Source organism: Prionailurus viverrinus, chromosome D2, assembly GCF_022837055.1.
Source record: "Prionailurus viverrinus isolate Anna chromosome D2, UM_Priviv_1.0, whole genome shotgun sequence".
Classification (NCBI taxonomy): Eukaryota; Metazoa; Chordata; class Mammalia; order Carnivora; family Felidae; genus Prionailurus; species Prionailurus viverrinus.
The window spans coordinates 8,026,744-8,098,832 of NC_062571.1; the positions used below are offsets into that span (position 1 = coordinate 8,026,744).

General features: G+C 42.6%; 2 protein-coding genes and 1 pseudogene across 3 annotated transcripts in view; 2 read left to right on the forward strand and 1 right to left on the reverse strand.

Annotated features, from left to right (window-relative positions):
- Positions 1-22,987: 22,987 nt before the first annotated feature.
- LOC125148465 (uncharacterized) lies at positions 22,988-23,167 on the reverse strand (annotated as a pseudogene).
- A 693-nt stretch (positions 23,168-23,860) lies between these two features.
- Positions 23,861-48,449, forward strand: LIPK (lipase family member K). 2 transcript variants are annotated; one of them, XM_047825782.1, is made up of 9 exons: positions 23,861-23,965; positions 26,296-26,410; positions 29,214-29,412; positions 31,078-31,187; positions 32,422-32,558; positions 38,821-38,967; positions 40,801-40,872; positions 43,695-43,766; positions 48,210-48,449. In XM_047825782.1, exons 1-9 carry the CDS (start codon positions 23,861-23,863, stop codon positions 48,447-48,449), a joined length of 1,197 nt encoding a protein of 398 aa, XP_047681738.1. The 2 variants fall into 2 exon arrangements, with proteins under 2 accessions (XP_047681738.1, XP_047681739.1); XM_047825783.1 differs by having other exon boundaries at positions 29,313-29,412.
- Positions 48,450-65,424: 16,975 nt separating this feature from the next.
- The window catches only part of LIPN (lipase family member N), a 14,399-nt gene continuing 7,734 nt past the window's right edge, over positions 65,425-72,089 (forward strand). The window contains exons 1-4 of the mRNA XM_047826509.1: positions 65,425-65,532; positions 66,249-66,366; positions 68,414-68,612; positions 69,930-70,039. Coding sequence (XP_047682465.1) covers positions 65,428-65,532; positions 66,249-66,366; positions 68,414-68,612; positions 69,930-70,039 — 532 coding nt within the window. The 5' untranslated portion in view covers positions 65,425-65,427. The remainder of the gene's footprint in view (positions 65,533-66,248; positions 66,367-68,413; positions 68,613-69,929; positions 70,040-72,089) is intronic.

Below are 72,089 nucleotides of genomic sequence, written 5' to 3' on the forward strand. Positions count from 1 at the left end.
ATTGCTGTATTTGAGTCTCCTCCAGGGGAAGTATCCTAAATCCACACCCAGGAAATGCAAGTGGCAGATTTTGTGGATTTAAGAGACCATTCTCTTGGATTGTGCATTTAAGGGGTTTGGGAAATGATGTCTGGATCACGTTTTAAGAACTTTTTGGAATTTTCAAAAGGCCCCCTATTATCGCGTTCCGTTGGCCTTGAGTATCTCTTCATCTGTGGGAAAATTTGGGCCAGGTGATTGGTTGGTGTTACTGTACCAAGTGACATTCCTGCTTATGGAAGATTCTTCCAGTAGTTTGCAAGGACATGCCATTCTCCTTTTCTGCTGCTTTGTAATGAAGGGCTCTACTGGTGAGGCATGAAAAAGTGGTCCCTACTAATGTGGCTATTATTGGAGAGTGACATGTTCCTCTAGCCCCATAAGGGAAGACCTGTGTGAAGGTCAGGGACGTGAGGATGGGCCAGCCTGGTGGACTCCTACCTCCCTGGGCGTTGGAAGATGGAATGATTGTCCTTTCCTTCTACGTGTCAAAGCCAAATGGTTATTTCCTTGCTTTTACAATGTACTTACCTTTTATCTTCTGTTTTCAGAAACACAAAAGTTGGTAGCAGACTTTCTTCACGTTTGGAAAAAAAGACACCTGTTTCAATACATAATCCCTTTAGCACACTAAAGACTTCAGAAATGTGATACCGTGTGGAACTCACTGCGAGGGGGGATACGAATATAGTGTCCAGGGTCATTTTATTCTAATAGAACTGGTTTTAATGTTCCTTCACCGACCTATTTATTCCATGTCTCCTTTACTTCATACAAGAAACTGAGGGATCAATTATCTCCTCCACAGCTCCTCCTTTGTTATCTGATTGATTGATTTTTTATTTTTTTATTTTTTATTTTGAAGCAACAGTCTTCCAGAGTTCAAGGGCTTGGCCCTCCACTTTGCAGAAGAGCGGTGAAAATATGGTGCCCTCTAGTGTTGGCCAATTTTTTTTCTTTTCTCCCTTGAGCATTTAATTCCCCATTTATCCTAAAAGTCTCCCCTGTTAGGGTTCCCCTGGGCTTGAAGCACAGAGCTACTGGCCTCTCAACCCTATTTGAAGATCCTGCCCAAGCTGCCAGAGTCCTTCTTCCTTTGGTACAAAGTGCTAAACCTCCAGATCTGAGATTTGCAGGCCTGAAAATCCTATTGTGTAATGACTTCATCCCATTCACTTGTTAATACTCTCCTCCCCCTTCCAGATTTCTTCTCTCACTCTGTGGGTGGTGGAATTCAGAAAACAGAGAACCAAATTAGATCCCAATTCTGATTAACTTGGCTGCTAACAGTTGTGCAACCTTGTGAGTCAGGCTTCTTTGGTGAGAGACGAGAATATCAGAGCTTTGTGAAGGACGCTGAGGTGAGGACAAGACAGAATTTGAATTTTCGTAAACAGCCCAATTGGTTTTTGATGGATTATGTTGGATAAAAAGGGAAAAAGTGGCAAACACCAAAGCGTCTTAATCGACAGGAGAGAGTCTTGCGGCCAGCAAAGTCCCTGATGCCACTGCCCCAAAGCCTGTGATCAGCAAAAAGTGAGGTGGGGTCTGGGGGCTGCTGAGATGGTTATTACAAAATTGAAATACTCAAACTTGTGGATTTGCCCCATAAGAAGATTTCTAGGGCGTTTACTCAATAGTCATTAGGTTTAAAAGTTTACTTACTTATTTTTTGAGAGAGAGATAGAGCACAAGCAGGGGAGGGGCACAGAGAGGGAGAGAGAGGATCCCAAGCAGGCTCTGCACTGTCAGTGCAGAGCCCAATGCAGGGCTCGAACTCACAAACTGTGAGATCACGACCTGAGCCGTAATCAAGAGTTGGACGTTCAACCGACTGAGCCATCCAGGTACCCCAGTAGTCATTGGGCTTAAATTTATACCTAATCATTATTTAAATATTTAAATTTACACCTAATTATTTCTAAAAGTCTTAAGTGCATTTTCATTACAAGAGTAATTCAAGCTGATAAAGTCATTAAGGAAAATATACAACCAATGCATAGCAAAAGAGAGAAAATTTTTATTTCTAGTGTCCAAATATAACCATTAGCATTTTAGAGTAATCCTTCCAGTCTTTTTGAAGATCATACTTTTTTGGCTTATTTATTTAAGATATTTTACAAGTAGAATTGTAGTTAGATCTTTAAGTTGCTTAAAATAGTTTTTGACTCTATGGTCCCAGACAAACTGTGCAAAACTCCATAAATATGAACAAACTTTTAGGCCAACATATAATTTTTTTTATCGTAATTTTAAACAACTGCAAGGGAGGCACTTGAAATTTAAATCGTTTTCATTTTGTGATGATCAAGTTGCATTTTCTTTTAAATTAGTCTTTGTTTTATTTATTTTTGAGAGAGAGAGAGAGAGAGAGAGAGAGCGCACAAGCCGGGGAGGGACAGAAGAGGGAGACACAGAATCCAAAGACAGGTTCCAGGCTCTGAGCTAGCTGTCAGCACAGAGCCCGACGCAGGACTCGAAGTTACAAACAGTAAGATCATGACCTGAGCCAAAGTCAGACACTTAATCGACTGAGCCACCCTGGTGCCCCAAGTTGCATTTTCTTATAATTTTTCAGGGATTTCATTGTAATTTTTATTAGTATATAATTGGTCAAAGGATTGTAAATAGATTAAAACTTTAATGAATAATTGTTAAGCATTAAAACCAAATTTTATTAGCAATGAATCTCTTAATGACATGAATGGAATTTTCTAATTCATACACCCAGTGATGATTATTTATTGACAGATGAAACAAAACTCAGCATCAGTTATTTTCCATTTATTATTCAACCGTGTTGAAAAAACCATGTTTATACAACGCATTGAAAAACTGTTTATATAATGCTATTCAATTCTTTTAATTCTTTCTGCAGCTGTGTGTCACATAGCGATAGATCCAGAAAAGTTATTTTTAATCATCTACCCCCTAACAACTCAAGTAGATTCTTTCCTAGTTTTTTGAAAGCAAAGAGGTAAAACCTAACACATTTGCAGAGGTGAATTGCCCTTGGGAAAGGGACGGCTTCTTTATCAACAATATCTTTGCTGACACCAATGTCAATGAGATCAAGTGTTCCTGCATACCCTACATCCTACTAAGATTTAGGAGAGGGGAGAGGCAGACCTGCCTTTTGTAGAGTTAGAACAGGAGAACCAGCTTGAAGCTAGAAACTCTCAGGTCGTATCAATGTTAGGAGTCAAAGATCTAGAATCTGATTTCTTAAAAACTACTTATGTGTCTATGTATTTCTTGGAAAATCATTGCCTATTCTGGAATGAAGACCACTGGCATATATGATTCTTCCTCCCGACAATTTTCCCCCACTTAATGCGATATCCTAAGTGTGCCTTCATGTTATGATATAGTTTTCAGAAACATTTTAAGGGCTTTGATATGGAAATGCTGGGGTTCAGAGACAGCCAGGAAAGAATTCTTGAGACGTCTTTGGTGCAACAAGGTGGGTTTATGAAAGCACAGGGACAGGACCCGTGGGCAGAAGGAGCTGCACGGGGGTCGTGAGGAGTGAATGATTATATGCCTTTAAGTTGGCAGGGGGTCAAGGATAGCATAAGTCTCTAAGGAACTTGGAAGCAAGGTTTCCAGGACGTTGAGGGACTAGCTGTTGTTAGGAGAAGGTCATTTAGTGCTGTCTAGTAAAACCTTAGTCATGAGACCCTTCAGATGTGTATCAGGGGGCCATACGCTTGGAGGATGATTGCTAACATGTATCTGGAGAGTGGAGATAAAGGAAGTTTCCAAAGGAATTTTCATATGTTACAGTAGACTTACAGGATCCTGGGGGATCGGGCTAAGACTGCCTTTCGACCATAACAAAGTGTCAACATCAAGGCAGCTGAGCTCCTTAGTGGACAGTCCCTCTGCCTTGTCTCAAAGACTTGTCAGTGGGCTGTAAGTTGTAAGGAAATTTATTGGTTTTCTTTTGCCTTTGTTTCCCACAGTAGCTCTATCTACGGCCATTAAATAATTATCTAGTATATTTAATAAACGCATTATATTTTATTTAAGCACCTCTTTACGATTGAACATGTTTTTAAGTTTTATTTCAAATGAGGAGTGAAAGCAGCTTTGTACAAAAAGATTCCCCCCACCCCATCTTTAAAATGAAAAATGTGTTTCCTCTTTTTTTTTTTTTTTTGAGAGAGAGAGAGAGCGCGCACGCATGCGTGTGCATAAGCAGGGGAGGGGCAGAGAGAAGGGGAGAGAGAGAAACTTAAGCAAGCTCCACGCCCAGCACCAGGGCTCGATCTCACGACCTTGAGTTCAGAAACTGAGCCAAAATCAAGAAAAGGACGCTAATCCACTGAGCCCCCCAGGCATCCTGCAAAATAGCATTCTAGTAGTATCCATTTATTGAGTAGAACCTCTGGGACATAAGACATGAATAATCTTAAGAGGGTGTTGTAAAGATAGCAATGTTGTTTACCAAATGAGTTGCACTAATTTATGCTGAAACCAGTTATCATTGAGAACACCTGCTTTGCAACATAGTTTCCAGTTTCTTTTCACTCGAGTTATAATTATGCTCAATAAAAATGCACAAATCTTCAGGATGCAGTTCGGTGAGCCTTGACAAGATACAGAGCACTGCTATCACCCAGAAATTTTCTCTTGTACCTTTCCAGCCAATGCCACCGCCAGACGCTGTCGTTTTTTCGGTTCCAATACGTTCATTTTAATTTTTTTTTTCAACATTTTTTTATTTATTTTTTTGGGACAGAGCGAGACAGAGCATGAACGGGGGAGGGGCAGAGAGAGAGGGAGACACAGAATCAGAAACAGGCTCCAGGCTCCGAGCCATCAGCCCAGAGCCCAACGTGGGGCTCGAACTCCCGGACCGCGAGATCGTGACCTGAGCTGAAGTCGGACGCTTCACCAACTGCGCCACCCAGGCGCCCCACCAATACGTTCATTTTACCTGTTTCTTTTCTTTTCTTTTCTTTTTCCCTAAGGTTTTGCTTTTGCGTACTCTCTACACCCAACACCGGGCTCGAACTCAGCACCTTGAGATCAAGAGTCGCACACGCCACCCGACTGTTCTTGATCTTCATAGAAAAAGAATTATCAAGTAAGCATTCCTTCCCTTTTCGCTTCTTTCACTCAGCAACATGTTTGTGAGGTTTACCTCTGTTATATGTGTCCGTGAGTTCCACTGTGTTAATAGAACACAACTGCGCATCCCTTCTATTAAGTGATGGACATTTGGGCTACCTTCAGTAATTTGCTATTCTGAATACAGTTTCAAGGAACAAGACGAAGGCAAGTCTTTGCACAGACCTATATTTTCTTTTATTTTGAGCAACTACCTAAAAATAGGACGGTAGTCTTATAGGGTTTTAGGAAATTGCCTGAGTTTTAAGTTTATTTATTTATTTATTTGGAGCAGGAGAGGGACAGAGAGAGATGGAGAGAGAGTCCCAAGTGGAGACATTGCCTAAGTTTTTGACAGCTGTAATGTTATAAACTCCCAACGGCAATGTGTGAAAGATCTGATGGCCCCTCCTCTCCAACATTTGCTTTTGTTGGTCTCTTTAATGTTAACCAATCTAACAGGTGTTTAGCAGTCCATCACGAGGGTTTTATTCTGCATTTTTCTGATGATAAACAATATTGAGCATCTTTTCACCTGTTTATTGGCCCTTCCTGTACCCTCTTCTGTGAAGTGACTCTCCAAGTGTTTGGCGCATTTTAAATTTAATTGTATGTCTTAACACACTCCAGTTCCATCCACGTTGAGGGGAAAGGGGGGGATGGCCATTGAGGAGGGCACCCGTTGGGATGAGCACTGGGTGTTGTATGGAAACCAATTCGATAATAAATTTCATATAAAAAAAAGAAGTTATTTAAAAAAATGTATGTCTTATTATTACTTATATGTTGAAAGCTCCTAGTCATACGTACTTTACTAGATATCGGTGGAAATATTTTCATATCTGTGATTTGCCTTTTTATTTTTTTAATGGCGTTGTTGACGACCACAAGTTTTTTTTATTTTATAAAGCCTCCTTTATAAAGATATAAAGATATGAATATTGTATAAATATATTTTTTCTTTTATAGTTGTCGATCCCAAATTTGTAAAAATATTATCTTCTATCTTCTTCTAAGAGCTTTACAGTTTAGTTTTTGCTTTTAGATTTGCAATACACCTCAAGTGTGCTTTTATGCCTTGTTGAAGAAGTGCATCGTTTTTTTTTTTCAAAATTGATATCCAGTTGTCCCAGCGAAATTACTAGTAATTTCCCAGTAATTACCCAGTAACTACTGAAAAAAAATGTTTCTTTTCTCATTGTTTGGCACTAGAACCTATGTCAAAAGTGATTAGATTACATACAATTTGGTCTATTTCTGTACTTTATTCTTGGGATGCATCATTTCCAATCCTTATGCCAATACCACATTGTCTTGATTACAGTAGCTCTGTTGAAATCCGAAAATTGTGTAATGTCAGCCCTCCAGCCTCACTATTCTTTTTAAATACCTTAGGCTACTGTAGGGACTTTGTATTTCTATCGGAATTTTAAAATCAACCTGTCATTTTTTAAGACAGAGTCTGCTGGGATTTTCCTTGGAACTTCATCAATAAAGAGTTCAATTTGGGAACTGCCAGCTTAACAATATGGTGTCTTTTATGTATAAAGTGGGCAATACCTCTCGTCTGTTTACGTTTCCTTAAGTTTTGTGATTTTCAACGTGAAGATCTTGCTGGTCTCTTGTTCAGATTGTCTCGTGTTACTTTTGTTTTTTATGCCAATCATCTCCTATTTTAAAACTGCTGTTTCCTAAGCATTTTTGGTTAGCATAAGGTAAACGACTGCTTTTTTTTAATACTACCTGACGTCCCGATGCTTTTCCGCTTTTCCTCATTAGATCTAGCAATTTTTGTTCAGATTAGTTAAGATTTTCTAAATGTGCTCTTATGTCACCTGCAGCGAAATACGGTTTCACTTCTACTTTCCCAGTTCTATGCTTTCGTGTTTCGTTTTCCCTTTTTCTTTTTGCTTTATTTTATTCCATACCACCTGCAGCTCCCTGCTGAATAGATGGGAGAGGAGCAGGTATCTTGTCTTTTGTCCCACTTTTAAAGGGCAAGTATTCAGTATTTTACTGTTGATCATCATTACAGCTGGAGAATCTTTCACACGACTCTTTCGACTTACTGAGGAATTTCTATTTATACTTCACTGGGAACTTTCGGTTAGGAAGAGGAATTGAGTTTTGTCAAATATATTTTCTAGTCTTGAAACTCATCTTTCATTTGCTAATTTGATTAATTTCTGTAGTCTTCCAACAGTCCTGGCTACCAGAAGATTCAGAACAATGTATCAGGAAGGAAAGTATCCCAACCGAGCTCTCTCAGTTAAAGTCACATCTTCTTTTGCCCCTTTTTCAACATAAGAAATGGACCATACAGTTCAGTAGTATTTTCAGCTAAAAGAGCTAAAACCAGCAATGACAATAACAACTAAGGAAGCAAGTAATTTGCAGCTACCTGCTTCCATTCTCACGTTTGGTCGGCAAATCCAGGCTGTGGACTTACCATGAGCCACAGATTAATGGCCTGAGTTCCCATAAGTGGTGGACAGCTAAAGTGCTTGCTATAAACACATTACCGCTTCCTCAGAATAATTCCTGATTTTTCCAGACTCCGCTCTGTGAGTCATTTGAGCCGAAGTTTGCGTTCTTCTATGAACCACAGCACCTGTTCGGCCTAACGACGGCCTCTGTGGGGATCTAAACCTGATTTATCTGGGCAGTTTCCACTTTCACTTCTGTTCATTTGCCTCAGAGAGCATGGTCCTCTGTAGAAGCCCTTTGACACCAAAAATCGAATGCTATTCTTCCCGCTACAGAGGGAAGGACGGCAGAAGGAACAAAGAATGATGTAGAAGGAAAAAGGAGGAAGAGAGGGAAGGAGAGTGGGAAGGAGGAAGAGATTGAGGGACAGAGGGAAACCTTCGAATGGTGCACAACAAACATCAGTAATTTCTCCTTGTCTTGAATAAAGTAGTTTATCCCAGTTTTTACCAAAGGGTCAGAAATGAAGAAGCGGCCAGATGAACAGCCGCTTTTTTTTTTTACCAACTTCTTTTGAATGAGATTTTTAGCTTATGACTTTGTATATTGAATTACTGAAAAGTCCATGAACATGATCATGCTGGTGGTCATGAAAAGACGGGAAATGATTGAAGGAACGCTCGAGCACACACAGGAGAGTGAGTGTAGAGGAGGGATTGACTGTAGTATCTTGAATCAAATGACCTCCACGTAAATCTCAGTGCCAGCAATTACGGCCTGTGTGAATTTAGCGAACGAACTAGCCTCTCTGTGCCTCAGTTTCTCCTTCTGCCAAACAAATGAAAAGGAGATAATAATACTAGGACCTACGAATAAAGTTGTTCCGTGGCTGAAATACGTTAATTCCTATCAACCACTTTCTAAAAGCTCCTGGCTCAAGGTTATTTTCAAAAATTATTGTTATACAGGACACATACTGAAAATGGTAGCTGCTATTATTGATATATATATATATATATATATATATATATATATAATTTAAGTTGAATTTTAGTTAGGTGACATATAGTGTAGTAATGAGTTCAGGAGTAGAATTCAGTGATTCATCACTTACATACAACACCCAGTGCTCATCCCAAGTGTCCTCTTTTTTTTTAATTAATTTTTTAATGTTTATTTATTTTTGAGAAAGAGAGACAGAGACAGAGACAGAGACAGAGACAGAGCATGAATGGGGGACAAACTGAGAGAGAGAGAGACACAGAATCGGAAGCAGGCTCCAGGCTCTGAGCTGTCAGCACAGAGGTCGGAGGGAGGCTTGAACTCACGAGCCTTGAGATCATGACCTGAGCTGAAGTCAGACACTTACTGACTGAGCCACCCAGGTGTCCCAATTGTTTAAATGTCTGGTAGAATTACCCTAGAAAGCCATCTGGCCCAGGACTCTTGTTTTTGGGAGATTTTTGATTACTGATTCAATTTCTTTGCTGGCTATGGGCCTGTTCAAATTTTCCATTTCTTCCTGCTTAAGTTTTGGTAGTTTGTGAGTTTCTAGGAATTTGTCCATTTCTTCCAGATTGTCCAGTTTGTTGACATATAACTTTTCATAGTATTTTCTTATAATTGTTTGTATTTCTGTGATGTTGGTTGTGATCCCTTTCTTTCACTCATGATTTTATCTGTTTGGGTCCTTTCTCTTTTCTTGTTGACAAATCTGGCTAGGGGTTTATCATTTTTGTTTATTCTTTGAAAGAACCCGCTATTAGTTTGTTGATCTATTCTACTGTGTTTTTGGTTTCTATATCATTTATTTCAGCTCTGATCTTTATTCTATCCCTGCTTCTGTTGGTTTCAGGCTTTATTTGCTGTTACTTTTCTAGCTCCTTCAGGTTGTGTATTTGGGACCTTTCTTGCTTCTTGAGGTAGGCCAGAATTGCAATGCACTCTCCTCTTAGGACTGCCTTTGCTGCTGCATCCCAAAGGGTTCGGACCATCATATTTTCATTTGCTTCCATGTATTTTTTATATTTATTTTTTAATTTCCCGGTTAACCCATTCATTCTTCAGTAGGATGTTCTTTAACCTCCATGTATTTGAGGGCTTTCCAAATTTTTTTCGTAGGGTTGACTTCAAGTTTCATAGTGTTGTGATCTGAAAATATGTATGGTATGATCTCAATCTTTTTGTACTTGTTGAGGGTTGATTCATGATCCAGTATGTGGTCTATTCTGGAGAAGTTCCATGTACACTTGAAAAGAATGTGTATTCTGCTGCTTTAGGATGAAATTTGCCGAATAGATCTGTTCAGTCCATCCAGTCAAAGCCATTGTTCAGCGCATCATTCAAAGCCATTGTTTCCTTGTTGATTTTCTGCTTAGATGATCTGTCCATTGTTGTAAGTGGGGTGTTAAAGTCCCCTACAATTGTATTATTAACAATGAGTTTCTTTATATTTGTTATTAATTGATTTCTATATTTGGGTGTTTCAAGTTGGGGGCATAAATATTTACAACTGTTAGACCTCGATGGATGGACCCCTTAATTATGATATAATGCCCTTCTTCATCTCATATTACAGTCTTTGTTTAAAATCTAATTTGTGTGTTACAAGTATGGCTATTCTGGCTTTCTTTTGATGCCAATTAGCATGATAGATTGTTCTCTATCTTTCAATCTGAAGGTGTCTTTAGGTGGAAAATGAGTCTCTTGTAGGCAGCATATAGGTGGATCTTGGGTTGTTGTTGTTGTTGTTGCTGTTTTTATCCATTCTGATACCCTGTGTCTTTTGACTGGAGCATTTATTCTATTTACATTCATAGTGATTACTGAAAGATATGAATTTAGTGCCATTGCATTACCTGTAGAGTTGGTGTTTCTGGTGATGTTCTCTGGTCCTTTCTAGTCTTCGTCACTTTTGGTATTTTTCTTTTTTCTCCACTTACAGAGTCCCCCTTAAAATTTCTCACAGAGCTGGCTTAGTGGTCATGAACTTTCATTTTTGTCTAGGAAACTCTTTATCTCTCCTTCTATTCTGAATAACAGCCTTACTGGATTAAAAAAAAATGGGCTGCATATTTTTCCTATTCAGCATGTTGAATATATCCTGCCACTCACTTCTGGCCTGCCAAGTTTCTGTGGATAGGTCTGCTGTGAACCTGATCTGTCCTCCCTTGGAGGTTAAGGACTTTTTTCCCTTGCTGCTTTCAGGATTCTCTCCTTGTCTTTGTATTTTGTGAATTTGACTGTGATATGTCTTGGCAATGGTTGACTTTTGTTGAATCCTGAATTTTGTTGAATTTCATGGGAGTTCTCTGTGCTTTTTGGATTTTGATGTCTTTGTCCTTCCCCAGATTAGGAAAGTTTTCAGCTGTAATGTGTTCACATAAACCTTCTGCCCCTTTTTCTCTCTTTTCATCTTCTGGGACTCTTATGATACAAATGTTATTATGTTTTAATAAGTTTCTGAGTTCCCTATGTCTGCCTTCATGATCCATAATTTTTGTTTTTCTCTTCTTTTCACCTTCATTATTTTCCATAATTTTATCTGCTCTATCATTCATTCGCTCCTCTGCCTCATCCATTCTTGCTGTCATTGCACTCATTCAGATTTGCATCTTGGCCATAGCATTTCTAATTTCGGCCTGACTAGATTTTAGTTCTATTATCTCTGAAGAAAGAGATTCTCTGATATTTTCTATGCTTTTTTCAAGCCCAGCTAGAATCCTTATAATCATTTTTTTTTAATTCGACTTCAGACATCTCACTTATATTTGCACTGATTAAACCCCCAACCATGAGTTCTACTTCCTGTTCTTTCTTTTGGGGTGAGTTTTTCCATCTTGTTATTCTTTCCAGAAAAGAAAAAGAAGAAAGAAAAAACAAGCAAAGAAAGACAAAAAAAAAAAAAAAAAAAAAAAAAAAAGGCAAACAATCCTAGGTGTGTTTTGGTTTGCTTGTTAAAAAAAAAAATCTAGTTCCAAAAATTGAAATAAAATAAAAATAAGAAAACAAAAAAATAATAAATAATATAAAATATATACAAATAAAAATAGTAGAAAAATAAGAAAATAAAACAATAAAGAATAAAAGTAAACAGGAAGCTAGATCTTATTTCCCCTAGAGGTGTAGCTTGGTAGCAGTCTGTCCTCAGTAGGCTTGGTGGGAGCAAGGGGTTTGTGCTGGTTTTCTGGGGGAAGTGCTTGCTGTGCTGATTCTGAGGCTGATTTTTTTCAGCAGAAATGCGATTCCAGGCTTCAGCGGGTTGGGGCTTGGTGTAAACATCTCTGGCCTCCACTAGGTGGCGCTGTTTGGCTCCCTGACGGCTGTCAGCTCTGATGAGCAGAATAAATATGATGGCGCCCAGCTCCCTAGCCCTAGAGCTGAAAGATGGGGTTCCCCATTCTTCAGGGAACCCTCATAGAAGAACAATCAATCACCCCCTCGCGTCCCTTGTTTCTGTCAGAATCCTGCGGTCACACGGCCTGTCTCCAAGCTTCTTTTTTTTTATCTCAGGTGTGCAACTGAATTACAAAACTCCAAATTGTAGGGACTCACTTCCCCTGGGGGAACCTGCTCTGTTCTCCTGGAGGAGGGTCTTGCCAGGCTTTTGCCCGCCTGTGCAAGGAAAGTGGTGGCACACCTGTAGAAGTGGTTCAGAGTTTATGTCAAAACAGAGCGGAAGGCTGGAATCCTTGCTTGCTGCCCTCAGCCCTAGTAACCTGCTCCTGTGCCTGGAAATAGCATAGCACGCGGGCGTCGCCCATCCTTCTTTCCACCCCGGGGGTCTTCAGACCCACGCTGCCGCTCCTGAGATTCCTCCCTGCTTTGCCATCTGAGCACCCTCAAGCCAGGCACATCCCCACTGTAGCGGACTTCTAGAAGGTCAGATTTTGTGCTCCACTGCTTATAATACTCTGTGGTAGCCTCCCTAAACAGGCTCCCTCCCCGCCGTACCCACAGCTATATCTCTCCCAAGACGACTCTACTCTTCTCCTACCTTCCAGAAGGTGGTCGCTTTTCTGCTAGTAGACTTGCATTTTTTGTTCTCTCGGACCTCCAGTTGGTTTCTTGGGCATTCAGAATGACTTGATAACTGCCTACCTTTGTTTGAGGGATGAGACAAGCTTAAGGTGTCCCTAATCCTCTACCATCTCAACCTCCCCCCGCACCCCCCCATAGCTGCTATTATTATCATCGTATTTTATTTTTTTCATTATAAATGTCACTAGTAATACCACTTTTATCGCTGATGACTGGAAAAGGGAGAGAGATGAGTATTCAAAGCAAAAAATATATGTATTCCTGAAAGAGACATGATTTTATGGACTGGATTTTCTGGCATAGCCACGGTTCTGGTCCCTCACTGCCGGGGCATGACTAATTGTGTCCTTCCAGAATCATTTACAAAGGAAAGACTGGTACCATTTCTCTGCAAAACTTATAACCGAAAAAGAAATCAGTTTGAATAACGTAGCAGCACGTGGAGACTGAATGAGTTTGGCTCTGTGACCTGTCAGTTGAGTTCGAATCGAACAATATTATCAAGTATCTAACATGTGCCAAGTATTGTAAGTTCTCTTTCAGGAACTAAGCCTGTAAAACTGCCCTTAAAATGAAGACTGAGAGGTGAAATACAAAGCAGAATGCCAAGATATTTTCTTATTGAATAATTCAATGAAATGTCAGCCAGGAAGCAAAACAAAAGAGCAAACCCGGCTGATGAGCTGGAAGGGATTTGGGGGTTATTTCTACAGACATCGTAATTCAGATCTCCTTGGAAAAGGCTAAGAATTCAAGCTTACCCAATTGTTGCCAAAATACGTACTATTCGTCTTTGAAATGTTTATGAAGAAAGGGTGTGACAGGCAGCTTTCTACGTAATTTAAGAGACAACACTTAGAATTGGAACAATTTCCACTTAGAATTACCAACAATTGGAAAATGGTTTGATGTTGCGTGGTATCATCTTTAAGCTCATTAGAGGCACATTTCAGAGCAAAGGGCAGGGATTAACTCAAAAGAGTTGAACCAGGCAGGAGAGAGAGAATCTGGAGGGATGAAGGCAGGGAGATCACAGGTGTGGGGAAACAGGGACAAAGGCCGAGAAACAAGAATCCCATCTGTCTGGTGACATGCTTCTCCAAGTGTGAATTTGGAGCCACCTAGATCCAGAACCACCTGGAGGTACTAGTTAAAAATGCAGCCCTTGGGCACCTGGGTGATTCAGTCGGTTAAGCTCCAACTCTTGATTCTGGCTCACGTCAGGATCTCACAGTTCTTGAGATCGAGCCCTGTGTCAGGCTCTGTGCTGACAGCGTGGAGCCTGCTTGGGATTCACGCTCTCTCTCTCTCTCTCTCTCTGCCCCTCCCCTTGTCACTTTCTCTCTCTCAGAAATAAATAAACGTTTTTTAAATGCAGCTCTTAAAATAATAAGATAATAAAATAATAAAATGCAGCTGAGTCTATACTTTACCTTAGAATCAGAATCTCTGAGAGATAGGGTTGAAGATCCCAGTATTTTTAACATATACAAACAAAGACTCTGAGGTTTGAGAAAGAGTGGATGGACCTCACATGGCAAGGATATTGGGCCACTGTGGCTGCGTCTTCTTTCTGTTTTCGACGCTTTCTTAAGGTATAACTTGCATATCGTGATGTAATTAGCTGCTATAAGAGTGCAAGTCAGGACCTTTGACAAACATACCCATGGAAATGCCGTAAGATCAGTCTTGATATTAAATATCCCTCACCTTAGACAATCCCTTTATGTTTCTTTGCTGCCTAGCCCCAAATCACCCTCAATCTGATTTCTCTCACCACATATTAATATTGATTTTTGTCTATATATCTGTATATATCTGTATATATATATATTTGTATCTGACTTTCTTCTTTGGCTCAAGATAATGCTTTTCAGTTTTACCCATGTGGTTATACATATCAGTCATTTGTTCCCTTTTTATTCCTAAGTAGCATTTCATTGGACAGATAACCCATCTCTGTTCATCCATTCCATAGTTGACAGCTATTTGGGTTATGACTAGTTGAAGCCTATTGTGAATAAACGTGGTATGAATATTTGTTTATAAATCCTTTAGAAAACATAGATTCTCATTTCTCTTCATAAATACCTAAGGGTGGAAATACTGAGTCATGTGATAATTGTACACTGTATATTTAACCCTATAAGACTATGGACTTAGTCCATAAATACTGTATATTTAACCCTATAAGACTATGGACTATAGTACTTATTAGTCACTTATATACCTTCTTTTGTTCAAAGTCTTTGTCCATTTTATTAGCAGCTCTTCGACCTCTTATTGAATTGCAAGAGATCTTTACATATTCTGGATAAAATTTCTTTGTCAGATTTTTGCTTTACAAATATTTTCTCGGGGCGTCCGAGTGGCTCAATCAGTTGAGCGTCTGCCTTTGGCTCAGGTCATGATCTCGCGTTTCGTGGGCCCAAGCCCCGCGTTGGGCTCTTGTGCTGACAGCTCAGAGCCTGGAGCCTGCTTCGGATTCTGTGTCTCCCTCTCTCTCTGCCCCTCCCCTGTTCACGCTCTGTGTCTCTTTCTCTCTCAAAAATAAATAAATATTAAAAACAAATAAATATTTTCTCAAAGTCTATGGCTTGACTTTTGGATTTCTTAGTGTTGTCTTTTCAGCAGTACGGTTTTCAATTTCGATGAGATCCAATCCATCATTTTTGTGTTTCATGCTTTTTATGTCCTAAGATATCTTTGCCTACCCTGAGGTCATGAAGATTTCCTTTGTTTTTGTTTCAGCCTGACAGTTTTTGCTTTTATGGTCAGGCTAATAATTTACTTTTAACTTTTGCCAACGGTGTGAGTTAGGGACTGAGATTTTTTTCTCTCTCTCTTATGTACCCTCCTAGCACCGTTTTTGCAAATATGATTTTCTTTCATTGGATTACCTTCGAGGCTTTGTCCAAAATCAGTTGACTCTGTGTGTGTCTATAGTTGTGCAACAATTGTCGTGTCCCGTTGCACTAGACATTTATCATATGACACTGCCCCGTAGTGCTGATTGCCGCAGCTCGTACACCTTGAAATCAAGTCTTGTCAGTCATCCAACTTCACGTCTTTTGCCAATACATTTTGGCTATCTAGATCACTTTAAAATGTGATGTAAATTTATTTTGGCCTCATAAAATGATCTGGGAAGTGTTTCTTCCTTTTCTATTTTTTTTGGGGGGGGCCTAATTGTCATAATTTTTTCCTTAAATTTTAAATAGGATATTCACTAAGGAAACAATGAGGGTTTCCTTTGTTTATTATTCATAAATCTTTTTTTTTTTTTACTTTTTTCATGCTTATTTATTTTTTAGAGAGAGAGACAGGGTGTGAACGAGGGAGGGGCAGAGAGAGAGGGAGACACAGAATCGGAAGCAGGCTCCAGGCTCTGAGCCATCAGCACAGAACCCGATGCAGGGGCTCGAACCCACAAACCGTGAGATCATGACCTGAGCAGAAGTCAGATGCTTAACCGACTGAGCCACCCAGGCACCTCATATTATTCATAAGTCTTTTTAAGGACTGAAGTAAAACCTGCCCCAACTCAAACAAAAATCATTTTTAACAAATAAGACTAATATTTACTAGTCATGATACTCAGAAGTGAGATTTTTGTTTGTATTTATTTTTGAGAGAGTAGGCATAAGCATGAGCGGGGAAGGGGCAGAGAGAGAGGGAAAGAAAGGATCTCAAGTAGGCCCTGCACTGTTAGCACAGAGCCCAATGCGGGGCTTGAACCCATGAACTGTGAGATCATGACCTGAGCTGAAACCAAGAGTCAGATGCTTAGCCAACTGAGCCACCCAGGGCCCACAAATTTAATTTCTTTAATAGAATACAGCTCATCAAATCTTCTACTTCTTGTTTGAAACAGAAATTGTTAAAGTTGTGTTTCTCAAAGAATTCGTCCAGTTAATCCAGTTTATCAAATTTATTAGCTTGTAGTTTTCATCGTATTCCCTTATTATAATTTTATTATTTGTAATATCATTCGTGATATTCATTCTTTAATTTCTTATTCTGCTGCTTTATATAACTCTATTTTTTCCCAGTGATTATCAATTTTATAAATCTTTTCAAAGGACCAACTTTGGGATTTGTTACTTTTCTCTAATCTTCTGTTTTTTACTTTGTTGATTATTTCCTCTTATCTTTATTACTTTTTTTCTTCTATTTACTACGGGCTTAATTTTCCTTCAATAAGGTAGACGTTTGTGTCATTGATTGTTAACTTTCCTCTTTCCTAATATAAGTGAATATACATTATTATATGCTACATTATAAATTAACATAATTACATTACATATTACTAATTTTGACATGTAATATTTTTTATTCACTCAATTGCAAATATTTTCTAAGCAAGCTTTGAAAACCCAGGAAGGCCAGTTTCTGTGTATGGCTCTGATGAATCCCAGTCTGCTCAATGAATAAAGCTAACGATGGAGTCTCTGTACCTTCATATTCTGCCCAATTCTCACCCCAATTTTGCAACAGAGTGAAAAATTGGGGTGTGGATTCACTAAGAGTGCTGTCCAAGCATCGACATCAGCCCTGGTTGAACGTCTGCTTAATAAGCCTGACAGCAACTATTCTGAAGCAATGAGAAAAGTAGAATGAAAGTTTCTATTTATTTCTGTCATTTTTGGGTTGAGAAATCGATATCCTTGATGCGATCGTCAATGTATCTTGTCAGTGCAAAATGCATCCTGAGAGCTGCCTCCCGATGATCCACATGAACGTGATATAAAATAGTGAAACTCAATGTGAGACAGAAAAGGCATCAGGACAATTTCTCTAGGACGTCTCCTGCGTCTCCCTGGCTGCACTAGCTGGAGGGGGAGACAGAAAACAACCAGGAGAGAAAAAGTTTTGAGTAGCGGAGGACAGTCCTTCAAGCAGTCCCGTTCCTGATTGCCTTTCTCCAAGTGAACTTGGGTAAGTGCATAGCAGGGTCTCAGCACTGCAGAGGACATCTGCCTGCAGAAAACCTTCACAGATGACGTTACAATTTTTGGCTACTTGTGTCCTTTTAGTCTTCACTTAATTACACAGATTTTTTTTTTTTTTTGGTGTAAAGAATAGAAAAAAAGAATATATATGCATGTATATATATGTAATAAAGCAGCATTTCCCCAAGAGCATTCCTTAGAAAATTTGGGCCACAGTATGTTTAACGGGTGTTAGTCAATGAATAAAATTTCACAAGCAAATGGATCTGCAGAAAAGTAGATTATAGTCAAACAGGATCAGAATTGCAGAACTACACTGATCCTTAATTATAATATTGTCAACCAAGACTCTCTGAGCACATCATCATATAGCATTTGGATATATATGTGTTTATAACGACAGCAGTATTTTTCACTCCAGGGGATATTTATAAAGATGAGGAGGCGTATTTGCATGATCTACTGCATGGCTTTTGTCGTTTCATGGGCAAGAACCAGGGATGATAAACATATGATCATATGTAATTTATATATATGATATAAGCTATATATGTGCATACCTATGTGTGTATAAAATATACAGTCTAACACATGCTTTCCCCTGAGCTCTTACAAGTAGCATCTTTCGGGAATCATGTTTACTAGAAAAAGCAGTGTGAAATGCTGATTTAGAGTGATAACTCAATATAATTTACATAGATTATATATATATAGATTATATATATAGATTATATATATAGATTATATATAGATAGATTATATAGATAGATTATATAGATAGATTATATATAGATAGTTTATATAGATAGATTATAGATAGATTATATAGATTATATATAGATTATATATAGATATATATATGTAGATAGATTATATATAGATAGATTATATAGAGAGATTATATAGATAGATTATATATAGATAGATTATATAGATAGTTTATATAGATAGATAGATTATATATATGTAGATAATATATATGTATATAGATTATAGATAGATTGTATATATATAGATTATATATATATATAGATTACATATACAGATAGATTATATAGATAGATAGATTATATATAGATAGATTATATATATGGATAGATTATATAGATAGATTATATATATAGATAGATTATATATATAGATAGATTATATATAGAGAGATTATATATAGATAATATATATATGTATATAGATTGTATATATAGAGATTATAGATTATATATATAGATAGATTATATAGATAGATTATAAATATGGATAGATCATATATAGATAGATTATATATAGAGATTATAGATAAATAGATAGATAGATTATATATATATATATGTCTAATATATAATCTCTCTATATAAATAAATCTAAAATACGCATAACCTGTGTTGACCAAGTCTGGCGACTTGAGGCCCCAGGATCTCACCTTTAAGGACTGAGCACCCCCCTGGCACTTATCGTGTCTGCGCTCTTCGTCCTAACATCTCTGGGCACCGCTGTGAATCAGCAGGATGTCAACGTGAGATGCTGTCATGGAAACACGTCAGAGAAACACGAGGACTCTTGGAGTGTCGCGAAGGAGAGGTGTCTAAGTCGGGCAGACTCACCCGACAGTGATAGCTAATACTACGAGGCTCAGATAGGGCCGAGCAGGGCAGCCCTGGAAAGGCCAGGTAAGCAGAGGCCTGGGGAGGGGTGCCTGAAGAAAGGCTGTTGGGTTAGAACCTGCCACAGGATGGAACACGCAGGCTCCTCTTGTCGGGACAAGTCGCCCTTCCAAACCCAGACCCATTGCACAGAGGTATGAAACAAAGCGGCCAAAGGGGCTCTATGTCACGGCTGCAAAGCACAGCCTGTCATGACCGGTACATTCTTGCGCCATCCCTTGGGAAGCCTCCAGCTCTTTCTACCAGCTGCACCCCGGCGAAGCCACTTAGCGCTCCTCCTCTGCACAGGCCCCCTCCCCCGCTCCCCGTCCTCCCACCCCCCCACCCCCCACCTCGGCTCTCCAGCGTGCCCATCAGATTCACTAGCAAGGATTGCAAGGATTGTAACTCGGAGGCCTCAAATGCCAAGCACTCTGGAGAAACCGGGGCATCTAAGTTGTAAATGCTTTGAGACAAAACCGTTAAAGACAAAAAACTCCCTAATGATTTCCCATAAGATAAATCCTGAGTTAAGGGTGTAATCAACTCTCAAAGCCTACCTGTCAGAGAGGACCCATGAAGGGATGGGGGGTGGGGGCGGGTAGGAATTGTTACTGATCCATGATCACAGCAGCGGACTCGGGGAACAAGCAGGTAAACCCTGGAGCTCCGAAGGCCAGCTTCCCTCCAGGGGGGCCCAGGGATCCCGACGAATAGAGAACAGAGTTCTGGGCTGGCCTGCCAGCACTGTTGCCCAACAAATTCATATAAACTTGGCTCAAAAGAAGCCAGACAAGGGTTTGGAAGAGAGAAAAGGATTAATTTGGGGCGGGAGGGGGGGGGGGAGAGGCGGCAGCTGGGGGAGGTGACAGGCTCCTGTCTTAACAACCCACTCCTCTGTGGCAAGGACACCTAGGGTTTCATGGGAGAGTTTGGGGACAGGGGGAGGGTTATGTGCAGGAGAGGAGGCAGGGTGCTCCGTCTTGGATGGGGGGGCATAGCCACAGGCAGGGAAGGGCACCTGTGGGGGTGGTCTTCTAGGCCTTTCGCTATTGCCATCAGGGCTTTTCTGGTCTGCTGGTTGGAATGTTCTTGCAAAACGTCTTGGTCAATGCCTCAGGGAAGTGCGATAAAGAGTAAATCAACGGGTTCCAGTTAGAGCGTGTGTGGAGCTCCGTTTCTGGTTCTCCCTGTTGTGTCTACACCTGAGCCAGAGGGCTCGCTGGTGGACGAAATAGTGAGTCAGCATGGGGTCATCTTTAAGATTAAGTCGTGCACTCATTCAGTCTTTCACCCGTTTATTTATTTGACAAGCCTTCATAAGAACCTCCATGCTGTAATCTCACGGTTTGTGAGACCCTCCGTGCTAGCTCCGGAGAGACAGAAATGAGAAGGAAAACACTTCTGTTCGCAAGGAACCCAGCCACCTAGCTGTTTCTCACTCACTGGAAGATATATGAATCGCTTGGAATCTGAAAATGCAGATCCCTGGACACCCCCACAGAGTCTCATTCACTTTGGCTGGGGTGGATTCTAAGAGTTATCACTGTGGGGTTAGGGGCGGGTTTTTTTTAATGGTAATCATGATGCCTATACTAATCAGACACTTAGTAGCCAGAGGGCCCTGTAAACCTTTTCCGCATCCACCAGTTGGTCAAGGGCACAAAATGGTCGGCAAATTTCCTTCGCGGTCTGGCAACAAGAGTCAGATTCTGCCGCCATCACTCTGTTTGAGCTCAGGCACATGACTTGACCTCTCTGAGACGCAATTTCATTTGAAATAAAATGGAGATGATATTTCTTATCCCTTGGGATACTTTTGAGAATGAAATGAGATCATGTATGTCTGACACCTAACTTGGCACATAATCGGCTCTCAATAGTCACGATAGTGATCATTGTTACTGTTGGTGGTGTTAACACTACCATTGTGATCAACCAGAGTTAAGTTCTATTAATCAATATTAGTTACATACAAATGTGCTATGTTGATATAAAAGTACGTATTTACTACATTAATCGTATTAATTATACTATACATTAATTATATTCATACATATATACTCAACAGAGATTATGATCTTGATGAATCCAAGAGAGAGATTTATGGAATTTTCTATGACAATACTGAAGGCATCTTCTGAAAAATGCTTCCATTTCCTACCGGCTGCGACTTACCATCTGTCTTCATTTTGTTGCTTTTAAACTTAAGTGGTTTCAGGGCAGCTGGGTGGATCAGTCAGTTAAGTGTCAGAGTCTTGATTTCAGCTCAGGCGATGATCTCGTTGTCGTGGGATCCGGCCCCATGTCAGGCTCTGTGCTGAGTGTGGAGCCTGCTTAAGATTCTCTTTCTCTCCCTCTGCCCCTCTCCTCTGCTCATGTGCTCTCTCTCTCTCTCTAAAATAAAAAAAAAAAAATTTTTTTTTAGTTAAAAAAATAAACTTAGGTGGTTTCAAAGCCAAATGAGGAATCTTTCTCCCCCATCGTTTCCAGAATTTCCATCCAGCCTGGATGGCTCAGTTGACTGAGCATCCAACTCTTGATTTCAGCTCAGGTCATGATCTTAGGGTCTTGAGATTGAGCCCCGTGTTGGGCTCCAGCTGAGCAGGGAGCCTGCTTGAGATGCTCTCTCTTCCTCCCTCTCTGCCCCTCCCCTGCTCATGCACAGATGTGTGCGTGCACGTGCTCTCTCTCTCTCTCTCAAAAAATAAAAATAAAATTAAAAAATTACAAAGCATGGAAAGTCCTAGGAAATGAGAAAGTGATCACCCAAATAGTCACCATCTAAATATAACCGTAATTAAAATTTGGTGCTTACGTAACTGTACTCACATGACTTCACTCCTTGGTGAGTCATAGGTAGAGACTGGTCTATGTGGTCGCACAAAATAAACTTTATGGGCAGCAAATAAGGAGATCACGGGGAATAACTTCCAAAGCCGGGAATCCCCAATGGGATGGGCTCCTTTCACGTAGGGTTAGGATGAATATTTAGAGAGAGGAGCCTCATCATCCAATATGGAGGTAGGCATAAGGTCGTACCTGCACCTTAAGGAAACATGCTTATACACAGGTTGTATGTTATGTAAATGAGGCTTCTGCTCCTCCTTGGGTGGAGATTTCAGTATTATAATGAGGTAGAGGTTAACAGCTGGTCACAGCATGGTCCTCTGTGCAGGTGTGAGTCAGGGGTTGAGTTCAAACTGGTCTGGGTGGTCTGGGCCACCACAGCTCTCCCTCCGGCAGTCATTGTTGCTTGAGGGGTCGTTTCTGTTTCCATCATGGGATGCTGTGCCCATCATGGGTTTTTCCTGAGTTAAGATATAAGCTTAGAAGTAAGTTCTTAAAGAAGAACTTTAGGAAAGTGTGGACAAATATAGACAGGTACATGCAGGTAGGCAGTAAAGGTCAGGTCTTGGGGTCAATCATGAGGGGTTTCTCTTTTTATTTTTTTTTTCCTTTTTATAATTTGTTTTATCACTGGGCTTCAAAATATATGCACAATTTACATCACTTTTCTCTCAATATTATATAATAGAAATTTCACATAACACTTATAACCATACTTGGTGGCTGAATAATTCCATTCTTTCTCACCCATAATTTATTTTATCGATCTCTTATGTGGTAAATTTCACTATATTAAGATATATAATCAGGAACAATTTTATAATGTATTTTTTTATTATTACACATATATTGTTTTTCCTTTGGCTAGACTGCTGGAGATAGAATTACTGAGTGAAAGATACGAATTTTTTTTTTGTTCCCCCCAGGGGGTGCACCGTTCCTGGACTTAACAGCAATACCAGGGTGATGCATGGAGGGAACGGAGCAAGCTCCTATTCCCTCTTCTAGTTCCAAAAATCTATTTAATATATTGTCCTCAGATAAAAGATGCATCAGATATTACACTGAAAAGAACAGATCTTAGCCAAAAGGCCAAGAAGCAATAAGACATGAATATTTTTAAGTTTTTTTTTTTAACGTTTATTTATTTCCGAGACAGAGAGAGACAGAGCATGAACAGGGAAGGGGCAGAGAGAGAGGGAGACACAGAATCCGAAACAGGCTCCAGGCTCTGAGCTGTCAGCACAGAGCCCGACGCGGGGCTCGAACTCACGGACAGTGAGATCAGGACCTGAGCCGACGTCGGATGCCTAACCGACCGAGCCACTCAGGCGCCCCGATGAATATTTTTAAATTTCCAAGACATGCTAATAAATTTCTCTCCATAAAGGTTATGCCAGCACTCACTCCCCTGATCAGAAGAAAAGGAATTACGTTATCTGATAACTAGAGATATTAAGTGTGCTTTATTAATATATTGGCCATTATATTTCTCTTTCTGCAAATTCTACATTCCCTTCTTTTGTTCAGCTGTCTATTGGAGACTTACTTGAAGTTGACTTCCTTCCTTTCTTTTTTTCCTTCTTTCCTTCTTTCTTAGTAAAAATTTATACTTTCTGATTTTTCATGGAATGAGTCTTGAATATTACGTTTACTGCCTGGTAAAGTGTAACCTAGAAGCATGTTCCCATGCTCTCCCGCAGTAGTATTATACAAGGATTCTAGCAAAGTTCACTTTCAGGATTCTGTTTGATGACACATATGTTAATATTTTCTTTCCCAGGAAGACCCCCCACAATGTGGCAGCTTTTAGCAGCAGCCTACTGGGTGCTTCTTCTTGGACCTATACATGGTTATCACAAGAAAGGAGGCATCACAAATCCTGAGGCTACTATGAATATTGTAAGTCATTCATTAAGAAGAAAACATTAAGATAAAGAAGTATTAATTTATCATTATTTTATATACAGTAATTTAGATATAATCGATGTGCTCGTCTACAACCAGTTCTACATGGACAAAATCTGTGCTTCCTCCCCTTTCCCTGCTGTGGTTAGCCAGTGGCTGAAAGTTGCTAATCTAAGCTTTGAAAGACCCAAGCCAAGTTGGGCCAGTAATATTCCCTTTCCTGGTGGCTTGAGCTACCATCTGATGCTGGTTTCCTGAAGAGCAGTCTCAAGAGTTCATACTGATGACCTTTATATCAAAATGTATTTATATCAGAAATTTATATTAAATTTATATCAAAAGTGGAATGGAATAGTGTGCTAGTCGAAGAATATAAGAAAGAAAGAAAGAAAGAAAGAAAGAAAGAAAGAAAGAAAGAAAGAAAAGAAAGGAAAGAAGGAAGGAAGGAAGGAGGGAAGGAAGGAAGAGAGGGAGGGAGGGAAGAAAGGAAGGAAGGAAGTGAGGGAAGGAGGGAATAAAGGAAGGAATGAAGACAGGGAGGGAGGGAGGGAGGGAATAAAGGAAGGAAGGAAGAGGGAGGGAGGGAGGAAAGAAGGAAGGAAGGAAGGAAGGTAGGTAGGAAGGAAGGAAGGTAGGTAGGAAGGAAGGAAGGAAGGAAGGGAGGAAGGAGGGAAGGAAGGAAGGAAGGAAGGAAGGAAGGAAGGAAGGAAGGGAGGAAGGAAAGAAGGGAGGAAGGAGGGAAGGAAGGAAGGAAGGAAGGAAGAGAGAAAAAGAAAAAGAGGCAAATGACTGACAATGTCCACCATTAGGGCTTCATTCCAATGGGATGCTCCACAGCTTGTATACCTTATGCACCAGTGATGTCCTCACCAGTGCCAAGTTTGTGGTAGAACCTTAAGAAGAATGACATTGCCAAAGTTTCTAATTATTGTCTCCTGTGTGTTCCTCTCTCCACACTATCCAGCAGGTGCCCCTAACCTCCTACATGGCTGAACCCACAGTCCATGGCTAATATGTCCTCGTATCGAAATTTCCCTCTTCCTGTCATATTCGCACACATTCTCGTCCTTCCTGGCCCGGGTGCTTTTTGGTTCTTAATTATTCTATAAAGATAACAAGAATTATAAACATCTCTAGAGCACTTATGTCGTGCCAGGCATCGTTCTAGATACTTTATGTATAACCCTCAGAGCAAATCTGTGAAAAAACACTAGTATTATTTTCATTTCACAGTTGAGGGAAGCTAGGGACAAAAAGGTTAAATAACTTGCCCAAAGTTGCCTGGCTAACAAGAGAAAGAGCGGGAATTCGATGCCGTACAGTTTGCCTCTAGAATCTAGGCTCATAACCACTGTTTTAAATAGTCCCATAATATATGCACACCTCTGGTGCACGCTGCATGGGCAAATGCAGAATCCTGTGGTAAAGGCGTGAGCTTTGGAGCTCAACTTACTCAGACTCTCCTTTTGTCCTTAGCTTTTCCTAGAGTACAGTTTCAGGTAGATTGCTCATCTTGCTGACACTGTTCTTTCAGCCGCAAAATGGGTATAATCCCATCTCAAAGACCTGTCGTAAGGATTAAAAAAGCAGGGGACATGAACTGCTCTGTGCGGAAGATGACAGTAAACGGTACTTCCTCTCCTGCGTGTGTATCTCTGTGGGACGTTTCTCTTATCTGGGTCCGCTCTGTCTTCTTCACACCTTTCTCTCTGCCCAAGAAGCTGAGCTGTAAGAACTGAGGCAACAAGTTCCCTTGACTTTGGTCTTCAGTTCAGTTCAGCCGACTGAGATCTTGAGCAGGAGATCAGAAGGCGGAAGGAGGGTGAGATCAGATGAGTTATTGCCCTGGATTCCTCCATGAGGTCACCCTAAGCGGGCTGTGCCCTTCTGCTAAAGGCCATACTTCCTCCCCATGTGCCCTTTTCTCTCTATCTCACTCTGGGCCTGGTGACCACTTTCTCCCACCTCCCTTCATGGGAGGTTGGGAACAACTCACTCGTAACTAGCCACAGGGTACCACACAATCCCCCATGGTTTCCCCCATCAGATGACCATATAATTCGTTTGCAAACATTTTGAGAGTGAACCCTGGGTGCATTCATAATACCAAGCCAGGCAAACCAGGATGTACGGTCACCCTACCTCGCCTTCCCATGCTTCTGTATGCAACCTCTTCCTAAAACCCTCCCCAAGTTATCCTGCTTTTCCTGCTGCATTCTGTCCCAGGACGTCATGGAACAGTAGTTGTATAACGTGAAGTACCACATTGCGGTTTATCAAGACATGACACCATGAATGTGTTCATTTTCCTCCCCTCTTTTCAGAGCCAGATTATTTCCTACTGGGGTTATCCTTATGAAGAGTATGACGTTGTGACCAAGGATGGTTATGTCCTCGGAATTTACAGGATTCCCCATGGAAGAGGATGTCCAAGAAAAAGTAGGATTTATTTTGTTTTGGGAGGAATCATGCCTAAAGCAGAGATTCCTAGGTCTCCTCACAGTACCAGGGTAGCCTTTGTTCTGAAATAGTCTGGCCTGTTCCAGAAGAAACTCATCACCTCCACCGCTAGACTCCATTTCACTTGTATAATCCTTGGGACTTTTGAAAGCAGTTAGATATACAGTTGGCTAAAACAACAGGGGGGTGAGGGACACTATTAGCCCCATTCCAAGCAGCTGAACGCTCACATATAACTTTTGACTCCCCCAAAACTTCACTACTAATAATCTAATGTTGACCGGAAGCCTTATCAAGAGCATAGACAGTCAATTAACATATATTTTGTACGTTATACATATTATATATTGTATTATTATAATGAAGTAGGGTAGAGAGAGGAAAATGTTGTTAGAAAAATCTTAGGGAATAGAAAATACATTTCTAGTATTGTACTGTATTTCTCAAAAAAACATCCACATATAAGGGGACCCAACAAGGTTCAAACCTATGGTGTTCAAAAGCCAATTGTACACTGTTTATGTAGTCTTTTTTTTTTCTCCACCATTTTGTCTTCCTTCCAAAACACACACACACACACGCGCACGCACACACACACACACACACACACACACACACACACAGGGTATTCTAGAGATACCCTCTCTTCAGGCTTAAAAACCAGAACCCTAAGAGTCACCTTGACACTTTTTTCTCCCTCGTTTCCTATATCCAGCCAATCACCAAGATCTATCAATTTTGCGTCTAAATTTCTCTCTCCTCCAAAAACTCCCCTCAGCTTGGACGTGATCATCATCTTTTGCTTCAGCTACTATGATAGCTTTTCAACTTACTTCACTTGTAATTAGTTCTCTTCCTAAGGCATTGGGACTTCATTTTCTAAGTAAATCTGACCCGGGGCTCCTGGGTGGCTGAGTCAGTTAAGCGTCCGACTTCAACTCAGGTCACGATCTCACGGTCCGTGGGTTCAAGCCCCGCGTCGGGCTCTGTGCTGACGGCTCAGAGCCTGGAACCTGCTTCCGATTCTGTGTCTCCTTTTCTCTCTCTGCCCCTCCCCTGCTGCTCTGTGTCTCTCTCTCTCAAAAATAAATAAATATTAAAAAAATTTTTTTTTTAATTTTTTTTTTTTGAGACAGAGAGAGACACAGCATGAACGGGGGAGGGGCAGAGAGAGAGGGGAACACAGAATCGGAAGCAGGCTCCAGGCTCTGAGCCATCAGCCCAGAGCCCGACGTGGGGCTCGAACTCGCGGACCGCGAGATCGTGACCTGAGCCGAAGTCGGACGCTTAACCGACTGAGCCACCCAGGCACCCCAATATTAAAAAATTTTTAAAGCAAGTCTGACCCTATTCGTACTATACTTAAACTTAATTAAACACCCATTTCTAGTTCCCTATAATCAAGATGGATCCCTGTAGAGGAAAGAGGAAGTCACTTGGCAAAGCCACTATTTGCTTTCTTCTCTCATTTCTTAGCTCCTTCGATACTTTGGGGGTGTTGTATAACAAAACCTCCCGGTACCACAATCCTTAATCATGTGAAGAGAAAATCTCGATTTTCCAAACCAGAGGGAGCTGTTGTTGACTTTATAGAACCAACCGCCAGCCCCCAGAAAACTCCATGACCTTTGTAAACACTCGTGAGAACGCCGTCTGCCCAAACTCGATTTCGGTTCTGCCAGGCAAGGTAGCTGCCAAGAGGCGTGAGCTGGACGGCTGTCTGTGTGATGAGAAGCTGTGGGGGCTCAGATCAGAGAGGGCCTACGGCCTCTGACTGCTCTTTGGCAATGATTTAGGAGAATTAGTAGCACCTCTTCTTTCCATTCCCCGGAAAGTTCGATTGAATGGACATAGACTTCGGTTCCTTGGGTCGTGGTGGCCAGAGCCCCTTCCAGAGTATCTCCCAGTGTAGCCTGTCCGATCTCGGGAAGCTGGGCTAGCCCCACAGTGAGCTCAGGGGGTCGTGGGTACCAGCACAGGACCACAAACCATTTGTAAAAGCCGGGGACATGGCAGTCCCTTCTCTCTCTACTCTCTGTCTCAACACCACCCCCCTACCTCCTCCTTTTCTTTTCTCCTCAGTCAAGCTGCTCCAATTCTACATTGTGAGCAGGACTTTTATATCAAGTTAACAACTTTACGTCACATAACATTTCACGGAACATCTCTGCATTTTGCTTCCCGACGATGTAAATGAAACGATGCGGTCGTGTGTAAAATCTAGCCTAGTGCCTGGCATTCGTCAATATTCAAAATTGGCGTGTTTATTGTTTCTGGCGTGTTTATTATTTTGAGAAAAATTTAGTTTTCTAATCAGAGACTCCTTGAGAAATAAAATGTTATTCGTAGAAATAATAATAATAGGGGAAATGATTTATTGTGTTGGACAGTCTCTTATGTATTTTTATCCTAATTTAATTCCTCTGACTCTACTATGAGATAGCATTTGTTACTGTTGCCCATTATACAGATCAGTTAACTGAGGCACAAAGGGGTCAGTGTTGGGAGGAATAGATTCTAAGCAAGAACAGCCTGACTCCAGCACCTATGGAACAACACAATATATTATTTAAATCAAAATCTTACAAGGAGGAAAACAAGACATGAGAGGATAAATAACTTGCCCAAGTAAGTAGTTCATAAAAGACTAGAACCCAGGTTTACCCCGTGCCACATTTCATCCCTTAACCTCTGTCCTATATCAGAGGAAGTCAGGAACAGAATTTTCCGATAGATGCTCAGAGGGTTCAGACATGAAATTCTTGTCGCCCGTGTCTTGCAGCTCCAAAGCCTGTCGTGTATTTGCAACACGGGTTAATTGCGTCTGCCAGTAACTGGATTTGCAACCTTCCGAACAACAGCTTGGCTTTCCTTCTGGCAGATATCGGTTATGACGTGTGGCTGGGGAACAGCCGGGGAAACACTTGGTCCAGAAAACACTTGAAATTTTCACCCAAATCACGAGAATTCTGGGCCTTCAGGTAAAGAGATACGTACTGGTGAAGTGTGTACTTTGTTCATTTATCTATTTTTTTAATGTGTATCTATTTTGAGAGAGACAGAGAGAGAGAGCACAAGCAGGGGAGGGGCAGAGAGAGAGGGAGAGAGAGAATCCCAAGCAGGCTCTGTGCTGACAGCACAGAGCCCAGTGTGGGGCTTGATCTCACAAACCACAAGATCATGACCTGAGCTCAAACCAAGAGTCAGAGGCTCAACCAAGTGAGCCACCTAGGTGCCCCTGCTTTGTTCATTTATATGGATCAACACCCTTTGATTTTTCCCTTACTGTGCAAATACACCCAGTGGAATACTTAAGAAAGAAACAAACGTATCTTCCTCTACCCAGGCTCTGAAGAAATTGTCCTTATTCATTGCACTGATGTTTGTTTTAAAAATCCCACTTGTTGGGGCGCCTGGGTAGCTCAGTCATTTAAGCATCTGACTTCCGTTCAGGTCATGATCTCATGTCTCGTGAGTTCAAGCTCCGCGTTGGGCTCTGTGCTGACAGCTCAGAGCCTGGAGCCAGCTTCAATTTAAAGCCAGCTTTAAAATTTAAAAATTAAAAAAAATTTTAATAAGGAAAAGAAATAAAAAGCCCATGTGTTGGTGTCTGGAGGGCGTGTGTGTGCAAGGTATATATGCAAAAAAAAAAAAAAATCAAAACGCAAAGGTCATCTTTAGAAAGGTTAACTCCAGGACTCTGACTTTGTCAGTGTGGACCCCAAAGGAAGGTTACAAGGTGTGCTTACTAAAGAGGAAAAAGGAAAGCAATCGAGAAATGGGACCAGAAACAAGATTCTGGGCGAAAATTCTGGGAGCCAGACATCCCTGATAAGCCAAGAGGGAGCCTAGAGTGAGTTTGCGCAGATGGTATTTTAAATGTTGATTCACTCCGTAGTGAACAAACCATAGGCTGGCGGGGCTGAAGCCGTCCCTGGAGCCAGGTCCCGGGGAAAGAAAGAGAAAGCCTGACCACAGAATGACTGAGGAGCAGTGCCCCTGGGGCACGGCTGCTTCATTACAGCAGGAAGCCCCGTGCTGACACAGGAGCTAAGAAGCCTGCCTTGAAGGTCCCTGAAGTCATTTGTTCCTTGGTTTCATTCTTAGAAGCCACATGGCATTTCCTGACTCCACACCCCAGTGCTGTTGTGTCACGGGTGATGACAGACAGCATGAGGATATGCCCTAGGGGAGCGTTTTCCCAACTCTGCACAGGAAAAGAGGCCCTGTGAAAACGTGCAGATCACCAGGCCTCTTCCCCGGAAATTCCGAGGCAGTCTGTCCAGGCCGAGGTCTACAAATCTACTTGCTTTATTCTGTTTACAACGTAGGCATTCCAGGAATTGTTCTTTTCAAGGGAGTTTGGCAAATCTGCCGTAGAGTGAGGTGAAACATGACCAGCCTTACAGGAAGATCCTCTGTGGGCCTCTGCAAAGCAGATTTTTCTGACTGGTTTCTTAACCCTGTTACTCTTGCAATCAAGGTGACATCCTCAGAAGTTGCAGAGATGCCTAATGCTATATACTGACTCCAGTCTTAAATCGACAAGCGCCAAGTATCTGTGGCTGCAGTAAAGGTGTTCGAACACTGTAGGCCTGGCAATGAGGTGCTTTTTCTCCAATTTTGTTGTTCTTTCTCTTTGGCAGTTTGGATGAGATGGCTAACTACGACCTTCCAGCCACAATCAATTTTATTGCAGAGAAAACGGGACAAGAGCGACTCTACTACGTGGGCCACTCCCAAGGCACCACCATCGGTGTGTTTGGGCAGGGGTGACCTGAGAGTGTCAGAGGACCTTCTGTGTTCACGGAAGGGGTCAGGGCTACCTCCCTCTGCGCAGTGTCTCTAGCTTGTGGACTCGACCTGGGAAACCCTCTGGCTGGTTTCTGAAGTAACTAAACCAAGGATGACAACAGGGATACACACACACACACACACACACACACACACAGGCTGCCCCCCCCCCCCCCCGTTGAATTTGGAGATTGTTGGAGATTGATAGGTAAACCTGAGGGACAGAGAATTATTCATTTGTGTATACCACACACATTTGTCACACCGGTTTAGATGCTGGGGAGGCAGAGACAAAAATCATATGCATCTTTCCCTTAAAGAGCTTGCAGTCTAATGAGGACACCAAAAAGAAAGCAGAGAATTACAGATCGTGGGGACGAAATGTGGGGACCATCAGTGTTTTTTGCAGTTCCGAGAGGCACTGAGGCCGTGTGGGCAATGCCACGAGGCACCTCGCTCCCTTCCCTGATCCCCATTAGCTAGACGCCTCAACAATACCAACACCATTTCCACCAGGCTCTTTTCTGTATCTGGATCCTAATCAGGTTTCTGGCGTAAAGTAGGTCTCTCCACGCCTGTACTAGGCGATGCATCTTCCCCACGCCTCTCATGCGACCTACAAACATTTGAGATCGCTATCATCCGTGTGTTACAACCGGCTGAATTTGGAAATCCTTTCTAATGGTGAGAATGCCAAATAATACCTTCAGTTTTATGCATACGTAATTTAACCTTCAAAAGATTCATCCGTGAAGGATCCTGTTTTCCACATTTGCAGATTGGGAAAGCGGAGACTTGCGTGGGGAGGTAACGTGCTCAAATCTCCACGCATCTACTGAATGGGAAGCCACAATCATAGCCCAATGTTGTCCAGTATTAAGGAGAGTGGCCAAAGGAGAATGGCCCTCGGGGTTTACCTAGGTATGCCCCACAGTGGGTGTTTGAACCCTTTCTGCAACACTCTCTACCAGTAGACTTAAATTCTCCAGGGACAGGAAAGTCACTGTATTTTGAATTAGTCAATTCCATCCTTGAGAAGTTTAGAGAATTCTTCCTACAGATGGTACTTACTCTAAGTTGTTGGTTTTTTTTTTTTCAGTTCCTGTTGTTCTTTTTAATAGGACTACTTTTGCTATCATTTACGATGAATGAAGACTTGTTCGAAACCTACAAACTAGTGTCTTCTTCCCTTCCAGCTTTCATAGCATTCTCTACAAATCCAGAGCTGGCTAAAAGGATTAAGATATTTTTCGCATTGGCTCCAGTCATCACGGTGAAATACACCCAAAGTCCTATGAAAAAATTAACAACTCTTTCCAGAAAAGTAGTCAAGGTATGTGGCTCCTCCAAGTTTAAATCTGTAGTAACTAAAACGAGCTCTGTTTTCGCTGATTTCAAGGGAAGAGAACCTTAGACAAAATGGCATTTTATAAACTTCTGAGACGATAACAGATATAAGCTATCGATGGAGACGTACCGTGGTGTAATTTTACCAACAGGGTTCAGAGAGCTCACTCCAATGCCATTCTACGCTATTGTCTAAATCCACATCCACAGGCTTCTGTCCGTGTCATTCCTCAATCACAGATAAAGCAAATGTTGATTCGATTAATTGATTTGTTTAATCTAGTAGGTTAAATTTCTCTCTGGCAGCCCTTGGTTTTTCAGGAGAAGTATGGAGTAGTAGTTAAAATCACCACACGGAGCCAGATGGCGTGGGGTTGGATCCTAGCTAGCTGGGTAAATTTGGCCAAGACCTGAAATGTTTGGGGAGTCATTTTCTTCATCTGTAAAGGGGGGATCATAATAGTTCCCACGCATAGGGCTGCTTTAAGGACTGAGGTCAGACATGTGAATCCCTTAGAACCAGGACTTGCACGTTCTAAGCTTTTAATAAATATCAGCTACTTGTTGCTGTCATGATTTGCACAGACCATACCTTCCCCCCATCACTGAAAGTCCAGCTTTTAGTGATTCTCAGTCTGTCAAGTCCTCAAAATCTGGACAATATCCTGAAGTCCAGATTCTCTGTGCTGGCTGACGGCTGACTAATCTGATCAGTTATTCAGCTGAAGTGAACTGGTCCATGTGGCTTAGTGTGTTTTTCTCTTCCATATTGATACGGGCTTCTCCCAGGGCTGACTAAGAGCGATCCTTGTGTTCAGTGATTTCAGTGAAAGCGGATAAAAGTAAGATAATCTTTACGGAAGCCAGAGATTTGGGTTTGTGAGAAGTAATTAAGTTAGCCCATGGTGATTCAATTCTATACTGATACAACCCAGAAAGACACAGATAAATGAAAAGATAGCCTATGTTCACAAATTGGAAGGATTAATACCATTAATATGTCCATACAGCCCAAAGTGAATTGCAGATTCGGTGCAGTCCCTATCAAAATTCCAATGGTATTTTTCACAGAAATAGAAAAAAAAAAAAAAAAAAAAGAACCCTATCCGAAAATTTGTGTGGAAATACAAAGACCCCAAATAGCCCAACCAATCTTATGAAAGTAGAACTAAAGTGAAGACATCACACTTCCTGAGTTCAAACTATATTGCAAAGCTGTAGTAATAAAAACAGTATTGTACCAGCATAAAAACAGGTACGTAGAGCAGTGTGTTAGGGATCCAGAAGGAAACCCACTCCTATTGTCAACTAAATTTTGACAAGGGTGCTGTGGACACAGTGGGGGAAAGATGGTCTCTTCGGTACATGGTGTTTGGATAACTGGATAGCCACGTGCAAAAGAATGAGGCTGAACCCTTATGTTATACCACTCACAAAAATTAACTTGAAATGGATTAAAAACTTACATTTAAGACTTGAAATCATAAAGCTCCTAGAAGACAACATAGGGAAAACGCTCCTTGACCTTGGTCTTGGCCAATGATTTTCTGGATAAGACAGCAAAAGAACAGGCAATAAAGGCAAAAATAAACAAATGGGACTAACTAAAAAGCTTCTGCACAGCAAAGGGAACATTTCGATATGTTGAAAATGCCACCTACAGAATAGGAGAAAATATTTGCAAACCATGTATCTGATAAGGGATTAATAACCAAAATATTTAAAACGCTCATACAATTCAATAGCAGAAAAGCAAGTAATCCAGTTTTAAAAAGGGCATTTTCCCAAAGAAGACATGCAAATGGCCAATAGGTACATGGAAAGATGTTCAACATCACTCACGATCAGGGAATGCAAATCAAAACCACAATGGAGGATTACCTCCTACCTGTTAGAATGGCTATTATCTTTTTTAATGTTTATTTATTTTTGAGAGAGAGAGAGAGAGAGAGAGAGAGAGAGAGAGAGAGAGATCATGAGCGGGGGAGGGGCAGAGAGACAGGGAAACAGAATTCCAAGCAGGCTCCAAGCTACCAACCAAGAGCCAGATGCGGGTCTTGAACTCATGAAGCCTGAGATAATGACCTGAGCTGAAATCGAGTAAGGCACTTAACCAACGGAGCCACCCAGTCACCTCTAGAATGGCTATTGTCAGAAAGACAAGAAATAACAAATGTTGGCAAGGATGTTGAGAAAAGGGAGCCCTTATACACTGCTGGTGGAAATGTAAATTAGTATAACCCTTATGGAAAACAGTGTAGAGATTTCTCAACAAATGAAAATGGGAAAATTTTAAAGAGTATTAAAGAGCCAAAAGAAAGTAAGGAAATACAGCCATTTGCAACATGGGTGAAACTGGGGGGCATAACACCAAATGAAATAAGCCAGACAGAGAAAAACAAATACTGCACTGAATCACTTATATGTAGAATCTGATATTAAAAAGCCAATTTCCTAGAAAAGGGGAATAGAACGGTGGCTACGAGGGGCTGGAGGAAGGAGAAATGGGGAAATGTAGGTCAAAGTGTACAAACTTTCGTTTATAAGATATTTAGTGTCTTATGGCGTCAATTATTCCTCAATAAAGTTGAAAGTGAATGAATGAATGCACGCGTGCATGGATGAATGAGTAAAAAAATGGGTAAAAATGTGTCAAGTTGTTTGGGAGATTCACTGAGATGATACATGTTTAAGCATAGTACCAGGCCTACAGCAGGTATTCACTAGATATTATCTAGTAGTATTCATTGAGTTTATTTTGGATTCAAAGCCACAGCACTTGGCGTTTCAGATTTCCTGTTTGCCAGTTGTTTATCCCCTCCTTCGCTCCCGCCCCTTGTCTGGTCCCTGGGCATTTACGTGTTCTTGTATCTTGCTTGCTTCGACCCTTTGCTCCTTACATGTTCTTTAAACAGTGAGCCTTGTTAGTATTGTCTTCGCTTCTTAAAAGAAAACTGCGAGGCTCAAAGAGGCTAAGCAGCCTGTCCCGAATGACCCAGCTAGTGGGTGACAGAACCAGAACTTGAACCCAGATCTGACCAGGTCATCGATGGTGGGTGCTCTTTCTTCTGTATAGTTCTTTCCCCCACCTTTTCAATGCCAGGCTGAAGAAGTCAGTCCGGGATCCTTCGGGTGCCCCGCTCAGCAAGCCACGGACAGCTGCATCCAGCCCATGGGCGGCTTGGCAAGTCACGTGACCTGGCATGCAGCCATGTACCCAAAAGAAGTGGTGCCTTTTTAAATTCACCCAGTTACCGAAAGAGCAAATTGAAGAATCTTGTGCTGTTATGGGACACACACGCCCCCTCCAGAATGAACTTGGAATTACATTCTACAAGCCACGTTTACCACGCTATACAAATGGGCCCTGCGTTACTGGCCTGCCTTACTCTCCTCTCTTTTTAGGTTAGGGGGAAGGAGCAGTTATTTGTCCCTGGGTAAATATATGACCGTTTTGCTGAGTCACTCATGCATGGGTGTAGAGGTAAAGTCAGCGACTGCCATGCTAATTCACCCAGTATTTGGAAACACCGGCTGTCAGAATAAAGAACAAGGGCCTTTTATGGCAGATGGAACCTCTTTCTTCTTCTTTTTGAATGTTTATTTAATTTTGAGACACAGAGAGGGAGAGAGAGGGAGTGCATGTGAATGGGGGAGGGTCAGAGAGAGAGAGAATCCCAAGCAGGCTCCACGCTGTCTGCGCACAGCCCGACTTGGGTCTCTATCTCACAAACCGGGACATCATGACTTGAGGTGAAATCAAGAGTCAGACGCTTAGGCGACTGAGTCACCCAGGTGCCCCTAACCTCTTTCTTCACATCATGCTTCCACGGTTGCTCACTTCTCTGAACTGGTACTTCCTTTTCATTCGGAGTTTCTGCCAAGGGTGGATGATGAAGATATTGGTCGTTGAAAACGAAAAATGTTAGGGGAGGCCTGGGTGGCTCAGTCGGGTAAGTGGACTCTTAATTTCAGCTCGGGTCGCGATCGTGTGGTTTTGTGAGTTTGAGCTCCCCATTGGGCTCTGCGCTGGTCGCACTGTTGCTGTCTCTCTCCAGATAAACAAATACACTATAAAAATTTTTTTTAATGTTAAAAAGAAAAAGAAAAATGTTCACTGGTGAAAACCAGACCCTGCTTCCTACCTTCACTACTTATTCATGTGCCAGCCACTCCATTTAGATTATTGCACTTGAGAACAGAATAGATGAAAACGTTCCTTTCAGAGGTAAGTTCAGGGGCACCTGGCTGGCTCAGTCGGTAGAACGCGTGACTCTTGATCTCAGGGTTTAAGTTTGAGCCCCATGTGTACATATTACTTTGTTTTAAGTTTATTTTTCTTTATTTTGATTGAGAAATAGAGAGCAAGCAGGGAAGGGGCAGATAGAGAGGGAGAGAGAGTCGTTGTCAGCACAGAGCCCAATGCGGGGCTTGAACTCACAAATGCGAGAGCACGACTGAGCAAAATCAAGAGTCGGATGCTTAACCGACCGAGCCCACCCGGGTGCCCTGGGTGTAGATATTACTTAAAAATAACGTCTTTTGGGGCGCCTGGGTGGCGCAGTCGGTTAAGCGTCCGACTTCAGCCAGGTCACGATCTCGCGGCCCATGAGTTCAAGCCCCGCGTCAGGCTCTGGGCTGATGGCTCAGAGCCTGGAGCCTGTTTCTGATTCTGTGTCTCCCTCTCTCTCTGCCCCTCCCCCGTTCATGCTCTGTCTCTCTCTGTCCCAAAAAAATAAATAAACGTTGAAAAAAAAATTAAAAAAAAAAATAACGTCTTTTTTTTTTTTTAAAGAAGCCATTCTTTAAAAACAAAACAAAAAAAAGTTCTCTCTATGTGTCTGTGGCTACTACTAATTACCATGTGGACAGTTACACAGGAAGAGTTACAATTTGATAAGTGGCTTAATAAATTATCTAATATATTGTTCAAGTGTCCCAGTGATTGAGACAAAATGAATAAGAGGCCAGAATGAATTAGATAATGTCTGCCATGGTTAATTATTGCCTTCCCGACCTAAAGAAATATGATTTGAACTAGCTTAACAATTATAGCCTCTTTTTTTTTTAACCTTCCTCCCTCCCCCTCTCCCATAGGAAGGGGTAGATAAAGTCACGGTGTGTCATAGAGTCATTAATATTCCATGGGATATCAAATATTCCATTAAATGAAGATTACCTTTGATCATATAAAATAACCACTTTTCAAATTCAGAATTCAACCAACTCTACCCAGGAGGAATTCACCGGATCGAGTTTACCAAAGATAGCCTGAGATCTTATTGTGCACTAACGCAATAAAAATAAATGCTAGTTATTATTGTTCTAATCTAATCTAATTGATTGTTATAATCACCAGTCAATAAAGGATTCCAGGAAAAAGATAAGCGAGGTTTGTTTTGTTTTGGTTGTTTTTTGTTTTGTTTTTTTTTTTACTGTAAATGGATGTTTCCGAAAGAATTAAAAGATACTTTTTCATCCTCATATCTAGTTTATTATCCTAAGATTATAAAACTAGTTTTTGTGAAGCAAAGGTAAGATTCGTCTTATATGCACAGGAGTTTGATATGAATGTGTGTGCTAATTTGAAGGGATTTCTAAAGTTCAAAAAGTAAGTTCAACTCACTGGCAACATTGCCTGAAATTTCACTAGTAAAGATTCATTTTAGGGGGATTAAGTTTTGCCTCTGGAAGCGTTTACTAAAAGATTCTGGAAGGAATGGCTCATTAAGTCTATATCATTCACTACTTGTAATGATAGCTATTGTTTGGGGAATGTTTACTAGGTTCTAGAAGATTCAGTAGGTACCTTTTAAACATGACTTATGATCTTGACAACAGTCCTTTACAACATAGCATGTTAATTTTTTATTTTATCATCGAGAAAGTTCAGGATAATAGAAATTAAATACTTCCTTAAGGTGTAAAGACAGAGTCCAGAATCGAACCAAGGTATCTGTGACTCCAAAGCCTTATCAATTTCCTACGGTGGCTAATTTCTCAGAGGGCATTCTGAAAAACACCCCAAGTAGAGGACCTTGGGAAAGGGAATCATGAGATGTGTTGAGAAGACCACAAAGGTGGGCTGGGAGAACCAAAAACAAAATTTACCAGGCCTTTCCATTTTACTGAGGACTAGCACTGAGCAGATATCACTTCTGTCCAGTTCTTGGCTGAATGACCACTCACTTTCCACTTTTGACATCCACATCTGTGAAATCTGATGGCATCTCAAATTGATCTTGCAGGCGTTTTTTGGTGACAAGATGTTCTACCCTCATACCTTTTTTGACCAATTCATTGCCACCAAGGTATGCAACCGGAAGCTATTCCGTCATCTCTGCAGCAACTTCCTGTTTACTTTGAGTGGATTTGACCCAAAAAACTTAAACATGGTATGTGTAAGTAGTCGGATCCAGAAAAGCAATTATGTTGTTGCACAGAGGAGAGGAGAATGTGCTCTGAATTGCGCGAAAGCCACATCTCAAGGTCTCCTTTTTGTCTCCTGATTTGAAATTATATGTTGATGGCCTCCGACTGAAGCTGGGGGGCGGGAGGCGGTTCCACCTGCTTTAGTAGGAGGATTTGAGAAGGCTTTGCCACTGAACATTCTCACCAACCCTTGCTGTTGGCCAAAGCGCCGCCATTGGAAAAGTCCTCCACTGACATGAAGACTATGGTTTTGAAATTTATCTTGCTGTGCCTGAGGTCTGTCTATCTCAGACCTACTGAAGTAGAATTTCAGTATGCCCAAGCATCTGTAATTTTTAAACCAATTTCCCACTTTCATAGGTGATCTAGAAATAGTCATTTTGTGAACCACTGACTTCTTTAATCCATTGGGATTAAGGGATGGCTTTCCAATGATAGCTACAGATTCACAGTTGAAGGGACACTGAGAAGGATCAGTTGGGTTTCTTGGGGAGTCCTCTCCAGCTGAAATCCTTTTCTTCTTTAGGCACCATGAGCTGACTAGGGGGGAGGTGGAAGACGGAAAGCTGCTGTTCACTCCCCAGCCAGAGAGGAGGTATCTTTGAAGCCAGAAGCAGGACATAGTTGAAAATGGTCTCCGACTATCTCAGATTTCCGCCCAGAGCCTAGTCTCCCTCTGTTACTGGAGAGCACTGATTAAACACTTTTCTTGCTTTCAGACAAGATTTGTAAATAGCCGTTTATGCAAAGCCTGCCTTAACCCCTGCCTTTTCACACTCCTTTTCTGTTTTCTCCGTTTACCGAGGGGATTGCACGTGCCTGTCGCTTAGATGGTAGCATATCATGTAGGCAGAGCTGGCAAAGAGCTGTAAGCAAACACAAGAGGGATAATTTCAAAAGCATCTTCTCGACATGGCCTCAGAGTTTGCCAGAGGAAGACTTCCTAACGTGACCCTCTAGAACATTCACTGAGGGCCCTTGTTGTACATTTATACAGTCAAATTGCCCCCCCCCTTTTTTTTTAACTGTTGGGGGCCGGCCTATGGAATCTCTGCAAGGATGTCTATTTTAGTGGAGGATATCCTGGGATGTCTGAGTAGCGTTTGTGGAACTTTGAAGGAATACACATGTCCAGGACTCAACCCTGGAGATTTTGATATTGATTCAGTAGGTTTGGCTAGCTCATGAGGGGTAGTGTTTTTTTTTAAAGCTCCATGCTCCTTCTGTGCTCACTTTGGTGGAAAAATAACCGTTTTGTATACTAAAATGTAAAAAAAAAAAAAAATGGCAATGAAAAATATCAAGTTTTTTTTTTTTTTAATCCGGAAAAAAAGTCTAAATGTCAGTGGAGGTTACAATCCTGGATGGATTATGTTCCACAAACTTTCAGAGAGCCCTGTGGAATACTCACTATGTTCTTAAAATCCGAAGGCAGAGGAAACATTTAGATCTTTTCTCAATGTCTCATGATGAACAACTCTCTCAGAATGTCCTTTGGGACTTAACACAGGGTGACGAAGGTCACTGGGGCTCTCGCACCCTCAACCCCCCTGTACTCTTGGGCCATCTGAGGTGAGGCGGGAGAGAAAAGGCATGTTCGTGTCTTTGACCGGCGGGATGGCCTCTGTGGGCTTTATGAAGACTGTACAGGACAGAACAGAGCTACGGGAGGAGAAAGTTCTTAAAGAGGGCATGGTCCATGTTCATTCCCCAGAGAGAGAAAGAGAATATTCAAGTTTACTTGCGGTGTGGTCATATGATTAGCCTCCCGGTGAGAAATAATCTCCACTTTGCAGAGTCGCTTGGATGTTTATTTGGCACAGAGCTCTGCGGGAACATCTGTGCAGACCATGCTGCACTGGGCCCAGGTACGTGCTCCCTACTCCTGGTCTGATGCACACACATCGCCCCGAGAGCCCTGAGGAGGACACCCAGAGCCCATCGCAGGGTTTTTCAGGCACCTGCCTCTGTCAGGTGGATGCTTCCGAAATCAGCATCAACTCGTGTTCCTTCGCCGTTCTCTCTTCTGTTCTCTGTGTCCTCGGTTTCTGGTGTTTGGGCCTGGTTCCCACCTATTCGGACTGAACTCTGATTTTTGGGTTACTCCCAACTGCCTTTTCTAGGGAAGGTTTGTACTTCCTCTTTTGGGAAACCATCCGTTCTAACAGAACTTTATATAACATGATAGAGCTATTCCGGAAAGATCTGCGCATCCTCCTATTGGCGAATGGGCCATTTCAGAGTGTGGAAATAATGCTCTACTCTGCGCAAGTGAAGTATGAGATAGAGACGAAAATAGATTAACGGTTTCTGTTTTCACTCTCAGTTTAAATTTGTGTGTGTGCTACCGTATTGCTCAATATTCAGCAAGTTCAGGGAGAAGTCATATTCAATTGGCCCAGCTTTCTGAACCAAGTGTGATGAGTGTGTGGGGGGGGCGGGGGAGAGAAGGGTCTTCCCAAAGTTTTGACATATCCGAGATCCCTACGAGTTTACACTTTCACCTCCACCCCGATAAGTTTGCTCCATGCTTTACGGTTGAGAATCACTGCTGTAGATAGCCTGAAACACTAGTTGAGGACTTCTGAACTCCTTTGAAGAGTTCCACGCCCAGGAGATAAGCCCTCAAGTTCCTGCCGGAAGAAAGATGCTCAGGACAGAATGTCTCCCCCCCGGTGAGGAGACAGAGAGGGTCTGTCTCTCTGAGGGTCTGTCTGTGGTGGGTAACACAACTCCAATTTCACTTTCCCTGAGCACTTACTATGTGTCCTTGCTGTTCGTACGTGTGATTTCCTTCGGTCTCACTGAATTCTCTTAACAGTCTTTCCACGAAGGCATCGATACCCCTTATGCCACAGATGTCCTGGCCTGTCCCTTACGTGTCTCACAGCTCACTGCTCTTAGAAAGATCTCTTCTCCTGTGGCAGAAAGTCCTCTTGAGGACAGAAATAAGTCAGGGGGGGTGGGGAGGGGGATGAGGTGAGACACTTGGTCATAGGTTATGCGGACGGCTACGGCAAGGGTGACGACAATGACGAGAGTAGTAATGTTAGTAAAAAGAGGTTTGTTGAGCATTTCTAGGTGCTACACCCTAGCACCCTATTTAATGCATCACCCAGTTGAATCTTCACTATGAGGAGAATGTCATCATTCCCATTTCACAGACGGGAATTAGGGGAGATACGTAACTTGCCGTGGATGACACATTCAGTAATCCGTTAAGCCTGGACTGAGACCAGGTCTGTTTGCTGCTAGAACCCAGGTACCTAAGGAGCCCACGCTGCTGCTTCCCATTGCTGAAAACCGACCGCGGCGGACCGCCTCTGTCAATAGAGAGCATGATGGGAGTAATTTTAAACGAAGCATCAGGATTAAATCAATGAGTGTGAAAAAAAATCTCTGAGATTCAAGTTCAGGAAAAAAAAAGCAAAAACAAAAACAAAAACCATGGGACAGACTGAGAATCGCCTACTGGAACGTGTGAGGTGAACGTGAACGTGACCTCCTTCCTCGGTCCAGCGTGGGTGGCAAGTCACAGAAGAAGGAAGCCCCAGGCGTGCAGGTGTATGACCGTTTCCATTCTCGTAGCGGAAGTCTGAACATGAAAATGTCCAAGTGGCGTGCCCGGTGTCTCAGACACTCAGCATGTGGCCCCGCTCCTGACGGACGACACGGCTGGCTGCTGGGGGGACAGAGCCCCTCACACGGGAAGCGCTGAAGCTACTCCGCGTGCACGTTCCCTTCAGGAGCAACAAAAAGTGTTCAAGAACAGGGAATGTAGTGACGACACCCTGACAGGGATACTGGACACAGCTGTGTAGGAAAACATCAGTCACTTTTCAATGTCGATGAACAGCTGGTGCCTCTTTCAAAAAAATTATGACGATTCCTGAAGCTAAGATGGTCAAGAATCATTCAATCGCAGCATCCTTGTAGACGTTCCTCTGTAGAGTGTTATAACACCCGAAGACGTTGTCGTCAGGGCGCCTCGGTGGTGCAGTCGGTTCTGCGTCTGACTTGGTTTCAGCTCAGGTCATGGTCATGATCTCACAGTTCATGAGTTCCAACCCCGTGTCAGGGTCTGCGCTGACAGCACAGAGCCTGCTTGGGATTCTCTCTCTCTCTCTCTCTCTCTCTCTCTCTCTGCCCCTCCCCTACTCATTCTCTCCCTCCCTCTCCCTCTCAATAAACAAATAAACTTAAAAAAAAATAAACACATTGCTATCTGAGAATTTTCACTGGAGAGGTATAGAGGAGAGTAAAAGACGGTCAGTCAGTTCTGTGAATTACTCTATCGGCTCGTATCAGTCTTATTATCCGGCTTATTAATCTTTACTGGACTTTAGCTCTTGTGCCTAAAGAGTGGGATGTAATGTCATCCTCTTTGTATATTTTCTGTTTACTGTCTTTATTTATTTTAATGTTTACTTATTTTTTGAGACAGAGAGAGAGAGTGGGGGGGGGGGGCCAGAGAGAGAGGGAGACAGAATCTGAAGCAGGTTCCAGGCTCTGAGCTGTCAGCCCAGAGCCCGGCTTGGGACTTGAACACACGAACCATGAGACCATGACCTGAGCTGAAGCCGGACCCTCAACTGACTGAGCCACCCAGGTGTGCCTCTGTTTACGGTCTTTAAATGCATGTTGTTTTCTTATATCATCGTAATGTGTTTTTATTTCTATTTTATCATAGGCTGCTAATTCTGGTCTGTTCCAAGCTTTTGACTGGGGAAACCCTGATGAGAACATGATGCACTTTCACCAGGTACATGGATGACCGTGGTCATCAGTCTCCACTCACTAAGTACCTGCTAGGTTCCAACACTGTGCCACGTATTTTATATAGATCAGATTCCACTTATTGGTTTCTTATCATGTTCCATACCATTATTTCTAAATTTTTTAATGTTTTATATTTTGAGAGAGAGACAGCTGGGAGGGGCAGAGAGAGAGACACACACACACAGAATCTGAAGCAGGATCTAGGCTCTGAGCCGTCAGCACAGAGCCCAACACGGGGCTCGAACCCACGAACCATGAGATCATGACCACGGCCAAAGTCGGACCTTCAACTGACTGAGCCACCCAGGCGCCCCTTTTTTTAAAAAAAATTTAATGTTTCCATATTAGTTTTGATCCTTACAATTACCTTACAAGGTAAATATGTTGCCTCCACGTTTGCAGAGGCTCAGAGAGGTTAGGTACATTGTCAAAATTATTTAGCTTAGTAATGAACCAGGATATGACTCAGGGGTTCCTGGATTTTATAGCCCTACTTATTCCTTCTCAAAAAATAGAAACTCTTGGGATACCGGGGTTGCTCAGTCGACTAAGCGTCCAACTCTTTCAGCTCAGGTCATGATCTAACAGTTCGTGAGATGGAACCCTATGTCAGGCCCCGAGGTAGCAGCTTGAAATTCTCTCTTTCTCTTTCTGCCCCTCCCCAGTTCCCTCTCTCTCTCTCTCTCTCTCTCTCTCTCAAAATAAATAAACATCAAAAAAAGTAGACACTCTCAGCACTTAATTAAAACCATGTTTTTCTTAACATTTATTTACTTATTTTGAGAGAGAGAGAGACAGAGAGAGAGAGAGAGAGAGAGAGGCAGAGGGAGAGATGGAAAGAGAATCCCAAGCAGGCTCCACACTGTCAGCGCAAAGCCGGACTTTGGGCTCGAACTCACAAGCCGTGAGATCGTGACCTGTGCCGAAACCAAGAGTCAGGCACTTAAGTGACTGAGCTGTCCAGGGACCCCAAGACCATATTTTAAAAGGAGAATTAAAGATATGTAATCTTTGTTTCTGGAACATATGCTCTCATTTCTTACCCATCTATTATAAAATGAACTAACACTGCCCTATTAGTTCTTTGGGATGACAATTACTGCTCATTTAACATATGTGTGTATATATATAACTATATATATACATATATACATATATATATACATATATATATAACTATATATATGTATATATAGTGTATATATATACACTATACATATATATATGTATATACTATATATATATGTATACTATGTATACATATATACATGTATATATATATAACTATATGTGTATATACACATATATATACATATATATAACTATATATATATACTATATATATGTATATACTATGTATACTATGTATATATATATATATATATACACATACTATATATATATATACATATATATATAACTCAGGTTACACAAGTGGCCATCAAAGATACATGAGGTTTTCAAAAAAAGGGGTATGGAAATTTGGAAATTTTTCAAAAAAGCAGACTTTCAATGCCACCATAGTAACTGCGATAGAGAAGATACGTAATTTCAGCTGGAGTGAAGAATCTGATCTTCCTCCCAAACTGCTATAGTTTTCTCCCAGGCTGCTTGCCACACACATACCCACATAGTCCCAATTTGTCTTGTGAGTAACCAATTTCTTACCCTAGCAAGAGTAGATAGTTGCTAAAAGGAAAGAGTCTTGGATGATGAGCTTACCTTGTGAGAGTTAAACGTCAACTTGGATGAGAGCTGTGTCACGGGGATGATCTTTCCCATCTTTAGGATACATGGTGATTCAAGTTTATATATGAGTCGTTTGCTCGGGACCTTGGGAAAGAAATGGAAAACCCCAAACAAGCTGAGGGTGAACAACATGTATGTGTAAAAAGCAATAACCTTTGTCACAACTATGAGTAATCAACCATAAATAAGACGGGCATAATTATCAGTGTAATCACCAAACCTTCATTACTAAGTAAAAAAAAATTTTGGCCCAAAGTCAGCATGTCTCATTTGCATCCTGATTTGCATATTCATTTTTGGCTCTGCCTTCTTCTGAGCTTCCTTTCATCCTTCACAGCATCCTAAATCATTGCGGTAAATGTGTTCTGGTTTCAGGGGCTCCTCAACCCCACTCTCCTGCCACGAAGCTTGCTAATATTTACAGCTGTCTTTCTACTCTTTAACTTTCTCCATCTTTGCATCTAAGTATTTATGCTTTGTATTATCCCGCTGAGAAACCCAGAGTCAGGAAAAGCATGCCTCCTCTTGCCCCAGTTTGCTCTTGGCCTTTGGGGCCTTGCGCGGGCTCTCCCCAGCCCTTAAAGCACCACTGTGAGCCCTGATCTGTGCTCACTGGCCTCCCTGCCTTGTCGCTGCCTTCTCACCTCCTCCTTTATCACTTGCTCCTAAGCCCAGGGCCACGGTCTCCCAGCAAGATAGGGGACAGGCGACATACTTAAGATATTCAGTAACTCTAAGACCCGGACACCAACCCATCGACTAACAGTAACTTCTGTAATGATCGAGCCTGTGATCTCTGCTTGTATATCGCCCTGCCGAGAGAACTGAAGGTGCACGGTCCCCAAGTCAGCCCCCCCCCGCAACCAAGTCATCAGGTACATTACTAATTTAGGAAACCTCTCCCTGGCCAAGGATACAGTTTCCCAAGGATCTGTGTCTTTGTCCACGTTACCCTTTCTTCCTAACCTTGCTGCCAAAAATTGTTAACAACAGTGTAGAAATCTGCTCAGGATGCCATTAAAAAAAAAAAAAAAAAAGAATGACCATAGACTGAGTGGCTTAAATCACAGAAATCTATTTCTCACATTCTGGAAGCTGGATGTCCAAGGTCAGTGTCCAGCTGGTGGGGCTCTGGGGAAGAGCCCCTTTCTGGCTTGTAGACAGTCACCTTCTTGTCATGTGCTCACGTACCCTTTCTTCTGCGAGTGCGCTTGGAGAGAGAGAGAGATCTCTCTCTTCCCCTTCCTATAGACTGCCAGTCCTACTTAATTAGGACCTGGCCCTTATGACTGCATTTAACCCCAATTACCTCCTAACAGCCTTACTTCCTCATACAGTCAAATTAGAGGTTAAGGTTTCAACATCCAAATTTGGGGAAAACACAATTCGGTCCCTGGAATATGGTGGCAGTCCGTATTCTCTCAGTTGTGCATGGCAGGAGACAACGTGACATTAGGTTTAAAAAAATCTATTTACTGCTTTACTGTACTGAACAGGGTGGTGATCAACTCACAATGGCTGGGAACTGGAACGCTGTCCTCCGGGCTCTCCTTCTCCCTGCGCCCCGCCCTCTCTCTCCCAGTTCTGCTCACAAATGCTCTTTCCCTTCTCAGGCTATTTCAAAAATAGGAAGATTGTGACTGCGTGTGCTCAACTCGTATCGTTCTTTCCACCACAAACCCGAAGGAAAAGCCAGGATTTTTCTCAGGAGCACTGGCAGAAAGTTCCAGAGAGAACTCTGGCCCGGTTTTAGCCACGTGCCCATCTCTCATCCAGTCACTGAGGCCAGAGGGATGAAGGACTGATTGGCCAGGCGGGGTCATCCGGGGCCACTGAGGAGCTGGGGGATGGGATTCGGTGGATCCCAGAGAGAAGGGAAAAGACATCACGTTCTCTGGAACAGGCTGGCTCCTTGTTCACGTCATACTTCAACTGTCTTCATCCATTGGTCTCAGTGCTCCCCAAAGAGTCTGCTCGAGTGTCAATAATCCCCCCAAGCCCAGATTTCTGCACCAGAGAAGAGGTATTTACATTTATCCTATACATATATATATGTGTGTGTGTGTATATATATATATATATACACACACACACATATATATTGTTTCAAAAGGACATACTCCGAATGCCAAGCCCTACAGGAAAGATGGTCACCCATAAGGGTGCCTTGGGTGGTTCAGACAGTTAAACAACCAACTCTTGATTTCAGCTCAGGTCATGATCTCATGGTTCATGGAATCGAGTCTCATGTCAGGCTTTGTGCTGACAGTATGGAGCCTGCTTGGGATTCTCTCTCTCTCTCTCTCTCTCTCTCTCTCTCTCTCTCTCTGACCATCCCCCCTACTCAAAATAAATATACTTAAAAAACGTTTTTTTAAAGAAAGATGGTCCCCCATAGAAATAAAAGCCCCCTTCCTCAAGGATTCTTTCCTATTTTCCCCAATGTGCAAATCAGAAATATCACGGTTATCTTTTTCTTTATTCACAGTTCATACCATTGCACAGAAGTGCTCTCGAGCACTTCTAACATTTTAATGTTTGGAAATCGTTAATTGCATTCTAACTGCATACTTTTAGCATTTGAAGAACTTGCTTAACAATCGATAAGGTTACTTACTCCCCTGATGTGGTTTTCTGCGAAATCTGGTTTTTTCTCTCCGTCTCTAATCATACTTAGCTCACACCTCCCTTGTACAACGTGACCAACATGCAAGTGCCCACAGCTGTGTGGAGCGGAGGACACGACCGTGTGGCTGACCTCAAGGACGTTGAGAATTTACTGCCCCAAATTCCCAGGCTTATTTACTATAAGTTGATTCCACACTACAATCATGTGGATTTTTACCTCGGACAGGACGCACCGCAGGAAATTTACCAAGACCTTATTAGACTGATGGACGGATGTTTGCAAAATTAAATAGCTTCCCTTTCTCTAAGCAAGTGGATTCTTAAAATAATACTGTGGCGCCCAGACCCTAAGGTGACCGCTCCAATGATTTTCGCCTCCTAGTGCCCGTGTGTTGGTGTAACCCTCTCCCCTTGAGTGTGGGACGCCCTTGAGACTTGGTTCTGGCCAACAGAATTGGCAAAAGTAATGGCGTCACACCCTTGTTTGGATCACGTTTATGGCAAAGGACGTCAACTCCTGATTGCGTCATATTATAGGAGAATCCATCAAGCAGACTGGAGAAGAGATCTCCCTTGTTGGTTTGATGAAGAGGACAGATATGTGGAGGAAGCCTACATGACCTCTAGGATCAGTGCCTATAGCAGATAACCAGCAAACAACCAGATTCTCAATCATACAGCTGTGAGATCAATTACATCTACATCCTGGATGAACTCAAAAGCCCACGAATCCCCCAGTAAATCTTCCAGTTGAGAAAGAAGGCTGGCCACCCCTCATTTGCAGCCCCGGGAGACACCCTGAGCTGCAGGGGACTAGCTGTGCCATACCCAGACCCACAGCCAGAGTGACAAAATAAATGCGTATTCTTTGAAACCACCAAGTTTGTGGAAATTTCTTATCAGCAATAGTAAACTACTATTAATGGTAACAACAAATCATTATTATTATTATTATTGTGACTATCGTTTTGTCTCTTTGGTTAAAAGCTTGAGGGGCGCCTGGGTGGCTCAGTCGGTTGAGCGTCCGACTTCGACTCAGGTCATGATCTCACGGCTCCTGTGTTCAAGCCCCGCGTCGGGCTCTGGGCTGACAGAGTTCCCTTATTTTTCTTGTTCTGGTGAACTTTCTTCAAATTTGTTTGGCAGATCTATCTGCTAGCGATGGATTCTCAGTGTTTGTCTGAAAGAGTCTTTGTTTTGCCATCATTTAGGCTGAATTATACGCCATTATATCTACGTATGAAGTCCGTCTTCTGTGCCCATTCACCTGTCAACGGACACTTAAGTTGTTTCCATACCTTAGCTATTGTGAATACTATTGGGATGACCATGGACGTCTGTGTATCTTTTCAAGACCCTAATGTCAATGCTTTTGAATAGATACCAGAAGTGTGATTGCTGGATCATACAGTAGTTCTGTTTTTAATTTTTTGAGGAACTTCCATACCATTTTCTACAGAGGTTGTGCCACTTTATATTCCCACGAGCAATGTGTTAGGGGCCAATTTCTCCACATCCTGGCCAACACTTCTGTTTTGTTTTGTTTTGTTTTGTTTTGTTTTGTTTTGTTTTGTTTTGTTATTAGTATTGCTTTTGTTATAGCCACCAACAGGAGTTGAGCATATCTCATCATGGTTTTGACTTGTATGTCCCTGGGGGCCTCACCCCCCCACCCTGGGGAGAGAGGGAGAGAAATGGTGGGTGTATATCCTTGGGAAAAGTTTGAGAGGCCCCCAGAGTCTCCGGTTGGGCTGATCAGTGAAGGCATTTTGCCTTCATTTCTAAAAGACTTGTTTTTTTCGGACAAGAGAACCTTAGACTGACGTGCTTCCTAATTTGCTCTTACTCCCTCGGTCCTTTTAAATGCTGTTCATTACCTTCTGACATGCAGTTGCTGATAAGTCTGTGATTTCTTATATTCGTGTCTTTGGACTGTCTTTTTTTCCTCTTTGTCTGCTTTAAGATTTTCTTTTTACCAATGGAGTGCTAGCAATTTGAGTTCATTGAACTCTGAGGTGGTTTTGTTGTGTATTCTGCTTGGAATTCAACTGGCTTCGTGGATCTGCAGATTTACAGTTTTCATCAAATTTAGAAACGTTTTGTTCATCATTTGTCCGAGTATCGTTGGTACCTTCACTTAACTCTGGGTGTCTAATTTGTATGTTAGACACCTGCTGTTGACCCACAAGTCAGTGAAGCTGTGCTTTTTCCCCAGCGTCCTCCCTCTGTGTGCTTCATTTCAAATAGTGTCTGTGGGTGTCCTCATACCCACAAATTCTCTCTTACACAGTGTCTAGTCTGCCATAATCCTGGCTGGTGCGTTGTCTATTTTGGAGACTATTATTCTCCATCTGTAGATATCCCATTTGGGTCTCTTTTATATCTTCTGTTTTTCCTTTCTTTATTTTATGTCTTTCTCTTTATTTTAATGTTTATTTATTTTTTTAGAGGGAGAGAGAGACGGAGCATGAGCAGGGGAGGAGCAGAGAGAGAGGGAGACACAGAATGGGAAGCAGGCTCCAGGCTCCGAGCTGTCAGCACAGAGCCCTACGGGGGGTTCAAACTCATGAACTCTGAGATCATGACCTGAGCCGAAGTCAGACACTCGACCGACTGAGCCACCCAGGCACCCCTTTTTATGTTTTCCTTTAAATCCTTGAACACAGTAAGCATCATTCAGGACTTATTTCAACATACTTTCTGTTCACGCAATTATCTTTCCTTTTATAAGTTTGTTTTATGGAATGATTCTCTCCTGGCTGTGGGTTATATTTTCCTGCCTTATTGCATGCTGAATCATTTGCTATTGGATGCCAGGCTATTGGATTGCCAGGCACTGAGTGCTAACTTCTATTCCTTTAGACGGCGTTAGGAATTTTTTGGCAGTCAGTTTGTTTGCAGCTAAGTCTGATTATTTCGAGACACGCTTGTTTTTGTTTTTCATCACCTAAGGGCCAGTCTACAGCGATCTCTCCTCTAAGGAAATTCTGCCCTGCCACTGACACATCTATTTTCTGAAGTCTCTACTGAATTCCCGTCCCACCCCCTCCAACCCCCGCGGTGTTCTGAAAGGTCTCTCAGGCTGGCCGGCGAGAATTTCAATGAATCCCTACGGGTACTGTGTGCACTCTAAAAGCTGTTTTGCTTATAGTTTCCTGGCACTTGTTCCTTCTCTGAAAGTTTTACTCTGTCCACTCTTGTGGGATTCTGCCTTTAGCATGGGCACATTATTATTCAGCCAGAGCTCCGTGAGATGCCATCCCCTATTTCAGAAGCTCTTTCTCTGGCTTCCACTTCTTTCTCTGGTGTTCTGACTCACAGGTTTTATTGTTCTTCTCCCTGAATTCCAGTCTCTGCCTCCACTAGTCAGCTAGACCCCTGAGTTTTTTGTCTTCTCCTTTCTTTTCTTTTCCTTTCCTTCCCTTCCCTTCTTTCTTTCTTTCTTTCTTTCTTTCTTTCTTTCTTTCTTTCCTTTGTTGTTGTTATTGTTGTTGTCGTTGCCAAAGGCGTTACTGTTTCCATTGGGTCCATATCTTGGGAGAGGGCTCCAGGGTGGTGAAAAATCTGCCCAGTGGCTGCAGGGAGGGGCTCAGGCAGAAGCCCCAGCACCAGGGGGCATCAGAGGGGCCCCTCAAAGGCTACCGGGCTCTGGACTGTCCTACTTGGGCATCAGAGTGAGCCTTCCAAAGAGATACCCATGCAGACGGCCTGGGGCCCCAGGCAGGCTGTGGAGGGGAGTCAGGTGGTCATACATCTTCTTGATGAGTGTCACCTCCTCACCTGGGAAGTGGTTTTCCAGGAAGCTCCAGGGATGAGGGTCTGTGTGAGCAGAACCCAGGGCGTGCAGATCCCAAAGCACCTGGCCCATGTTCTTCTCCAACCACAGTGGCCTCCCTGGCATCCGTGGCTTTACCCCACCCCCACTGAGCTTTCTTGGAGTTCCTCTACCTTTGCTGTGATCTAGAAATGGTCAGAAGGCAGAAGAGCAAGGTTTGCATAGAGAATACCTCATCTGTGTCCTTCCCTTCAGTGATAACAGTCCTGTGCGGCCCGATGTCCAGTGTCTCAAAACTGTTCTGACTTGGGTTCCAGTGTTCCGGTTTTTTGTGGCAGAATGGTAATTCCAGACGCGGCGATTCTCCTGTGGCTGGAAGCAAAAGTCAAGATTCCTTTTAAAGATCGTATCATTCTGCCAATGCACAGCCAGTGTAACCCGACATAAACAAGGTCATTAAGAAAAACCACAACTATTAAAAATTTTAAAGTTGCTCCATGTTTTATCTAAAATCGTCTCTTAGGATTCGTATGTTGCAGGAAACTAATGGAATCCAGCCCTCTGCTTTCCGCTGTGAGTGTTACACACACACAGAGCTGAAGTGGCATATCTATGAGTTAGTCTAATCCTAAACTAGGATTAGAACTGTATTTCCAAAACGCCGATCCAATGTAGTATTTCTTTTTTTTCAAGTTTATTTTTTTTGCGGGGGGAAGAGAGAGAGAGAGAGAGAGAGCTTGCGAGCTCAGGGTAGGGCAGAGAGAGAGAGAGGGAGAGACAGAGTCCCTCTGTCAGCACAGACCCCCATGAAGGGCTCAATTTCACAAAGCATGGGATCATGACCTGGGCTAAAATCAAGAGTCAGACGCTTAACCGACTGCATCAGCTTTTCTCTGCAAAAGCTTTATTGCTTCCTCCTTAACATCTTCAAGTACAAGTTTTCCCACTGACTCATCTTCCCTATTCCTCCCTCCAAGGGTGTTTTCACCGTGAAATACCGCTGCACCAGAACTTACCGTGTCTCTACTGCTTTTTATTTTATTCCACCGAATCCTGACTTCCCTAGCTATAGCTCGGAGTTTCCCATACCTTGCTTTTCCAGCCACATCTGCTTCTGCTTCCCTAATCCAAATGCATACCTTTCATTCAAATAAGGGCTCTACACCTACACACATCTTCATTCTCCTCGACAGGATCTGCCCACACTGTTTGCCTTAAGCTGAATGGAATTCTATTAAAATTAAATCACAACGTTGCATTTCCTAATCAGGTTGGATTTTCTGGTCCTCGGTGCTTTAGTTACAAGCATTCTTTTTTAATTCATAATTTGTTTTTGGTAGAAGCCTCAAGATACGTCACTATCACTCTCATAAATCATGTGAACTTAATATTTTTAGTTTGATTTGGTATTACATGCTCGGGAATCCAAACACTGGTAGCTTCCAGAGGGGAGACACTTTTAACCTGGAACTTTTCAGTTCCACCTCAAGCCTACTTTGTGCAAGGACTTGGGAACTCAGAGGACTAGACTCTTCTAGGAGTGTCTTTGAGATCCTTGCCAAAGAGGTTTTCGAACGACGCCCTTCAAGTTACAAGGCATTCATTTACAAAAATGTACCCTGCACCTCTTCTGTGTTAGAGGCAGGAGATAGGCCATGAAACAGGAAAACATGGTCCTCATCCTGTGATTCATATGGAATTTCAAATATGCCGGGGAATCTCAAGCCAACGAGGGTAGTAATAACATCATTGAGCACTTACTAACTTCTGGGGCATTTATCAAAGGCATGGCCCAAGCCGTTTATCCCTGCCCACATCTCTGGGATAAAGGTGCTATGCTTACCCTATTTTAAAGAGCCTCCGAAGACGTGCACGCTGGCTCAGGCCAAATATCGAAGAATTAGGAGCAAATCTGGGTCTTGAGCCCAGAGTCATCTGAATCCAAAATCCAACTCTTCACACTTCCTTGTGTTATCTCCCTAGAGATACAGATGAGGAAGCCTCAAAGAGATTGCCCGGTCAGGGAGACTTCAGACTCCCTTCAGACTCCCTTCAGACTTCCCCTGATGTCAGGGGATTCTCGGGGCTTTGTACAGGGGGCAAGGCCAGAATTGTGTACAGATTTAAAGTAAGCAGAGAAACTAAAGCAAAAATCTATGCGTCCAGAAGTGCAGAGAGGGAGCGGCCGAACCAGCAAGGGGGGGTGGGGGGGGGCAGGGGGTGACCCGGACCATGTCAGGACTGAGCAGGCACGTAGGTGTGTATGTAAAACAGGCTCCCCGAGTTCTGAGTCAAAACCAGACTGGCAGAGAGGAGGGCCAGGTTTGCCAGCCTCGTTGGTATTTGTCTGACAAATCTGTTGACAGGTGTGTTGGCAGCTTGTTCCACAGCCACAGCCCCTTGCGGTAGCATCCTCTTGGCCCTACCCAATCCACTTGGCCCTACGCAATCTAATTCCCGTCAGCGAAGCCCTGCCCCGCCACACTGAGTTACCCAAGCCTCAACAAAACACTGTTCCGTCTGTATTTAGTAGAATGGGAAATTTTGAGAAGCTGCCATCCCCTGTAAGGAGAGGACTTTCCTTTGTCTGCACCTGAGCTTTCTTTCATGAGGCTGACCGGTTTCACACCTTTGGGGGGGGTCCATCGTCCCGGCGCCATCTTGTGGAGCCGGCTGCAACTCACCTACTGCGGTGAACACTGAACAATGCGCAGGATTATCTAATCAGCATGTTGTGCCTCTGAAACGAATAGACCATCGTATGCCAACCGAACTTCAACAGTAAAAATAAAATAAACTAATGGGGCGCCTGGGGGGCTCAGTCAATTAAGCATCCGACTCCTGATTTCGGCTCAGGTCCGTGATCTCATGGCACTCGAGTTCAAGCCCCGCGTGGGGCTTCTCTTTCTCTCCCTCGGTCTCTGCCCCTCCCCTGAGCTCTCTCTCTCAAAATCAACTTAATATTGATTATAAATAAATCAACTTAATATTGATTATAAATAAATCAACTAAATAAACTTAAAATAATAAAATGAAATAAATTTTAAAGGGCTTTCATAGGTATAATTACCCCTTCTCTTATTGACCGAGCAGTAACGTGGAATTGCTGGGGAGAGAATGTTCATGGTAGCATAAGTCAACAGAAGTGCAGAGCCAGCACCACTACTGATTAACTACGTGATCCTGGGGAAGTCATTTATCGTCGATTCTAGCAATTTCTTTTTCTTTTCTTTTCTTTTCTTTTTTTTTTTTTTTACAACATGGAGACACTCATTCTTGACTAACCCATATGCTGTCATGAAGACAAAAGCTGTATATGAAGTAGAGTTGTATAGCACAGCCCTTCAGCACGGGCCCTGAAGTCTTTACGTTTGGTTCCTAGCTCTGTTGCTATCATTACGTCCAAAGACAAGTTAACTAATCACTCTGATCCACACTTTGCCCATCTGAAAAACGGAGCTATTGTTAAGTACCTCTGTTACTGAGTTGTGAGATACCATGAAAGACTTTAACTCAATACCAGTTCCAAAGAAAAGGGTTAGCAGATGTTATTATTTGTAAAGTGCTGGGCACAGATAATGGCTTAATATTTTCAATCATGACCCATATCCTATATGGAAAAATAGAATTCTTAATTCGCATAGGAATTACATATACCAAGACATTCAATGGCGTGTGTAAAGTCATATTTAATCCCAAGAACCTTTTCCTTGGCCTCCTGAGACTTGAATACATTTATGTGAGTAACATTAATAGAAATCATCTCTACTTATTTTTTGCCAAGCACTACGCTCAGTGTTTTCTGTATGGTTATGTCACTGGATTCTCATCATAGCCCTGAAGATAGACTCCACGTTTCCTCTGTTTTACAGATAAGAAGTCCCAATGTTTGAAAAGTTAATAACTTCCTGAGGTCGTGGAGTGATTTTGGGGGGCAGGGGGATGAACCCAAAGCTGTCCAGTACAGGAGCCAGTACTGTCTCATGGTGCAGTATGACCAGCGTAACCGTATTTGTCAATCAATTATTCTCCATTTATGCACACAGTCAATTAAATGATATCTATTATTTTATCTGACGCCGTACTATCCAGTGCTATGGGGGGGAGGTACTGAGTGTGTACATGGGGACGAGGATTAATATTTATTGATTCCCTGCTATGTGACAAGACAGTACTGAACAAGATACACATTATCTCATCTATCCACATAATAGTTTATGACGCAGATATTAGTATGCCCATTTTGCACATGAAGGAGATCAGCACCAGAAATAATTAACTAAGGCACCCAAGGTCAAATGGCAAATAGCTCACTGGTTATTCTAATTCCCAAGAGCACTTCCGTATGCCTCCACGGTGTGGATATAATCACGTGTACATGGAGGTTGACGGCGTACCGTCACAGACCCTAAGCACCACATGAATGGTGGGGCACAGTGTTATTGAACCTCAAAGACAGGAACGATCATAGAAAGCTGAGGACAGAGAAGATATCCCAGAGGAGGAAGAGAACGACGTGAGTTGTAAAGACAGCCTTGGGGGTATTCACAGAAAGTAAAAGGCACAGAGAATGTGGAGATTAATTTGGTTTCCAAATGAACTTGGGCAGGAGCCCAACTGCCCAACGACAGTGGATTTGTCTCATTGTGCTTACACAGAACCAATACTCAATAAATAGTTGCTGAATGGTTAGGAGTACCTTCTCTGTCCTCCAAGCACTGGAGTAGGTCCTATAGGAATAGGGGTACTTTCAAGACACGCAATTTAATATATTTTGGCTAAGACTCACTTGTCAAGAATTTCTTGTCATATGTAAAGGGGAGGGTATAGAATGGGAAAGGGTGGCTGGCACAGTGCCAGGAGGCTGCATAGAGAGGCACCTCTTTGGTGACTATGGCATCGCAGACTGGCATATCCTGACTCGATACTGTCAGTGTCCCAGAAAATGACTGCACTTACACATGCTGAGTCACATAACTGAAATTTGCAAGGGACAAAGCATAAATCAAAACATGTGTTTAGAATCTGCATTAGACACCACAGCTGTCACAAGAATCGTATCCATTTTTTGGCCAAACTAGTGTATTCTTTCCCTGTGATAAAACACATAGGAGATCCTAGGAGTGCGGGGGAAAAAAACCACAGAGGAAGTTTACGATTTGACATAAAATCATCACCTACACATCCTTCAAATACGTGGAGACTTTTCCACATGTAACTAACAGTCTAATCAGTATACATGTATGTTTAATCTTCATGATAGTCTTATAAAAGTGGTACTTTTATCATCCCTTCTTTATAGATTAAGGAACTGAAGCTTGTAGATATTTCCCCCAAATTAGCAGTTTTCTAAAATTCAGAATCTCGTCTGTACTGAGCTCTGACTCTTAATGCTACAATGCTGTGAGTGCCTGTTGTGATCTAAGTAGGCATTCAGACCACAAAGAGCAACAAGGTAGAGGCTGTTGTGCCCAAGTGAAATTTATAGACTAAAGAGTAAAAGCAGATCTTTAACAACTGCCCCCTCACAGAATTTAAATCTTTAATCATAATTGTGGTGAAGCCACCAACAAGAAGGGCACCCTCATCAAGGTGGACAGGGAAGGAAGTCTTGTCTGAGCAAATAAAAGTATATCTCAGATCTGTAAAGTCTTTTGGCCATTCCAGGCAGGGGACTGGCTCAGGTGGCAGGAGCTAGGCTCACTGGAGACAGTTGAAGAAGCACAGAGAGCCAGGGAGAGAGGGGACGAGGTGAGTGCCAGAGGGGTGCAGAGCCTGGGCTCTAGGCTTTCCTGACCGGTTACAGAACTGTGACTGCAAAGCCATTGCAGAGTGTTAATTTCAAGAGTGCTTAAGGGAGACTTAGATGGTGTCCCTGAGGGCTCAGTCGGTTAGGCATCGGACTCTTGGTTAGGGCTCAGGTCATGATCTCAGGGTTTGTGTGTTCGAGTCCCGTGTGGGGGCTCTGTGCTGACAGCGCAGAGCCTGCTTAGGATTCTCTCTCTCCATCACTCTCTGCCCCTCCCCCACTCACACTGTCTCTCTTTCTCAAAATAAATAAATAAACATTAAAGAAAAAAAAACAGACTCAGATGCATGTTTTAAAGCAATGACAGGGGTGCCTGGGTGGCTCAGTCAGTTAAGTATCTGACTTTGGCTCAGGTCACGATCTCGCAGTTTGTGAGTTCGAGCCCCGCATCAGGCTCTGTGCTGACAGCTCAGATTCTTCGGATTCTTGTCTGGCCCTCCCCTGCTGGCTCATGCACGCTCTCTCTCTCTCTCTTTCTAAAATATAAATAAACGTTTAAAAAAATAATAAATAAATAAATAAAATAAAAATAAAGTGATGACAGTAGGGGCGCATGGATGGCTCAGTCAGTTGAGTGTCTGACTTTTGGTTTCGGCTCAGGTCACGACATCACGGTTCATGAGTTTGAGCCCCACATCAGACTCTTCACTAACAGTGCGGATCCTGTTTGGGGATTCTCTCTCTCTCCCTCCCTGTCTCTCTGGAGCTCTCTCTCTCTTTCTCTCAAAATAAATAAACTTTAAAATAAGATAATAAAATAAAATAAAATAAAATAAAATAAAATAAAATAAAAAAGTGATGACAATAGCCACAACATGGAGAAGGCATTAGACAGATCCAGGGAATCTAGATAGAAGTTTCCAGAGCTGCAGCTGAGATAAGGAAGCTTTGGCTACTACATGGCTATTTGGAACCCCAAGGTTAGCCATGGACAAATACTTTCTCAGTTCCATATTAAGGACTCAGTCATCTTTTAGGGACAATCAGTCAAAGTGTGATCTCAAAGCAAAACCTCTCCAAAAATCCGTACTAATTGCACACATGTCTAACTCTTGTTTGTTTAACCAACACTCTTGGAAGAGGTAAATCCAGGAAGCTGTGGAACTTGTAAATGAATTTAAGTAATAGTATAATCAGGGCACCTGGGTGGCTTAGTCAGTTAAGCATCCAACTTTGGCTCACGTCATGATCTCGCAGTTTGTGAGTTCGAGCCCTGCGTGGGGCTGCCCATGCTGACGGCTCGGAGCCTGGAGCCTGCTTCAGATTCTGTGTCTCCCTCTCTCTCTGCCCCTCCCCATCTCGCTCGAGCTCTCTCTCAAAAATAAACACTAGAATAAATAAACAAACAAGTAAATGATGCCATAATCATTTCAGTGACATTTTCTTTACCAGGAAATATGAAATCATTTTTTAAAAACTTTAAACAATAGTTTGGCGCTTGTTGTTGGAGTAGAGTCAACGTCACAAGCTCTCTAGATTTACTGACCTTGAGAACACTGGTGTCCCTTGTGCTTTTGATAAAGTATTGTCGCTGCATATTGGTGAGCAAAACTTTTTGCGGGATAGTGAGACTCAAGTCTCAGTGGGGGAGCAGAGGCCAAGCACTTGAGAAAGGAATTTGATGATGCAGACAGTAAGTAGTTGGATAGGCAGATATTCAACTAAGGTCAAATATACGATGCAAAGTTACGTCTTCAAGGGGAGTCCCTTCAAGTTGGAGGAAAGTTTCAAGACCGATAGGAGACAGATTTAGCCTCTAATACACAGTCACTATGTGGCCAGTAAGCACTTACAATGCAGTTAGTCTTAACGGAGATGTGCTGTGAGTGTCTCAGAATCATCAGGTTTCAAAGACTTAGTGCAAACAAAACAAAACAAACAAGAAATAAAGTCTCACGTGAATAATATTGATTGCATGTTGACACGATGATATTTTAGATCTATTAGTTTAAACGAAGTATAATATAAAACTTAATCTCACCCATTTCCTTACCCTTTAAGAGACGTGGCTGTAAGAAACTTTAAATTTTTTTTTTTAACATTTATTTATTTTTGAGACAGAGAGAGACAGAGCATGAATGGGGGAGGGTCAGAGAGAGGGAGACACAGAATCTGAAACAGGCTCCAGGCTCTGAGCTTTCAGCACAGAGCCTGACGCGGGGCTCGAACCCACGGACCGTGAGATCATGACCTGAACCGAAGTCGGCCGCTTAACCAACTGAGCCACCCAGGCGCCCCAAGAAACTTTAAATGATATGTGTAGTTTGCATCATGTTTCTATCGGAAAGTGCTGGCTTAGAGACAAGAGGTTATTATGGCCTAAGAAATCTGGTTATTCGTAGGAAAAAACTTGAATAATTCTGCATTTATAAGGTTGAGAAGAGAGATTGCGTGAAAGATACCAGACTGTGCACTAATGGGTAGATTTAAGGAGAAATTGGAGGCAGAAAAAGGAATATCAGTAGCAGTTTTTTACTGTGTCAGTATGTGCAGCAATCTATAACTAATGGTGGCATTATTCCAACTTAGTACAAAAACAAAGCAAGATTGACTTTCCCTATGAGCTTGCTCTCTTATGAAATTTACCATATAATAATATTAAGAAAAATGTCCTTTGCAGCATACTGTAATACGCTTTTAAAGCAAAGAGATCCAGCAGAATTTACAGCCAGGCTGGTAGAGTAACAAGGTAAGATGCCTGATGCGAAGTAAATATTCAATAAATAATCAAGAGTTCACTCTTTTTATGGATAACAATAATATTAGTTTTCCTGGGTAACTAAGCAATGTTCTCTGGACTTCCAGATTCATCCATCCATTCATTAATTCACTCGCCCGGAGACTATGTTTGATGCTGATGGTGATGAGGGGAGGGATGAAATCAAGATCCTGTGATGCTAAAAGCCATCAACCCATTCTCAGGGGTGCTGGGGAGATTTGAAGGTGATTCGACAGCAGTTTAAAGCAATAAAAAGCTAACTCAGAAAAGAAATAGGACCATGTATCAAAACAACCAACGTTACGCTTACTGCACATTCCATTCGTTCACCTCCACAAACTGATGAGACTGTATCTCAAACTAGAGTCAGCTTGAATTTTTTGGCCAAGTGCTGTGTGTGTGTGTGTGTGTGTGTGTGTTTAAAAAAGCACCTCCGCTGGGACATACCTCCTACAGGAATTCAAGTACAAAATGACCTGTAGAGAATACCATACATAAGTTCTGCACATTAAGTAAGCAGCTAGCTGGGCAGGTAAACCTACTTGGAGGATCAGATGCTATAAATCTCCTCCTATTAGATGGCATGGCCCCTCCTCTCCATCCTCACAAAGCTTTGACCTTTGCCACGAACGCAGTCCTGATCCTGCCTCTCTGGGGACGGGGATGTCATCCCAGACCTGCACTTTTGGTAATAATGTCTCTTTAAATGGAAGCGGTCTTTCCTTTGCGCATTTTAGATTTTATTTGCCTTTTCTCTCTTCTGTATCTTTACTGTCACCATGCGGTGTGTGAAGGTGGGTGTAGTCTAGTGGAGGTGACATGGAGATTCACGGACAGCAGCATTTACGACAACCTGCTTTAGTCTCACAGACGATCTCAGAAACAGCATTGTATCTTACAGATGTTATGAGCATGGCCCACTTTGCTTTCTGGGTGAAGAAATAAAACTGCTACACGTAATTTAAAGTGCCTTTCCTAAAGCCAAAGTGTACTAATCAATCACACTGTGTGTGTGTGTGCAGCTTTATTGAGCCTTATTTGAATTTTAAGATGTATAATGAATTAGATAAATTATCCAGTGAGCAAACAACAAATTCTGTGTTCCTGTTCATGAAAAGTCTTTTGGAAAAGAAATTTAAGTTTTTTTTGTTTTGTTTTGTTTTGTTTTGTTTTGTTTTGTTTGAGAGAGAGAGAGAGAGAGAGAGCAATCGGGGTAGGGGCAGAGAGAGGGGAGAAAGAGAATCCCAAGCAGGTTCCACACTGTCAGTGCAGAGCCCTACGTGGGGCTCAGATTCACAAACCATGAGATCATGACCTGAGCTGAAACCAAAATTCAGAGGCTTAACTGAGCCACCCAGGTGCCCCATGCATAGTTTTTTATTCCTGGGCAAAAGTTTCAAATCATTTATTTTTCCAAAATTCTCATTAGCTTCTATTTTGTATCTTGTTAGTTACAACCTAATATTTTTAACCTCCAATTGTTTTCAGGGGAAAACTATACCCCTTTGATACAAATTTATGTATTATGAAAAACCAGCCTTGGGGGAGAAACAAGCAAACAAACAAACAAACAAAAGATGTGACGTAATAGCAAATGTATTTTGAATGAGAACATCGGATGGAAAATAAGAATTATTTTCACAAATAGACACCAAGATTCCAGGACCTATGTTCTATGCTCAACAGCATATTTTTAGCTATCTGGATATTTGAACCGGCAGCCATCATTTTAAAAATTGCTCATGGGGCACCTGGATGGCTCAGTTGGTTAAGCGTCCGACTTTGGCTCAGGTCATGATCTCGTGGTTCGTGGATTCGAGCCCCGTGTTGGGCTCTGTGCCGACAGTTCAGAGCCTGGAGCCTGCTTTGGATTCTGGGCTCCCTCTCTCTCTGCCCCTCCTCCACTTGTGCTCTGTCTTTTTCTGTCTCTCTCTATATATATCTCTCTCAAAAAATAAACATTACTTTTTTAATATATAAATAAACATTAAAGTAATTTTTTTTTAATTTGCTCAGACTGCGATATGATCTTTGGATCAAGATATCAGAAATACCACAGAGCTTCAGAAAAGTTACCCTCAATCTACATTTTGCCCAAGATCACGTTCCAGTTCCAATAGCATCTAAAATTATGGACAAAAAAAAAAAAAGGCAGGGAAAATTTGAACTTCTAGAGAGTAGGCACTATTATTTTGTATTTGTGCTGGGCTACAACCTGTAAAGGCCTGAGACGTTTAACTCCATCCATGCTATTTCCACATGGAGCCATGACCATGAATCAACATTAACAGTATGAACATTGTGCTTCCTAGAACTCTCCCGAGTCCACTAAAGTTCTGTTAGAAGCGCTTTTTTCAAGTCAGAAGCCCTGAGCGTTTCCCAGCAAGCCCGCACAGCTCTGCCATTGGGCCATCAAGAACCGGGAGGCAGGGGAGGGGGGGAGGGGGGTGTCCTTCCTCAAAGGCGGGAGGAGGTTGGAAGGTCCATAATCCTTCCACCTCTTCCAATAAACTGAGTGTGATCTTTGAATTTACACTCGTGTGATTGGCATGAAATTTCCCATTCCAGGGGAGCAGATATTAGGGTTTGGATACACACAAATAATATCTTTGTTTCTGAGATAATTGGAGAATGAGTCCAAACTAAGAACTGAAATTACTGGATTGTGCCAGGGAGGAGGTAGCTTTCTTCCTGCTTCTTGTCCCCGAGAGATTCGTTGGCTGCTAGGGTCCTACAGGTGTACAGAAGACAGAGTGGGACAGAAAATTGATGCACATGGCCTCCACTATTGTTCCAGGTGGGGTGTAGAGCTAAATTCCCTTCCTTCTCCTCTGGCCTCTGCTTCTACTTTTTTTATTTATAATTTTATAAAATTTTATGTGTGTATTTAGAGAGAGAGAGTGAACGGGGGAGGGGCAGAGAGAGAGAGAGGGAGAGAGAGAGAGAATCCCAAGCAGGCTCTGCAATGTCAGTGCAAGCCCAGTATGGAGCTCGAACTCACGAACCAGAAGATCACGACCTGAGCAGAAGTCAAGAGTCAGACGCTCAACAGACTGAGCCACCGAGGTGCGCTTCCCCTTTGTTTCAAGTAAAGGGGCGTGGTCTGTGGTTCAGCACCCACGATGGTCAGTTTCCTCTGGCACAGTGCTAGTACTGGGTTCTGCCCGGGGTCCAGGGCCTGGAGTCTGGATGGTCTCACTGCCACAACTTAGCCACAATCAATCGCATCCCTCCACGCTGCATGGTTGACATCAGTGCTTTTACACACATGGCTTCCCGTGACGCCGACAGAAACGCGACGGCATTGGAAAGGTAGGCCTTGTTATGCCTGGTTTTGGCCATTAGGATGATCAGTACATCCTACTTCCCCATCTCATGCAAGACTTTGAAACTGTTGCCGAACCCTCCCTGCCGTGGCAGACACTCAGTGGAAACATGAAGGATTCAGTCCAACTGGTTATTTGGCATCGTGCAGACCACTATTTCCCAATCTACAAGCGAATCATGACATTTGGGGCGTGAGGAAGACGCCCTGGGTGGTGCCTTAGTGCAGGGTTTCCTCATTTCCATGGGCTTCCGGTCTCTCCTCTCTCCAGCTTCTAACTGTCACTGCAACTACATCTCATTCTTCAGCCTGATGTCACATGCAGAAGTCCGGAGGTTCCTAATCGGCACGGAGTCTTCGGGAGCAGGGGAAGCTTCCTTAAGTAGGTACGATCAAGACGAATCACAACCGGGAGGTGGGTCGGGAATGGTTCTCAGATGTAAGGGTGCTACTGGCAGTTGGCCGGCCTTCCTGGTCCCCCTCTGTCACCTGTTGGCTCTGTGACCTTAGACAGATCTAAAATCTCTCTCTAAGCCTTGGTTTCCTTCACTGTTAAGGTGAGGATGATTGAACCTACTTCATGGAGTTTCTTTGAGATTTAAATAACATACATGAGGCATGTAGAGCTATTCTCCACACGAGCTCAGCACTGAGTAGACGTTAGCTCCCGCTAGGTTTAAAAACCTTTAAAATTACATAACGTTTGCAGGTAGAAGATTGTCTTCAACCGGACAGCAAATGTATGGAAAGCTATTAACTTCAGAAGGAAGCTCTCAATTTCTAGAAGTCAGTCATTAATTTGTTCCAGTAAAAGCTCTCTGATGTTCCTTTCTGGCTCATGCTCAGATTAGGAAAAATAGTGAAAGGGCTTACACACACTTACTGCACGGTAGGTCACTTAATCCTTCCTGTAACCCTGTGAGGGACGTTACGTCATTATCTTCATTTTGCCCACAAGGAAACCAAGAGAGAAAGCTGTTAAATCAGTCGCCCAAGGTCAGAAATCTTGTCCGTTGTGAGGCTGGATCCCAATCTCGGACCATGGGCTGCAGCTCGTATAGGACGAGCCCTCTGCACCGCAGCGAGGTCGGGCTGCCTTGGAAGAAATGCTTTGAAGCCGTGCCAAGGAAGAGATAACACATTTCAACTCGCTACCTTCCCCTCTGGGTGTCCCCAAGGCAAATAATCCCTTCCCTGGAAACTGACAGTCAGGTTCTCTGCTCATTGCTCTTGTCTGTCTTCTGGGAAGCCGGTTGGGGTAGAGAATAGGGGCACTTTCCACTTGGCTGTGGCTTAGACACCTGTCCTCGGTGTCTTCAGGTATCCGGCAACTGGAAGGTGAGCAGAGACTGAATGACATAATTGAAAAACTTTGAGTAAAAGAAAACCAAGAAATAAGCCTCCATACTAAATTAAATTTCCTTCAAGAACTGGACGGGGTCATAGCAGTGTCCATGTGAGCAATGGATTCACATGCTCAGAGGTAGCTTACTGTGTTGGCTCCCTCCCATGCTTTCTCGGTGTTTCTAGGATGCTCGTCTTTCGGTTTTCACCAGGGCATTGTTTTCATCCCTTCATCAACGTTGATGTATAAGATTAATCTGTGATTATTAAATGTCTTATGTCAGGCATTCCCACGATGTGGCTGTTTTTCACAACAACCTGTTTGCTCTGTGGAACTTTAAATGCTGGTAGCTTCTTTAATTTGGAAAATGAAGCGAATCCTGAAGTGTGGATGAATATTGTAAGTCGTGCGAGGTTCCGAAAGACATCACATAAGGCTGATGCGTGGGTTGTGAGATTAGCAAAGGTCTTGTGATAGCAGAAAAATCTTAGAGAAGGAAACAGATGAAAAAAAAAAAACATAGGTGATTTTAACATTTCTCTGAGTCAAGCTAGGCTGATGTTTTCTTCTGACTGAATAAATAATACTCTCTAGTCACGTAAAGCAAACTCATGTTTGTAGGCAACCTCCTCTCTTGAAATTACATTTTTAAAACATTAAGAATTTATATTTTAAGCCATTTGGATAATAGATATGACAGCCTTCTAGTAGACTGTGGTTTTATTATCTTTAAACCAAGAGGGGTCTGGAGAATCGGCTTGAGAACATAGTTTTGTCAGAAGAATGAGGAGGGCACCTGTCGGGATGAGCACTGGTGTTGTAAGGAAACCAATTTGACAATACATTTCATATTAAAAAAAAAAAGAAGAATGGGTCGGTACTAAATAATATCTCCACCCAACCACTCACCCCCAGATTTGCCAATAGTAGACCTTTTCTAATAGTCTGCTTATTCGTTATCAAGACTTTACATAGTAAATTAACCTTACAGTTACCTGGGGCTACAGATTTCAGATCACTCACTCCAATAAACACACACCAGATTCTTTGTTCTAGTTTCTTCTGATGACCTCTGGAGAAGATGTTGAGCTAATACCTGTATTTTCACTGGACAGAGCGAGATCATCACCTATAATGGCTACCCCAGTGAAGAGTATGAAGTCACCACTCAAGACGGGTACATCCTCAGCATCAATAGAATCCCCCACGGGCGAAGAGATGATAGAAGCACAGGTATGAGATGTGTCTCTCTTGCGAAGGAGGACAGCAAATGACTAACATTGACTGCTGGCTTTCCTTTAACGGAATGGCTGGTTTGTCAAAACTGGATGAGTCTTGAAATAGTCAACAGGGAGCCTCATTCTTTTTCCCATTCTCTGAAGCCAGGCAAGAAGCTAAAAATACAAAGGGCAAGACTGATCTTGTTGAAGGCGGCCGACTTGGCTTGTGGGCAGGGGTGTAAATGCAAAGGCAAAGCGTGCATTTCGCTGGTTCATTACTGATCTCTCATGCGGAAAATTGTTACATCCCAGGAAAGCAGATTTCCTGGCTGCTGGAAAGAGGTTTGCTGGGCTGTGTGAGGTTGACTGGGTTGCGTGAAGTCTCTCCTGCCCCTGCAAAGATCAACAGGCCTTTCTCTGTAGGCTACAGGGGGGAAAAATCAAGTTAAATGATCGTGACATATCTGCAACTTTTTTTCCAGGAAGGAAAACTGGAACATTCACCTATGTTTTGATTTGAGGGACAGAAGTTTTGTGGAATGAAAGAACATGGTGTTAGGAAGGTCTGAATTCTGCAATAAAGAGCCAGCCGTGCAAAAGCAGAGGAATTATTCTTTAAATAGGGACACATAACTGCAGATCTTGGGATGAGAAAGAGGGAAGACTGAGCAAACTATCTGGGGAGGCTCCAGGGCAAAGTCGTTTACTCAGATTGCTGCACGGGCTCTCCTGCCAGTCACATTCAGGGGCAACTAACATCACCCTGTTTAACTTCCTCTGCCTCTAACAAAGAAATGTGTAATTCTAGGGTTTTGGAATGAAAACTGGGAGTGGGTCTAGGTAGGGTTACCAGATAAAATAGGACACACCCTGCGAAAGGTGAGTTTCAGATCAATGACAGATCGGTTTCTCATACAAGTTCCACTTTAGGATGTACTTATACAAAACGTTTTTTTTATCATTCATCTGAAATTCACATTAACACGGCATCCTGCGTCTTCTATTAATCTTCATTTCCTTTCAATACCAGCCCAGGTTGGGGGGGGGGGGGGAGGGTGGGGGGGAGATGGCCAGGAAGCATAAAAGGAGAGGATTTGTCCAGGAAAGGTTTTACTTAAGGAGGGAGGATTTGGGGAAGATTTGGAATTAAGAGCCATCTATTAAGTGTATTATTCTGAAAGCTTTACATTAATTTAGATCAGATAAAGCTCTCAGCATCCGTATGAGGCCAGTACTATTCATGGTTATCATTTTACAGATGATAAGGCAAAGCAGGTTCTCGAGGTCACACAAATAGCAAGTGATGGAATCAGAATTCAAATCCAGCCTGGCTCCAGAGAGCATGTGCTCTTACCCATTGAATGATGGTGCCTTTTTGGAACCTTCCACCCTGAAGATCTTCTCCCTCAGGAATTCTGTTGTTGTCAGAGGGGTGTTGAGCTGGTTGTATTGTATTTGGGTTTTCAAATGCTCTCCAGTAGGCAGAGGCGGGGGGTTTGGCTAGAAGCTTGGCAAGGAGCCAGATGCTGTCCATTTACCGTCACATCCCCCTCCTCCCCGGAAGAGGCACAGAACACCATCAAGCATGATCATTTTCACGTCTCCGCCAGCCACACCCAGGAGATACGCAAAAGTGAGTTCATGGAGCAGTGAGCACCGTTACAAGCACCCACTTGGTTGTGAAACAGAACCGGGCTTGAGTCCTGGCTCTGCACCCCGTTAATTGGGTGGCCCCTTGGGAAAGTCACCTAAGTACCTTCTAAAGCTGCGTCTCCTCCTCTGGAAAATGAGGATCCTTAAAATAGTAGCTACTTTATGGAGTTGTTATGAGATTTAACAAGCTCATCCGTGGCCATCTGTCAACATACCACTAGGTGCAATGCATGTGCTCAAGAAACTTACACCATGTTAACCAAACGCTCTATATGAAAGGGAAAGGCGAATGCTGATTAGGTTTTTGCTTTTTTCTGGGCATGTGTGTGTTTCTGTCATGTTCCTGAGATGGTCTACGTATCAGAAGTTATTCTCTCTCTCCTCTCTCTCTTCCTGCCTCCTTCCAGGTCCCCGGCCAGTTGTGTACCTGCAACACGCTTTGTTTGCAGACAATGCCTCTTGGCTTGAGAATTATGCCAATGGCAGCCTTGGATTCCTCCTAGCAGATGCAGGTTATGATGTCTGGATGGGAAACAGTCGGGGGAACACTTGGTCAAGAAGACACAAGACGCTCTCAGTGACTGAAGAAAAATTCTGGGCCTTTAGGTAAACGGTATCTAAGAAAAATCATGAAGAGACTTTGGGACCATTGCTTTGAATATAATAGTGTGGGTGATATTAATAATAATCTGTAACATTGGGAGTCACGTGGTTCCGTGTAGCTTCTACTAACATCTCAAAGCAGAGAAATAGCAAGGTGTTTGATTTCCACTGATTCTCCCACAAGCAAGTTACATCAGTTTCCCAGGATCATTTTAACATCCAGTTCTGTCCAATACTGTACATTATAAGCATGTCTCGAGGGGCAGCTCAGGACATTTCTAGGACCGGTGCACACACTCATTCAACCAATGTTTGCGGAGTGTCTCTGCATAGTTCGGGGCCCTGAGCACTCAATGGTAAGCAAAGTACTGGCCCTCGAGAAGCTTATGTGCATTCCGACGCTATGAATACAGGTCTTTCCCCTCAGACGGTCACTCAGTTTTGCAGAGATGATGTGTACCAGTATCCGATTTTATTTACAGAAACTCTGGTTGAGACGGTATTAAATACCATTTTCAGGACAGACCCAATAGGAGGTCTTTAAAACCTTGCCAATGGACAATGGAGAACAATGGTCTAATACGCTGCCTGCTTCTTTTAGGGAAAGTGTTCTCTGCGGGCATCAGAGGACAGGTTGATGCCTGCAAGAGACTTCCCAAGGCTAACCTCCCTGCTGGTTTGCAAGCCAGCTGCCAGAACAGAAAGTGCATTCCTAGCACACGAATGAAATGGTCAGCACCCACTGGCAGGGGAAGAATAAAGGAAGGAGAGAGTAAATTTGGGGCAGGGGCAAACATCAGGATAATATTTTGTGTCCGTGGCCCTTGGTCGGGAAGGTGGAGCTTGTTTACTACAAGACGACCTTTAGCAGCCTTGCTACATCCCTGGCATTATATTGCTTTCCCAGATGAGGAACCTGAAGCTCAGAGCATTTAAGTAATTCATCAAAAGTTACTCAGCCAGAGTCGTGATTTGCAACCACTTCTGTTTCCAAAGCTGGGCATGAATCTTGCAAGCGCCCTGGGGATGTTTGAAGTAGAGGCAGAAAAACCAGATGGAAAAGGGAAGGGGATGAAGGGGAGAAAGGGTAGGACTGACCGTCAGACAGCACACACAAGTCTTGAAATCAGCCCCGTTAAAAGTAACGCATAGAAATGCAGCCAACAAGGCTCCAACAGCCTGCACGTGACTGGATAAATAATGAAATGCAAGGCAAATGAGTGAACGGCACAGAATTCTGTGTATAAAAACTAAGTGAGCAGGTGCTCTGCGTCTTAAACTTAGGAGCGAGTGTTTATAAGCCCCTGTTTTATTTTGCAGTTTTGATGAAATGGCCAAATACGATCTTCCAGGAATAATAGACTTCATTGTAAATAAAACTGGTCAGGAGAAGCTGTATTTCATTGGACACTCCCTTGGCACGACAATAGGTATGTTTACAAATGTCCGTGTTTTACAAGGTCGGAGCCTTGTGAGAGTTCGCCTTTAAACTGGAACAGAGTAACTGTCATTTATCATGCCTTTAATTCTCTGTCCTGTGCTGGACGTGTTAACCTAGTGCCCTAAGTGGTTGTGAATTTGCCCTTAATTCTCTGTCCTGTGCTGGACGTGAAATCCTAGTGCCCTATGTGGTTGTGAACTTGAATTTCAGAGACTGTGTGTAGGACAAATCTTTCCTCCATGTCTGGTCCCAATAGCACATTTGTAACCGTGATATAATTTCCGTGTGCCCCAAATCTAACGAAGTATTTCCAAAGAGTTAAGTGTCTAGGTCCCCTCTGAGCTGAAAAAGTAAAGCCTGATGCCTTGAAATAACCCTGAAGAATGATAAATATGTATCAATCATACCTGCCTCACAACCCATATGGGATTTTTAAAAAATAGTAAAAGGGTGAGGTTCTATCTCTATATGAACAAACTGAAAACATACGATCACTTTTTTTTAGTTGAAACACAAAAGCATACGTCAACTGGGCCCATTTAGCATGTGACTTAATGTTTATGGCATCGCAATTAAATGTAAGCACTATGTAGAAAAATTTTGAAAAGCCCAAGATCCTACTCTCTGAAAATGTACTTCTTAATGATTTACTACATCTTTTAGAAAGAAATAAAAAATCCAGTTCCAAGTAAAAATTTAGAGGAAGCCATACTATTAATAATGCCAATTTGTTAGCGATCTTCCATTAATGTTTTCCATTTTCAGAGATTACGTGGAATGCAATATTTTAGCTGGGGTGAAACTATGCAAAAAAAAAATAATAATCTTATAGTCTCCTTATCACCATTACCATCAACAGCAGATGTATATTTATTGGTGCTTTATATTGATGCGTTTGGAACAGCCAGTGAGCATCCCAGGACGTATTCTAAAAGGATATAAAAAATTTTAATGAGACAAAAACAAAACCAAACAAACAAACAAACAAAAAACCTGCCACCAACTGGCAAATAATTGCACTATCCTAGCGCACACTTGGCGAGCATTGACTATGTTTAGGGTCTTGTGTTGAGGACCCTTGGTCAGGGTGTCTTAGCAGAAAGAGCACAGATTCGAAGCAGGTCAGTCTGACAGCCCCCAGTGGGGTGTAGGACATGTGGAAGGACCGGAAGGAGAAGGAATGACTCGAGTGGGGTCTAGAAAAGTGGGCAGGACGTAGGGATGCTCTTCCGTCTGACCCGCAAAGAAAACAAATGATCCCATCAGCAGGGCTCTGCATTGCATTTAGGGCATGCTCTTTTCCAGGGAGCACTTGCAGCAGAGCAATTTTTGGCCTGTGAGAAGGGCCCGTCCCTGGCAAGGTGTTTAGCAACCCAGGCTCCAGCTCAAGACTAGTGAGTGTGAGCGTGGAAAAACTCCTCTCCGCACATCTCCAAAGATCTGGGGAGAAGTATCCCCCTACCGGCATTCCCGTTTCAGTCTTTGTAGCAGCTGCTCAGCCCATCAATACAAAGTCAGTTCTTTTTTTGGCCAAGATGGTTTCAGTGTTTCAATAAGAATTTCAGGGGAAAAAATTCTCTGCTACGGCTGTGTCCCCATGCGTTTGCGACATGCGTGCGCGCGCGCACACACACACACACACACACTGACAGGGTCCCGGGAGGACTAGAAACAGGTGCTATAGTGTTGCAGGAAAATCAGAGCAGGTGGAGACTGCTGGTCTCCCAGGACCACAGTGGACCGAGGGAAAGCAGGGAAGATTCTGGAGGCTGGTAAGCATCCAGTTAAGCACTGGGAGTAGTGAAATCTGGTTGCACTGTGAGAAAGACAAATTGTGGAATAACTGAATGATACTACATAAAGAACTGATTGTTCCACCTTCCATGAACCAATTATTTGCTCCTGGAAGCTCTGTGACTCATCCTGGCATCTCAGAGCTGGTGGTAAATTGACAGCATTGCCCGCACTTAGCCCATGCGTGTGAGCGAAGACGCCCCGGCCCCTCGGCAGGGGCGGCTCCAACAGCTTATCCCCTCGCT

Excerpts from the sequence above, each read along its gene's own strand:
- LIPK (XM_047825782.1), top strand. The coding sequence starts at position 23,861 with ATGTGGCAGCTTTTAGCAGCAGCCTACTGGGTGCTTCTTCTTGGACCT. Across the intron at positions 29,413-31,077 it reads CGAGAATTCTGGGCCTTCAG|TTTGGATGAGATGGCTAACT; the intron begins GTAAAGAGATAC and ends TCTCTTTGGCAG. Across the intron at positions 40,873-43,694 it reads CCATGCTGCACTGGGCCCAG|GCTGCTAATTCTGGTCTGTT; the intron begins GTACGTGCTCCC and ends ATTTTATCATAG.